At 41.6% G+C, this 72,089-nt stretch overlaps 1 protein-coding gene across 2 annotated transcripts; it reads left to right on the top strand.

Annotated features, from left to right (window-relative positions):
* Positions 1 to 21,468: 21,468 nt before the first annotated feature.
* erbb2 (erb-b2 receptor tyrosine kinase 2) lies at positions 21,469 to 61,500 on the top strand. Of its 2 annotated transcripts, XM_029629695.2 has the most exons (28): positions 21,469 to 22,027; positions 35,320 to 35,471; positions 35,575 to 35,761; positions 36,083 to 36,223; positions 37,982 to 38,050; positions 38,172 to 38,287; positions 38,553 to 38,694; positions 38,979 to 39,113; positions 39,245 to 39,371; positions 39,884 to 39,957; positions 40,205 to 40,295; positions 41,076 to 41,278; positions 41,536 to 41,665; positions 43,916 to 44,012; positions 47,631 to 47,785; positions 48,101 to 48,148; positions 48,538 to 48,676; positions 49,202 to 49,324; positions 49,501 to 49,599; positions 49,714 to 49,899; positions 50,013 to 50,168; positions 54,450 to 54,525; positions 55,562 to 55,708; positions 55,935 to 56,032; positions 56,317 to 56,505; positions 56,840 to 57,239; positions 57,929 to 58,316; positions 58,766 to 61,500. In XM_029629695.2, the coding sequence occupies exons 1-27, from the start codon at positions 21,955 to 21,957 to the stop codon at positions 58,294 to 58,296; spliced, it is 3,921 nt and encodes a 1,306-aa protein (XP_029485555.1). In that variant the 5' UTR covers positions 21,469 to 21,954; the 3' UTR covers positions 58,297 to 58,316; positions 58,766 to 61,500. The 2 variants fall into 2 exon arrangements, with proteins under 2 accessions (XP_029485555.1, XP_029485554.1); XM_029629694.2 differs by having other exon boundaries at positions 21,470 to 22,027; positions 57,929 to 61,500.
* The last annotated feature ends 10,589 nt before the right edge of the window (positions 61,501 to 72,089 follow it).

The following is a 72,089-nucleotide window of genomic DNA, read 5'->3' as shown; positions in this document are numbered from 1 at the left end:
CTGGCTAATGGCGCTAGTTTTTTCTGAGGCTAGCTTCTTCTTGAAGGCTTTTTCCGTCGCTAATACTCGAGTCCGGGTACAAATGTCAACTGTAGTGTCTCCTTTTGTAGCCGCCATGACTTTTTCTTACTAAAGCTAAATGATTTTGAACTTGGAGTGGAGGTAAGATTAGGAATTGGAAACTACTTGTGCGGAGCTCTTAGTTCATGCGGCCATCTCGTTCAAGGGTCACGTGATCCCTTCGTTATCATCTTTATTAAAGATGTTCAACCATAACCACGCTGCATTTTGGTCATCCTCTCCTTCCCAGGAAGAAAACCGTTACACTGACATTGACTGGTTGCATCACTGCCTGGTATGGAAACTACTAGGCCGCCGAGCACAAGCAATACAGAGGGTAGTGCGTACAGCACAGTACATCAGTGGGGCCAAGCTTCCTAGCATCCAGGACCTCTATACGAGGCTGTGTCAGAGGAAGGCCCTAAAAATTGTCAAAGACTCCAGCCACCCTAGTCATAGACTGTTATCTCTGCTACTGCATGGCAAGTGGTACCGGAGTGCCAAGTCTAGGTCCAAGAGGCTTCTAAACAGCATCTACCCCCAAGTCATAAGACTCCTGAACATCTAACATTTACATTTCCCCTCCCCCTTTTACACTGCTACTAGTCTCTGTTGTTATCTATGCATAGTCACTTTAATAACTCTACCTACATGTACATATTACCTCGACTAAACGGTGCCCCCACACATTGACTCTGTACCAGTACCCCTTGTACAGTTGTGGCCAAAAGTTTTGAGAATGACACAAATATTAATTTTCACAGTCTGCTGCCTCAGTTTGTATGATGGCAATTTGCATATACTCCAGAATGTTATGAAGAGTGATCAGATGAATTGCAATTCATTGCAAAGTCCCTCTTTGCCATGCAAATTAACTGAATCCCCCAAAAACATTTCCACTGCATTTCAGCACTGCCACAAGGCCCAGCTGACATGTCAGTGGTTCTCTCGTTAACACAGGTGTGAGTGTTGACTAGGACAAGGCTGGAGATCACTCTGTCATGCTGATTGTTTGAATAACAGACTGGAAGCTTCAAAAGGAGGGCGGTGCTAGGAATCAGTGTTCTTCCTCTGTCAACCATGGTTACCTGCAAGGAAACACGTGCCGTCATCATTGCTTTGCACAAAAAGGGCTTCACAGGTAAAGATATTGTTGCCAGTAAGATTGCACCTAAATCAACCATTTATCGGATCATCAAGAATTTCAAGGAAAGCAGTTCAATTGTTGTGAAGAAGGCTTCAGGGCGGATTGCAGAGGTCTTGAAAAAGAAGGGTCATCACTGAAAATATTGACTCTCTGCATCAACTTCGTGTAATTGTCAATAAAAGCCTTTGACACTTATGAAATGCTTGTAATTTTACTTCAGTATTCCATAGTAACATGTGACAAAAATATCTAAAGACACTGAAGCAGCAAACTTTGTGAAAATGTATAATTGTGTCATTCTCAAAACGTTTGTTCACAACTGTATATAGCCTTGCTATTGTTATTTACTGCTGCTCTTTATTTGTTACATTTATTTCTTATTTATTTTTTCAGTTTTTTTTAAACTGCGTTGTTGGTTAGGGCTTGTAAGGAAGCATTTCACTGTACGTTCTACACCTGTTGTATTCGGTGCGTGTGACAAATACAAATGGATTTGATTTGCACACACACATATGCAAATGCTAGAACGTGCCAATAGGATCTTGCTAGCTCATTCTTTGCTCTGCCCACCTCCTTACTCGTTCTGCCCACTCGACTCACTAGCCTCCCATTGGAAACGACCGAGTGAGGGCTATCTTGGGTTAGTTATAAAAAAATATTTGGTGTTAGCATGCACTTTTATAGCTAGCTGGATAACACAAGAAATAGTTAGGTAACTAGCTAGGCTTAGAAAGCATGGTGATGATAACTAGTATAGGGAAATGTAGCATCTAGTTCTAAATGGACATGCATTCTTATTTTCTACCACAGATTTCCACAAGGTCAGACTCCAGGATGGAAAAATGCTTGCCAGAAAGAAACAGATGAAGACAGAGGCAGAGTTGTTGATTTCCATTGTTGCTTTAATGTTAAAGTGGAGAAAAAGACAATCCCATTTTTCTAATGAGCTATTTAGGATACTTACCATTCTACTATAGGCTACAGATATGAGTCCCCACTAGAATAGTTATTTTTATGTTATATCTTTGTTTAATCTATTTAATCAAATGATTAATTTAACAATATAAATCCTTATTATTTTGTAAGAAATGTAAGGTCTCTTTACATGTTGCAATAAGTTGATTAAAGCAGAAGCTATTCTATTGTTTGTAGGTATATTCATTTCGTAAAGTAATTACATAGAAACTACTAAATCCTGTGTAACACCTGGTAATTACATTGTACTTATGCAGATATTACATGTACTCTGTGATGTACTAGTGTGTTTATTTTATCACTTGGACGGCACTTTCAGAAGCTGACGATTAAATTGTCAGGATGGGTAACGTACTATTTGGGAACTGTAATTAAGCAATAAGGTCCGAGGGGGTGTGGTATATGGCCAATATACCATGGCTGTTCTTAGGCACAACGCAACCACCAGAAAGAATAAATGTTTTGTCATACCCGTGGTATACGGTCTGATATACCATGGCTGTCAGCCAATCAGCATTCAGAGCTCGAACCACCCAGCTTATAATTACAACTAAATCCTCCTCAAGATACACTTCATTTTAAATAGCTAAATCCTGTGTAAAAACTAGTAACTACATTGTACTCATGCAGATATTACATGTAGTGTGTTTATTTCTCACTTGGATGGCTCTTTTTTATTTATTTTTTATTTCACCTTTATTTAACCAGGTAGGCTAGTTGAGAACAAGTTCTCATTTACAACTGCGACCTGGCCAAGATAAAGCATAGCAGTGTGAACAGACAACACAGAGTTACACATGGAGTAAACAATTAACAAATCAATAACACAGTAGAAAAAAAGAGTCTATATACATTGTGTGCAAAAGGCATGAGGAGGTAGGCGAATAATTAAAATTTTGCAGATTAACACTGGAGTGATAAATGATCAGATGGTCATGTACAGGTAGAGATACTAGTGTGCAAAAGAGCAGAAAAGTAAATAAGTATAAACAGTATGGGGATGAGGTAGGTAAATTGGGTGGGCTTTCAGAAGCTGATTAGATTTTCAGTAATGTATTTTGAAGGTATACTATAATTACAAGTAAGTACCCCTCAAGATACACTTAATTTTACCTACTTAAATCCTGTATAACACCTAGTAAATTAGTTATGCAGATATTACATGTACTCGATGGTGTACTAGTGTGTTTATTCTCCCACTTAGATGGCAATTCCAGAAACTTAAAAATGAGGGTACACATTAATTACAAGTACCCAGATAAGATACACAGGATTTAGCCAGTTAAAATTAAGTGTAACAACTAGTAATTACATTGTACTTAAGCAAACATTACTTTACTATGCTTTGAAATAGTGTCTTATTCCTCATCTGGGATGACACTCGCATTAGATCTGTTTCGTAAGCTCAACCAAGTTAACCCAGATAGTACTTTAATGTGCTTTAATATTCAACAACTGAGACATACGCTGAACAAGTTCCACAGACATGTGACTTACAGAAATTGAATAATGTGTCTAAGTACTGCAGTGCATCTCCTCCTCATGGACTGCACCATATTTGCCAGTTCTTGCTGTGAGATGTTACCCCACTCTTTCACCAAGGCACCTGCAAATTCCCGGACATTTCTGGAGGGAATGGCCCTCACCCTCCGATCCAACAGGTCCCAGAAGTGCTCAATGGGATTGAGATCCAGGCTCTTCGCTGGCCATGGCAGAACACTGACATTCCTGTCTTGCAGGAAATCACGCACAGAACGAGCAGTATGGCTGGTGGCATTGTCATGCTGGTTGGTCATGTCAGGATGAGCCTGCAGGAAGGGTACCACATGAGGGAGGATGTCTTCCCTGTAATGCACAGCGTTGTAATTGCCTGCAATGACAACAAGCTCAGTCCGATGATGCTGTGACACACCTCCCCAGACCATGACGGACCCTCCACCTCCAAATCGATCCCGCTCCAGAGTACAGGCCTCGGTGTAACGCTCATTCCATCGACGATAAACGCGACTCCAACCATCACCCCTGGTGAGACAAAACAGCAAGTCGTCAGCGACGGTGGGTCCAGCGACGGTGGGTTTGTGCCCATAGGCAATGTTGTTGCCGGTGATGTCTGGTGAGGACCTGCCTTACAACAGGCCTACAAGCCCTCAGTCCAGCCTCTCTCAGCCTATTGTGGATAGTCTGAGCACTGATGGAGGGATTGTGCGTTCCTGGTGTAACTCGGGCAGTTGTTGTTGCCATCCTGTACTTGTCACACAGGTGTGACGTTCTCATGTACCGATCCTGTGCAGATGTTGTTACACGTGGTCTGCCACTGCGAGGAAGATCAGCTGTCCATCCTGTCTCCCTGTAGCGTTGCCTTAGGCGTCTCACAGTACAGACATTGCAATTTATTGCCCTGGCCACATCTGCAGTCCTCATGCCTCCTTGCAATATGCCCAAGGCACATTCACGCAGATGAGCAGGGACCCTGGGCATCTTTATTTAGCTGTTTTTGAGTCAATAGAAAGGCCTCTTTAGTGTTCTGAGTTTTCATAACTGTGACCTTAATTGCCTACCGTCTGAAAGCTGTTAGTGTCTTAACAACCGTTCCACAGGTGCATGTTCATTAATTGTTTATAGTTCATTGAACAAGCATGGGAAACCGTGTTTAAACCCTTTACAATGACGATCTGTGAAGTTCTTTGGCTTTTTACGAATTATATTTGAAAGACAGCGTCCTTAAAAAGGGATGTTTCTTTTTTTGCTGAGTTTATATTCTTAGCACATACAACTCAGCAGTACATTTTCAGTCATTCAAGGAATCTTTATTCTATGGCTTGAATAATATAAAAACAATCATAAATCACTATAAATATTATGTACAAAATACATTTTGGAATCAAATAAAGTTAACAACTAAAAATGTTATTGACAACTCAAACCATACTTTAATATTCCTATGCCTGTGTATTCAATGTTACAAAATGCCTGCCTCCAACACTATAACCAAATGTGACACTAACCAGGTTTTCATCTAAACCTTTTATGCAAGTAAAGAAAAGGTGGGATCTTTTAGTCTCTGTAAAATTTGTTAATCGAGAAATGTCAGTGGAAATGCTTTTATGGGCAAATATTGATTTAATAACCATCATATTGAAGTGAAATTGGGAGTCACACCATGACATGTGTGGTCCTCCCACTACGACTTGTCGGGAAAGTATGCGGTTTTAGGCTACAGATTAAATAAATTGTGATGAACTTCAGTGTGTTGAAAGTGAAAGGTGATGAGCTGTCATGCCCTAACCATAGAGGGCTTGTTATTATCTATATTGGTTAGGTCGGGGTGTGACTTGGGTGGGTTGTCTAGGTTATTATATATCTGTTGGCCTGGTATGGTTCCCAATCAGAGGCAGCTGTTTATCATTGTCTCTGATTGGGTATCATATTTAGGCAGCCATTTCCCCATTGTGCTTGTGGGATCTTGTTTATTGGTTAGTTGCCTGTGAGCACGCCATTAGCTGTACGTTTTGTTTGCTCTGTATTGTTTTGGTGAGTTTCATTTAATAAACATGTGGAACTCTACGCACGCTGCGCCTTGGTCCATTTATTCATCAAACGATTGTGACAGGAGATCCCACCAACAACGGACCAAGCAGCTGTACTCACCGTGTGGAGTTGGTCACCGTTCAGGTGCCATGTTTTCCGGTTCTATGCACCGTGTCTCCAGTGCGCCTCCACAGCCCGGTGCCTTCTGTGCCTCCCCTATTGAGTCAGGTTTTGCGTCCGGAGTCCGCACTTTTGGGGGCGGGTACTGTCACACCCTGACCATAGAGCTTTTTATTCTGTATGTTGGTTAGGTTGGGGTGTGACTAGGGTGGGTTATCTAGGTTATTATATATCTATGTTGGCCTGGTATGGTTCCCAATCAGAGGCAGCTGTTTATCGTGGTCTCTGATTGGGGTTCATATTTAGGCAGCCATTTCCCCATTGTGCTTTGTGGGATCTTGTTTTTTGGTTAGTTGCCTGTAAGCACGCCATTAGCTGTACATTTCGTTTGTTCTGTATTGTTTTGGTGAGTTTCATTTATTAAACATTTGGAACTCTACGCATGGTCCATTTATTCATCAAACGATCGTGACATGAACTTGATGCATCTTTCCAATAAATATCAAGGGTTGCATTCTGGAGAAATGATCATTGATGCTTGGCTGCAGACAAAACAATCTCGCTCTTTTGTCCAATCATCATGTAGTCTTTACGTGCGCTCAAGCATGAAATGGTTGGATGGAAACCTGGTTAAAGAATTTAGAATTTTCTGTAACAGTATTTGGATAGTCTCATGTAGATGCTCAAACTATCAAGAAACTAAGAAAATGTCAACTGCATCTCTGCTGATATGTTGGTCTATAGATGCTCAATTAACCATCTACAGATGGACTATCCAAATAGTGTCACCGAACTTTCTATTGGAAACATTGTCCGTATATGAGTCTGCAGCGAAAAAAAACTGGAAAATTAGGAGCCACACATTAAAGCTGCAGCCATGATCAAAAGCCATTAACTGTTACAACCGTTGTAATACATTTTAGAAAATATGTTCCAGCTTTATTTTAGTGCACATGACTTCTCTCGCTTACACTATATTCTGAATGTAATGTAGGTATGTTACAACTTTATTTGGAGTGGATATCAAAACTCAACTCTCGCTTATCTCATCAAGCACTCCACATTGTTTACATGCTGACTGACAGCGGCAGTACAGAAAGAGCCATCTCTTTCTATTGAGTTCTACTGAAGGGCAGAACAGCTAAAACATTTGTGTGGTCAAAAATAACATCCACTGGACCTGGTTTATGTCAAACATCAATGACAATGAAAGGAAAACATTTACAACTTCTAAAGAATGTAGGGTTTTCGATTGGAAAAACTGTATGTGAGGCTATGCTGCGATTAACAAGGCAAAGATGGGACAATGTGGAGCCACACATTAAAGATTTATCTACGAGAAAGGCCTTGCAGCCATGTAAGGGCATGAGTTGGAGACAACCTCCAATGATGGTAAATACCTGTAAATGCAAATACCAATAAATCATTAATCTTGCTTCAATAGGTCTTTTTTCAGAGACCAAAGCTTGGGCTTAAGCATTTTCCCATTATCCAAGCCCATCAGGACTTTTTTTTATTAAGTCAAAAGTGTGGATCAGATGCTTGGGATAACTCGTAAATCAAACCAAATAACAACATAATTGCATCAGCCAACCTGGGGACATCATTTATTACAATGTCACCTTCTAGCTAGCACAACAGCACAACCTTGCTGAGTTCAACTGGACATGATCAGCTTAGCTCTCGCTGACGACTGTGAGGAGAGCGACAGGTGTGTCTGTAATGTCTGGCTCTTCAGTTTCCTCCACCTGAAACATGCATAAATGTAAGTGTTTTACCATACAAGTGAACAAACTTCAGATGTTAACAGTTAAGACTGTATGCAGGAAATACTTACATTCCAGTGGTTTCCTCACAAAGGTAGATGGGGAGACCACAAAGGGCAGCAGCGCGCCTGGTGTTCACGTCAAGTTGCTCCTTTTAAGAGTGACACACAGTGCAGAGTAGAGTTTCAAATATAGCTTGTCTATGGTCATGCACTGTTATGGTGAATACAATAAAATGAATGCTCAGAGTGGTATTACATTTTTACCTTCCTGGAGATCATAGATCCTTAAGACACTTCTCATAGCCTCTGCTGCATGGCCTGTCAGTGCTGCCCTCTGCCTGAACAGTCCCCCCGACTGATTGCCTTGTTCAGGCAGAGGGCAGCACTGTCTAGTCTGTCTAGTTCGCCGTAAAATCGGCTCTTCAGATTGATCTCATTTCGTCTGCCCTGATTTGTCTATTAATGTTAGATTTCTCTGTCTTTGAAACTTTGTTGATAATTTGCTGTTTCAGCTGCTTAAGCGACTCTGGGTCTTTCCCTCTTGGGAAGTATGGCAGGAAGTTTACTTCACCTCGTCTTGGTCTCTTGATGTTTGAGTGGAGTGACTCTATCTCTGGGTTGTTTATGCTCCTCTTCACTGTATCCACAGAGACCTCAGGAACTCCAGCTCTGCTCAACTTGGTCCGATAGTTCCCCATCTTGAGCTTCTGACTTGTCATCCATGCATACCATCCAGAACGACTCCCTGCTTCTTTGAGACATGGGTGCTTGGTAACAAGCACTTAGGCAGCCTTGCCTATTTCTCCCCCACTCGGATAGGCCTTGAAACGGTGTTTCGCTTTAGCTACAGTATGTTCTCAAGAACGCCATGCTTCTGGGCTCTTTCGAGTTCTCATAACAAGTATTTCCCTCTCTAAGCAGGTGCTCAATATCATAAGAAAAGGATGGCACCAGAAAGCCATCCGGCCACTTCTCTGGGCGCTCTGGAGACTCTCTGGTATGGGCCAGTATCTCTGTTTACAGTTCCGGTTGATCTGGCATCACTTTCTGATCTGATTACCTCCAGGACAGATTTCTCAGGAAGCTCCTGATTGCCCATCTACAATCTAAAATTAAATCTACAATCGGCTTCCTATTTCGCAACAAAGCATCCTTCACTCATGCTGCCAAACATACTCCAGTAAAACTGACCATCCTACCGATCCTCGACTTCGGCGATGTCATTTACAAAATAGCCTCCAACACTCCACTCAACAAATTGGATGCAGTCTATCACAGTGCCATCTGTTTTGTCACCAAAGCCCCATATACTACCATTCACTGCGACCTGTACGCTCTCGTTGGCTGGTCATCGCTTCATACTCATCGCCAAACCCACTGGCTCCAGGTCATCTACAAGTCTCTACTAGGTAAATCCCCGCCTTATCTCAGCTCACTGGTCACCATAGCAGTACCCACCCGTAGCACACGCTCCAGCAGTTATATCTCACTGGTCACCCCCAAAGCCAATTCTTCCTTTGGCCGCCTCTCCTTACAGTTCTCGGCTGCCAATGACTGGAACGAACTGCAAAAATCGCTAAAGCTGGAGACTCTTACCTCCCTTGCTAGCTTTAAGCACCAGCTGTCAGAGCAGCTCAGACCACTGCACCTGTACATAGCTCATCTGTAAGTAGCCCATCCAATCTACCTCATCCCCATATTGTGTTTATTTATCTTGCTCCTTCGCACCCCAGTATCTCTACTTGCACATTCATCTTCTGCACATTCTACCATTCCAGTGTTTAATTGCTATATTGTAATTACTTCGCCACCATGGCTTATTTATTGCCATATCTCTCTTATCCTACCTCATTTGCACACACTGTATATAGACCTTTTCTACTGTATTATTGACTGTGTGTTTGTTTATTCCATGTGTAACTCTGTGTTGTATGTGTCGAACTGCTTTGCTTCATCTTGGCCAGGTCGCAGTTGCAAATGAGAACTTGTTCTCAACTAGCCTACCTGGTTAAATAAAGGTGAAATAAATCAAATAAAAATGTGAACTGTGCACCCAACTGTGAAGCTAGCTGTAGTGGAGCTTCGGGAAACTAGCAGTCCTGCTAGTGATAGTGGTGGAGCCAGCACCTCCACACGTGGGAGATGTATCCACTCAGTCAAGTAGGCCTACTCCGCGACCCACAGCAACGCAGTCTTCTATGGACCAGTTTATGCCAAAGTCTATGTCTGTAGCAAAACAAGGCCAAATTGATATTGCATTGGCTAAAATGATTGGCACGGATTTCCAGCCATTTTCGATTGTGGAGGACAGAGGTTTTAGAAATTATAGCAATAGTCTAAATCCAATGTACACAATTCCAAGCCAGAAAACCCTTTCACTTATTCCACTCCAGGTTTAAGAAGTTAGCCTTCAGTGATGCCAGAGCGATTGAGGCTCTTCTAAGAATAACCTCAGCAGCAGGGAGGGACAGCCCCAGCAGCCAGCTGGCTCAAGCACCAGGGCAACAGGAAGAAGAGGGATCAGATGGAGCAGAAGCACCAGCAGTAGTGCCACAAACGTCTGCGGTTTAGATACTGTTTGACGAGAGAGCAACTGGGTATGCAGCACGAAGGAATCCCTTAGCAGATGCCATAATGGAGGTCCGATCCTATTTGGAGGAGCTGGTGGAAGAACAAGGCCTCTGTCTACCCACGGCTTACTAAAGTCATGACAGGGAGACTCTGCATATTGGCCACATCCGATCCCTCTGAGAGGGTCTCCTCGAAAACGGGAAAAATAATTACTGAGAGAAGAAACTGCATCAGGCCCTCAAATGTGAAGCAGCTTGCATTTCTGAATACAAATCTCTCATAAAAACTAAATATGTTCACCATTGCTGTATGCTGCTGTTTATAACATGGCAATAAAGAACAGAGAGAAAAGAGGGACCAGTTTAATGTTTTAAGTGGGATGCTGCAGTTTTGCACATTGTTATTTATTTTTCTTTGATATGGTTCAATATTATTTTATTATGTTCAAATGGTATTCGTTTTGAATTATTACATTTATATGCTCTTTGTTTATATACATTCAAAAGTTATACTTTAAATGCCCATGTGTAATAGCATCCTTCTTTTTTACATTTATTAAAATTTGTGGGATGCTGCAGTTATTTTTCTTTGATATGGTGCAATATTCTATTATGCTGTTCAGATTGTATTCGTTTAAATTGGTTAGATTTATATGCACTTTGTTTATAAACATTAAAAAGTTATACTTTAAATGCAAATGTTTAATAGCATTCTTTTTCATAACAAACCAATGCATTTTTAAATACATTGTGGTTAAGGTAAAGTATGATTTCATTTAATAATTGAATTAGAATTGTTTTAACACCAATCATAGTCAAACTATCGCAAACTGTTTGACTTGAAAAAATACAAAACGTTTTTTTATTTTTTAAAGAGCCGTTTGGGAGCCAAAAGAGCCGGAATGCCCATCACTACTGTTAACACCAATGGCACCAACTACTTTCTGCTGTACATTAATGATTAATAATACTCCCAATGAAAATCCAAAAGAAATATCTCAGCATGTTGCCCAGTTTTATCAGAAATCAGCCCAGCCAACTTCCAATATGGATATTTTCTTAGACAATGTAGCAAACATTGCTAAGAAGATAGATAATGATTTCAGGGATTTTTGTGATGATGAGTTATCTGAAATTGAGATAAAAGACTGTATTAAAAGCCTTAAGGACAATAGGTCCCCTGGAAATTATGGTTTAATAATCGAGTTTAATAAAGCATTCAATGATAAATTGATTCCTTTCATTGCTATGTTTCAAGAATAAATAGAAAAGGGGAGTTACCAGCTTCCTTAAAGCAAGGTGTAATTACTTTGATTCCCAAACCTAATAAGAATACTCTTTACATAGACAACTGGAGACCCATTAGCCTGTTAAATAATGATGGGAAATTATTTAGCCCTTGTATTTGCTAAGAGGTTGAAACAAGGCTTTTATGCATGGTCGACACATTAGTAATAACATCAGGTTGATCATAGATATGATCGACTATAATGACCTCATTCTTGATGATAGTTCTCTTATGTTTGTTGATTTTTATAAAGCTTTTGACACTGTAGAACATGAGTTTATGTTCAAAGCAATATGTTTTTTGGGGTTTGGTGTCTTATTTTTGAAAGCAGTCCAAACTTGATATAGTGGTTGTACTAGCTCTGTAAAATTATCTCACGGGACATCCCAAAGATTTGATATTGGCCGTGGAATTAGGCAGGGCTGCCCAATTAGACCATTTTTATTTATTACTCAAATTATGGCTCTTCATATCAAGAAAGGGGATTTTCAAGGTGTTTCAGCACTTGGCAATGAATTTAAACTATGTCAACTCGCTGATGATACCACCATATTTTTAATAAGAGACAGGAATGAGGTTTCTAAAGCAGTTTCCTGTATTGAAGACTTTTCCTTAGTTTCGGGTTTGAAAATTAATATCAATAAATCAGTCTTATTTCCACTCAAGGATTGTGTTTTACAGGAAGTTTATGGTATCCCAATTAAAGATAAGGTTACTTATGAGAAAACAAAGAAAAAGATTGAACCTCTGGTTGATGAGAGATATTTCGTAATACGGTCGGTCGGGTTTTATTATCCAAAGCTGAAGTTATCCAGATCGGTTTATGTCTCGTTATCACTTGACTTACCCCCTAAAATTGCAAAAGTCTTAGACAAGATTCTTTATCATTTTCTGAGGAACAAGCCTCACTATCTACGAAAATATATTCTCACTAATATCCAAGAACAAGGAGGTCTTGAGGTTTTAGATTTCAATGCTCTAAATTATACTTAAAATAAATTGGATTCTGAAGTATGTTAAAGAACCAGAGCAGTATTTGTAATGTCTTCGCTAAGTATTTATTTGACTCTGTTGGTGGTTTAGAATTTTTGCTTCAATGTAATTTTAATGTTGATACAATCGCAGTAAAGTTGGCCAAATTCCATAAGCAGGCCATTTTAGCTTGGATGTTAGCGTATAAACACGATTTTTCCCCTCACAGATACTTTTTATGGAACAACAAAGATATACGATTTAAAAATAAGTATTTTTTTCGTAACTGGTTTGAGAATAAAATTATTTTGGTTGGTCAGTTACTGAATGAGGATGGATATCTACTCTCATATGGGGAATTCCTTGATAAAGTTTAAATAACCCCGAAATAATATTAAATTGTTTTTGATGTGATTCCAAGGGGGGTTGTAATCTCTTTTAAATTCCTCTGTGGTTGATGTAAGTAACATAGATTTACATTAAAATATATTCATTGGCAATAGTAACAAGATAAATTTAGTAATAAACAGATTAGGATTTAATGTATTGTACTACAATTCCCCCTATACAACATTTACATTTAAGTCATTTAGCAGACGCTCTTATCCAGAGCGACTTACAAATTGGTGCGTTCACCTTGGAAAGCATGGAAAATTGCCCACAAATATTGTATCAGTAAAGGAAGTTTCATTTAAAATGTTACATAGAATTTATCCCGTGAAACATGTTTTGGAAAGAATTCCAAAACAGAATTCTTTGGATTGACATACAGAAGTTTGTTACAAAAAAATAGGACGGTTGTACTATTTAATGGTTTTAATATATTGATTTAAAAAAGAACTTCATAGAACTCGCTAATAACTAAGACTCAATCAACATGCAAACGTTAACTGTCCAATGCTAAAAAAAAAAACTCACCTGATTTTCCTCTTCGGTTTGACGTTGCCAATACCGGTGCTGTGCCGAAAAGCTCCCCACTGCCAGAATTCACTCGCCATCCTTCGCGTGAACGCGCACGCACTTCTTCATTGCTGCGACTTGCTTGAACGCGCACGCACTCAATTCTTCATTGCTGCGACTTGCTTGCTATTTGAGATTTCTGATCACGTTTTAAACTGAGTTTCATTTTATTTTTTTATGTCGGTTTGATCGCCGGGGAGGCACTAATAATGTCTGCAATTTTCGGTTTGGCTATTTGCTATCTCTTTACCAAAATTCGTGATCTCTCCCATGTCTTATTCAACTAGTAGTTGTTCTGAAATGCTTGCCTACTCCCTCCTCTATGTTTAATTAAGATAACACACATACATTAATTATTAATTTATGTTGCCTATCCTGATGTGAAGTTTGTTCTATAGAAAGTATTTGACTCTGATGTGTGTCACAGTATTTGACTAGCCACAAAATTAAGGAAATTAGAGGGGGGGGGGTTTAGGCAAGGCCATTTTATTGCTTGGGGTGGGGGGGATTTCAACAAGGCTATTTTCTTAACTGCAGAAATTCTCCCCCCCTTCTATCTTGGGACTGCAAAGCCTGACACACTTCAGGATCATTTTGGTGACCTATCATGCCCTCTGATGTGTGCCACATGAAGTAATAGACTCTAGTCACAAAAGGAAGTGGTTATTTCAGCAATAATAGTTTTCAGAGCCCTCTACTGTTCTCTCTACCCGTCCTTCAATCCCCCATCCCATCGTGCTTTTCCCTCTTATGGCTTTTCCTACATTTCTTTTTTACACTTTTTCTGTTTTAGTTTTTAAGAATGTACAGTTATATGTATGTACAGTAGTAATGGGAGACATCGAAAATTCTTGACCTCTGCGTCCTGCCATATAGTTACATTAGTAGTGCCCTTCCAAGAAGGCTCAAGGTCATTGGCCACAGATAAAATCACGTTATACAGTTGAAGTTTACATACACCTTAGCCAAATACATTTAAACTCCTGACAGTACAAATTCCCTGTTTTAGGTAAGTTATGATCAGCACTTTATTTTAAGAATGTGAAATGTCAGAATAATAGTAGAGAGAATGATTTATTTCAGCTTTAATTTCATTCATCACATTCCCAGTGGGTCAGAAGTTTACATACACTCAATTAGTATTTGGTAGCGTTGCCTTTAAATTGTTTAACTTGGGAACGTTTTGGGTGGCATTCCATAAGCTTCCCACAATAAGTTGGGGGAATTTGGCCCATTCCTCCTGACAGAGCTGGTGTAACTGAGTCAGGTTTGTAGGCCTCCTTGCTCGCACACGCTTTTTCAGTTCTGTCCACACATTTTCTGTAGGATTGAGGTCAAGGCCACTCCAATACCTTCACTTTGTTGTCCTTAAGCCATTTTGCCACAACTTTGGAAGTATGCTTGGGGTCATTGTCCATTTGGAAGACACATTTCCGACCAAGCTTTAACTTCCTGACTGATGTCTTGAGATGTTTCTTCAATATATACACATAATTTTCCTAGCGCATGATTTCATCTATTTTGTGAAGTGCACCAGTCCCTCCTGCAGCAAAGCACCCTCACAACATGATGGTGCCACCCCCGTGCTTCACAGTTGGGATGGTGTTCTTCGGCTTGCAAGCCTCCACCTTTTTCCTCCAAACATAACGATGGTCATTATGACCAAACGGTTCTATTTTTGTTTCATCAGACCAGAGGACATTTCTCCAAATAGTCCGATCTTTGTCCCCATGTGCGGTTGCAAACCATAGTCTGGATTTTTTTATGGCGGTGTTGGAGCAGTGGCTTCTTCCTTTCTGAGCGGCCTTTCAGGTTATGTCGATATAGGACTCGTTTTACTGTGGATATAGTTACTTTTGTACCTGTTTCCTCTAGCATCTTCACAAGGCCCATTGCTGTTGTTCTGGGATTGTTTTGCACTTTGGGCACCAAAGTACGTCTCTAAGAGACGTCTCCTTCCTGAGCAGTATGACGGCTGCGTTGTTTATGGTGTTTATACATGCATACTATTGTTTATACAGATGAACGTGGTACCTTCAGGCGTTTGGAAATTGTTCCCAAGGATGAACCAGACTTGTGGAGGTCTACAATTTTTTTTCTGATGTCTTAGCTGATTTCTTTTGATTTTCCCATAACGTCAAGCAAAGAGGCACTGAGTTTGAAGGTAGGTCTTGAAATCATCCACAGGTACATCTCCAAATGACTCAAATGATGTCAATTAGCCTATCAGAAGCTTCTAAAGCCATGACATTATTTTCTGGAATTTTCAAAGCTGTTTAAAGACACACTAAGTTGGCTGTATGTAAACTTCTGACCCACTAGAATTGTGATACAGTGAATGATAAGTTAAATAATCTGTCTGTAAACAATTGTTTGAAAAATTACTTGTGTCATGCACAAAGTAGATGTCCTAACCGACTTGCCAAAACTATAGTTAACAAGAAATTTGTGGAGTGGTTGAAAAACGAGTTTTAATGACTCCAACCTAAGTCTATGTAAATGTCCGACTTTAACTGTAGATACAGTAGTAATAGTAAAATAATAATAAATAAAAAATCTGTACTGTGGGCGAAAAAGAAAGTTTAAATATATAATTCAACATGAGTGCATATCCATAACCACAGTAACTGTTATAATAATAGAATAAACAAAACTATGCCTGAATATGCCTCCATGAAGAATCCCCTCCCCAATAGGTCCATTCGCCCTCAATAGGACACCCCCAGCACCTCCACTGTCCCCATCAACCTCCCCCCACCCCTCAACCACAAAACACAATAATGATGATAGAAAAAAAATGATATACCCAGATACAGTGCCTTGCGAAAGTATTCGGCCCCCTTGAACTTTGCGACCTTTTGCCACATTTCAGGCTTCAAACATAAAGATATAAAACTGTATTTTTTTGTGAAGAATCAACAACAAGTGGGACACAATCATGAAGTGGAACGACATTTATTGGATATTTCAAACTTTTTTAACAAATCAAAAACTGAAAAATTGGGCGTGCAAAATTATTCAGCCCCCTTAAGTTAATACTTTGAAAAGCCACCTTTTGCTGCGATTACAGCTGTAAGTCGCTTGGGGTATGTCTCTATCAGTTTTGCACATCGAGAGACTGAAATTTTTTCCCATTCCTCCTTGCAAAACAGCTCGAGCTCAGTGAGGTTGGCTGGAGAGCATTTATGAACAGCAGTTTTCAGTTATTTCCACAGATTCTCGATTGGATTCAGGTCTGGACTTTGACTTGGCCATTCTAACACCTGGATATGTTTATTTTTGAACCATTCCATTGTAGATTTTGCCTTATGTTTTGGATCATTGTCTTGTTGGAAGACAAATCTCCGTCCCAGTCTCAGGTCTTTTGCAGACTCCATCAGGTTTTCTTCCAGAATGGTCCTGTATTTGGCTCCATCCATCTTCCCATCAATTTTAACCATCCTCCCTGTCCCTGCTGAAGAAAAGCAGGCCCAAACCATGATGCTGCCACCACCATGTTTGACAGTGGGGATGGTGTGTTCAGGGTGATGAGCTGTGTTGCTTTTACGCCAAACATAACATTTTGCATTGTTGCCAAAAAGTTCAATTTTGGTTTCATCTGACCAGAGCACCTTCTTCCACATGTTTGGTGTGTCTCCCAGGTGTATTGTGGCAAACTTTAAACAACACTTTTTATGGATATCTTTAAGAAATGGCTTTCTTCTTGCCACTCTTCCATAAAGGCCAGATTTGTGCAATATACGACTGATTGTTGTCCTATGGACAGTCTCCCACCTCAGCTGTAGATCTCTGCAGTTCATCCAGAGTGATCATGGGCCTCTTGGCTGCATCTCTGATCAGTCTTCTCCTTGGATGAGCTGAAAGTTTAGAGGGGCGGCCAGGTCTTGGTAGATTTGCAGTGGTCTGATACTCCTTCCATTTCAATATTATCGCTTGCACAGTGCTCCTTGGGATGTTTAAAGCTTGGGAAATCTTTTTGTATCCAAATCTGGCTTTAAACTTCTTCACAACAGTATCTCGGACCTGCCTGGTGTGTTCCTTGTTCTTCATGATGCTCTCTGCGCTTTTACCGGACCTCTGAGACTATCACAGTGCAGGTGCATTTATACGGAGACTTGATTACACACAGGTGGATTGTATTTATCATCATTAGTCATTTAGGTCAACATTGGATCATTCAGAGATCCTCACTGAACTTCTGGAGAGTTTGCTGCACTGAAAGTAAAGGGGCTGAATCATTTTGCATGCCCAATTTTTCAGTTTTTGATTTGTTAAAAAAGTTTGAAATATCCAATAAATGTTGTTCCACTTCATGATTGTGTCCCACTTGTTGATTCTTCACAAAAAAATAGTTTTATATCTTTTTGTTTGAAGCCTGAAATGTGGAGAAAGGTCGCAAAGTTCAAGGGGGCCGAATACTTTCGCAAGGCACTGTATATATACACATACACACACGTACAGTACATATACATAAACATATTCACAGGACACTCAACTTATCTCTTATCTCTTTTCCTACATCAGATATGCAGGTGACATTTCCACCTGGATGACAGCACATAATCAGCAAGACGGAGATGCTCTTCATCCGAGGGAATGCCTGCCCATTCTCAGATGTTAGATAATCCGAAATGATCACGTCATTTACATTCCTGCCCTAACCTGAACGTTCTGCTTCTTCCTCCACACCATCCAGCGATGCCCCCAAGATTCGAAGTCAGTCTTGTCAGCTTCAGATTTGACTACTTCAACTCACACCCTGCTGGAATCCCTGCATTCTCATATTCCCCTCTGTTATTAATCTCTATATTGTAATCAATAAAGTGTTTCAAAATACTGTACTTTTATTAACATATATGCTCAGATCATTCCTGAGAGAGAAGGGGTGTAATATCTCCAGATGGGCGTGTGGTACCCTTCCTCACCCATGCCAACAAGATGTTACTTCTTTGCCTTGAAAGTAAATATGAGAGTATAAGCAATGTACAATTAACCTACTGGAAGTATACTGACTAAAAGGCAAAACAGAACTGTCAAATTATATTATAGCTGTGTCGTTGTATACTTGCGAATTAGAATCTTAAGTGTAACAATTTTGTTGGGGAAAACTGAAATTCTCATCAAATTATTTTCCCAGTTTGCTGAATATGTTCTGAAGGAGGAATCTATTGTCTTTTCAAATACGGACAAAGATGTTAACATCATGAGAGAAGAAATAGTAGTCACTCTCCTCCAAAACACAGGTATGTTCAATTTCTAATTTAATATAATTGTAGATAAAAAAAAAACATTTATATGGATCTTTTAAGGCTATCTTTGATCCAACTTCTGACTTGAAGGCCACTAAAACACATGTATTTAAATAATTATGTTACAAGAAACCTAACCTTGTTCCCTGTTTGCTCAGAAAAATACTTGTAAAGATGTATAGACTACTTGATATTATGTTTTGCTCAATGACCTGAGCCAACTGTGCCACTTCTGTGGGGAGGTGGACAATAATGAGGAAGACACTGACTGGGTAATTGCTTGTTCCCTTCTAAAGGCACATTTTTAGGAGCACGAATTTGTATAAGTTGTAATATTTATAGACGTAGTATCATCCGCTTTGTCTGATAATGAAATAATTGTCATTCAAGAAAATGTATTTCATTTTTTTTTATATGTTAACATTTTCATCATAAATTTCAGATTGGTTGTGACCGCTGCCCACAATGGTTCCACCAGTCCTGTATGAAAACCATCCCATCATTGGAGGATTATGTCTGCGCTGCCTGTCAGGACGAGGTTAGCCTAGAGTTCCAGGCAACGGTATCGCCTGGAAAACTTTCCATAAAAAGTGAACTGAATGTTCAGTCAAGCTGTTGAAGCTTTCCACTATTTGTTTATGTTATTTACTGTCATTTTATATTTGATTTATTGTAATTGTATATGTTATTATGCAAAGATCGAAATTTGTATTTCTTATTTAATGTTTTTTAACAAACTCAACTTCCTGTGATGTTTTTGTGTTATTGTCTGATAATATTTGTGTATTATCTTCATTTTCTTAAACATTACAAAATGGTTTTAAAATAAATGTTTGTTTCTTTATACTCTAATTTTGCTGTCTGTGGCACACACTACTGGTCAACCTAAACTACCAAAATGATTCTGAAGTGATTCTGGCAGGGGAAAGCTTTTAGGCACAACACCGGAGCTAACAAACGGGACTATTTAGTTCCAACCACACACTAAAAGCTGTTTGAATATACAACAGTTGTCAAAACAGTTAATTAGACCCTTACTTCAAAATACTCCGCCAGACGTTTGTTCTTCTTCCTGGGAAAATACTTAACGGTTTTTGAAATTCCCTCGCTTGAGCTTGCTGTCTCTGACCAACTCTCTTGCTATCTCTCTTGGAACGATCTTCTTGACCCTAACCAGTCAGACGGATCACTCAGTCGAGACTGCTCTCCTCTGTGTCTCGGAGGCTTTCCGCACTGCCAAAGCTCTCTCTCCTCTGTTCGCATCCTCTTAGATTTATCTGCTGCCTTCGACATCGTGAACTATCTGATCCTCCTCTCCACCCTCTCAGGCCTGGGCGTCTCAGGCTCTACACACTATTGGATTGCACCCTACCTGGCAGGCCTCTCCTACCAGGATCTGTGTCTGCACCACATACTCTCACTACTGGTGTCCTCCAGGGCTTGGTTCTAGGCCCTCTTCTCTTCTCTCTATATACCAAGTCACTCGGCTCTGTCATATCCTCACATGATCATTCCTATCATTGCTATGCGGATGACAATCAACTACTTTTCTCCTTCCCCCCTTCTGATACCCAGGTTGTGACACGCATCTCTGCATGCCTCGCAGATAGCTCAGCTTGGATGTCGGGCCACCACCTCAAGCTCAACCACGACAAGATGGAGCTGCTCTTCCTCCCAAGGAAGGCCTGCCCGCTCCAAGACCTCTCCATCACGGTTGACAACTTAGAACAGCATAGAAATAATGTACGTAGAACATATATACTGCTTATTAAACTTGACAGAAAATTACAGACCTATAACTCACATTTCAATGTGAATTTGGTCAGGTCACCCAGAAAGTTACATATTGCAGCTTTAAAAAAAGATGCTGCTTTGCAGTGACTAGGGAAGCTGTCCGTACAGAGCCTCTCACCCCTCAACAGTTTCTCACCACATTGCTAACTTCCCAGGTCTTGCCTTGTAAGGCTCCTTTGAATAGGGCTCCTGTTATTGAAGATCGTGACATTTTTGACTTTTCAACTGAAAATGAAACCGGAAAGGGATCTATTTCTCAACCTTCTTACACTGTTTATGGACCTAACTTGCCCATAATGGGACTACTTTAAGGGAGGTTACTCTACTTTAAGGGTTTACAAATAGGCTAATTAGACAGTTAACTAATAGGACGTTTGTGAATTATCAGTAAACAGTTATTATTCATTGTTTAAAATTGTATGTTGTTTGCCAAGTAGTGATCTTATAGGGTATTGGCTGTATGGTAACAATAGGCTTATACAGGTGATAATCCATTACAGTGCAGCCTTAAAAGCCATCATTTAGCAAACACAAAATTGACTCACACATTTATACATAATGAGTTGGAACAAAAACACAAACTAAGAATACAATCACTGTTAATAAATTACTTTTAAACCATTTAAAACCTAACTTAGACTACTCTATAACATATAGGTAGGCCATGACTGTGCACTTCTACCCCTAAGAGTCTAGGCCTACTACTACCCCCCCCCCCCGCGATCCCTTTCTGGGGAATGCAATGTTTCCACAATATAACCTGCCCTAACCTCTTTTGGTTCATGAAGGAAAGGAGATGAGGAAAGGAAATGCTTAAAGATTTTTGGAACCTGGACAATGTCATGCAGTGAAGCAAGGCACCCCTCCACGCTGTTGCTATCAATAGCTAACCATATCAATCTTTCACTTTCTGAGAACCTAACATTCAGGCTTGACCGAGAACAAACCTTGTGCAAGACATGGAGCATGTGCACAGATGGACTTATGAATAGTTTTGTGCAGTTTCCTGATTAGTTATATGCAGTCTGTTGGACTCTGACCCTGATATTGGTGGAGAGTGGATAGTTGGTATGAATAGACTTATTCTTCTTCCTCCTAATTTCGCGCTCTCGGAGAAGGGACTGAGAACAGTGGATAATTTGAATAAGACTAAATCTACGGCATAGACTTGTATAAGCAATGAATAATGATTTGAAGAACTCGAATATGTAGAATCCCAGATAATTCTTCGTCAGACCATTTGGAGTGACTTTCTGACTGAGGCGGGCGACTCTATTGGGGCTGTTGGAGTCAATCGGCCCTATCTGCCACTCCCCATTCAGCCCTTCACGGGAGCGCGCCGACTGGCTGTGTCACGCAAGCCTACTACGGAGAGGCGAGCCACAGGCACGGAATTCCGAGGAGGAAGTTACTGGGATTGGAAAAACAACCTCAAAACTAACTGCACGAATAAAGGTGTAGGGGCGCTCCTCTGTAGGAATAAAAAAGTGTGGGTTACTATGGACTAGTGGTGGTCGCAATCGATGGAGGCGGCGAGAAGTTTCCTGTTTCTCCGGTTACTGCTGGTCGGACTTTCGGGCGCATTGGGCAGAGAAGGTGGGTCTCACGTTGGATCCTCTTCTCTTTAACACAGTGTCGGAATAATTCAATTAATCAAATGTGATAGGCCTATGTAAAAACCTTGGAATACTTGAAAACTATGCGAATTCTCGAAATTGTGGGGAGTTCAACTCGACCCAGAGAGCATGACTTTGTGCTCCGACAATAGACCGCATTCCTATGCGAGTCCAACCCCCCTCGCACTGATTTCAATGTTGTGGCTCGAGATTTATTAGCCACTATTGATAACGACACAAACGGTCAAAATGGAAGCGCAGTAAAGAGCTGGAGTTCGCGCTTAATTTGGCAATGCTGTTACAATTTAACAGTTGGTGTGTTAAAGTGTATAGTGACACAGAGTAGCATTGGAGTGAAACAAGTAGGCCTTAAGTAGCCTACGCCGCCAAGAAATATGAGAACCTGCTTAGCAACTTTGTGTGAAAATGGCACTTGTACGAATAGTTGAGAAGAGTTCACTTTTGTGGTAAACAAAATCAAAACAACAGTGATTGCATTGTATGCTCCAAGGGCTCATGACGAGGTCAATTATTCACTGCTTGCGCTAAAGAGGACATTGTCTCATAGAACAGACCACTTGTCACTCTTAACTGCAGCACTTCAAATATTAACCAGTGAAAACTGAAAATGGAAGAGCAAAATATTCTGCAAACACATAGGTCTACATGTAGGTGACCTCTTTCCAAAGGGCACCGTGCATTCATTCACAACAACCAAGCTATTACTGTACAATTGTATTGATGCAATTGTTGTATCTCCAACTGTCTCATATCAAATTCAGTCTTTGTAAGAAGACTAAAAAGAATCACAGATACAAACTTTCTCAATGTAGGCCTATAGCTAGCCTACATTATCTGTTGTAGCCTTTTCTTTGACATGGATGCATAACTGACTTATTGCATTTTGCGATCTAAAGTTCAGTTGATTTAACAGCTCCCACAATTTACACCTAGTCACCAGCTGCAGACAGTGCATAATGAGATTCAAAACTGCCAGGGGACATGATACACAATAACATTGGTCCACGACTGAATGCAATCACAAGTCTGGTCAGGATTGGTTGACTATTTGCACAAACCAATTACAAAAAAAATGGTTTGTGGAGAAGTCAAAGTAGTGCCAAGCTCTATACAAAACTGAGATTGGAATTGAATCAGAAATCAATTATCTTTGAAAAAGTGGTGTGTGTTTCATTAGTTGTTTTGGTTCAAAAACACACACACACACACACACACACACACACACACACACACACACACACACACGTAGCTACTAGTCACAGGTGATGTGGTTACCAAATACAATTGCATTGTCTGTAACAGGCCTGTACAGTTTTTGTACCAATCAGTCTCTATCTTCTTTGGAAGCAAATCATTACCACATTGGTGTTCATAGTAATGTTTTCATTGCACTCAAAGCACCACATTCGAGTCATGTAAATATATTCATATTTTCACTAAAACACCAATAGAAACCGAATCTTACTGAGCTAAAGCGGGAAGACTTATGGATACAGAAAGGACACACACACACACCCTTGTTTTTGAAAGGTCGATATTCCAAAGGTCAGCTGTTGGGGTTTGATATGCAACTGTGCTCGGGTTCCTAATATACAGGTGGGAACACACTGAAACCTTTGGCTCTGTCAATGTGCACACTCAGATTAGAGCATGTAGCTTTCTGTGTGTGTGTTGGACAGTCTTCACAACCCTTTAACTCTCACACTCCAATGCACCCATTGATTGAAACTCACTTGGAGGTGATTCAGCCTCTCAACTTAGTATCACTCACTCTAGTTAAAATTCAATGAAGCATGATGACTCGCTAGTCTGGACACCATGCAACTTAACTGACTAGTGTATCCTCATATCTGTAGCGTCATCCCCAAATTTTCCAGCCTCAGAATACATTTTTAAAATACATTGGTAACACTGCAGCCTGCAGGTATATTGCTAGGAGTAGTGAGCTCCAGAAGTATTTGGACAATGACACATTTTGTTGTTGTACTCTGTACTCCTTCACTTTGGATTTGAAATGATACAATGACAATGAGGCAGACTGTCAGCTTTAATTTGAGGGTATTTTCATCCATATCAGGTGAACAGTTTAGAAATTACAATACTTTTTGGTACATAGAATTTGGAGTATCTACACAGGCATACAGAGTCTCATTTATCAGCAACCATCACGCCTGTGTTCCATTGGCATATTGTTAGCTAATCTAAGTTTATAATTTTAAAAGGCTAATTGATCATTAGAAAACCCTGCTGCAATTATGTTAGCACAGCTGAAAACTGTTGTCCTGATTAAAGAAGCAATGAAACTGGCCTTCTTTAGACTGGTTGAGTATCTGGAGAATCAGCATTTGTGGGTTTGCTTACCGGCTCAAAATGTCCAGAAACAAATCTCTTTCTTCTGAAATTCGTCAGTCTATTCTTGTTCTGAGAAATGAAGGCTATTCCATGCGAGAAATTGCCAAGAAACTGAAGATCTCGTACAACGCTGTGTACTACTCCCTTCACAGAACAGCGCAAACTGGCTCTAACCATAATAGAAAGAGGTGTGGGAGGCCCGGTGCACAACTGAGCAAGAGGACAAGTACATTAGTGTGTCTGGTTTGAGAAACAGACACCTCACAAGTCCTCAACTGGCAGCATAATTAAATAGTTCCCGCAAACACCAGTTTCAACGTCAACAGTGAAGTGTGTTCTTTTGCCCATCTTAATCTTTTCTTTTTATTGGCCAGTCTGAAATATGGATTTTTCTTTGCAACTCTGCCTAGAAGGACATTTCTAAGTGACCCAAAACTTTTCAATGGTAGTGTATATACAAAGTATGTGGACATCCCTTCAAATGAGTGGATTTGGCTTTTTCAGCCATACCCATTGCTGACAGGTGTCTAAAATTGAACATTGGCAGTAGAATTGCGTTACTGAAGAGCTCCGTGACTTTCAACATGGCATCGTCATAGGATGCCCCCTTTCCAACAAGTCAGTTCGTCAAATTTCTGCCCTGCTAGACCTGCCCCGGTCAACTGTAAGTGCAGTTATTGTGAAGTAGAAACATCTAGGAGCAACAACTACTCAGCCGAGAAGTGGTAGGCCACACAAGTTCACAGAACGAGACCGCCGAGTGCTGAAGCACCTAAAAATCATCTGTCCTCGGTTGTAAAACTCAATGCCTACTTCCAAACTGCCTCTGGAGGCAACGTCAGCACAAGAACTGTTTGTCGGGAGCTTCATGAAATGAGTTTCCATGGCCAAGCTGCCACACACAAACCTAAAATCACCATGCGCAATGCCAAGTGTCGACTAGGGTGGTGTAAAGCTCGCCGCCATTGGACTCTGGAGCAGTGGAAATGCGTTCTCTGGAGTGATGAATAACGCTTCACCGTCTGGCAGTCCGACAGACAAATCTGTGTTTGGCGGATGCCAGGAGAACACTACCTGCCCGAATGCATAGTGCCAACTGTAAAGTTTGGTGGAGGAGGAATAATGGTCTGGGGCTGTTTTTCATGGTTCAAGCTAGGCCCCTTAGTTTCAGTGAAAGGCAATCTTAAAACGCTACAGCATACAATGACATTCTAGTCGATTCTGTGCATTCAACGTTGTGGCAACAGTTTGGAGAAGGCCCTTTCCTGTTTCAGCATGACAATCGCCCGTGCACAAAGCAAGGTCCATATAGAAATGGTTTGTTGAAATTGGTGTGGAAGAACTTGACTGACCTGCACAGAGCCCTAACCTCAACCCCATCAAACACCTTCGGTATGAATTGGAATGCCGACATGCGAGCCAGACCTAATCGCCCAACATCAGTTCCCGACCTCCACTAAATGCTCTTATGGCTGAATGGAAGCAAGTCCCCGCAGCAATGTTCCAACATCTCTGGTAAAGCCTTCCCAGAAGAATTGAGGCTGTTATAGCAGCAAAGGGAGGACCAACTCCATATAATCGCCCATGATCTTGGAATGAGATGTTTGACGAGCAGGTGTCCATATACTTTTGGTCATGTAGTGTATGTCTCCATTGAATGTCTGGATTGTGCGTGTGCGCTTGGCGGGGGGATGGCCTGAGCCAGAGGAAGTGTAGCTCTGTAAATCTTAATCACACACAACCTATTATTTGGGAGGGAATACTATTTCTAGATCAGTTATTCTACACCTCACTTTCCTGAAGCTGATCCTCTCCAACGGACTCGGAAGTTGTAGCTAAAAATAGATGAATTAGGGGCAGTTAAAGGGGTGAGTCAAACCAACACCTTAACCGTTACTCTAAGAGGTCCGAACCTCTTGACTTGACACTCACTGGATCAGGATTCAAGTCCCAGTCAATTTTTTTCCCCCCTTCTATACATTGGTGTCAGAAGTGCAAGGAGGCCATCTGAGAGGTGTGTACATGTGATGGACTTGGTATGGAGGAGCGAAGGGTGGGGGTAGTGTAGCGACCTTAGTCCAACACCTAGCAAGCTCATCAAGAGGTTTGAGCCTCTTGGCGTGATGGTTAAGGTGTAGGCTTGACAGTCGCTGGAGCCAGGTTCGAGACCCGGTCGGGGCTACCTCGGATTCACTACAATACACTTCTATGGTTGACCCACTGCCCCTAGTTGACCCATTTTCAGCTACAACTTCCGAGTTCGTTGGAGTGGAAAGTCAGCTTGAGCCAAAGTGAGATGTAGAATCACATACCTACAAATAGTATTCCCTACCAAATAATAGGTTTTATGTGCAGAGCTACGTCTAGCCTGGCTCAGGTCATCACTCCCGCCAAACACGCATGCACAACCAGACAATGATTGATTGGAGACAGTTTGTGCCATTTTAAATAACATTTCCTAGGGTTTTATACCTACAGCAACTCTAGTGGATAATGCTGGAAATACCAGTAAAAACAAAGTGCCCCAAAAAGGGCCCAAAAAGCATGACCTTTATTATAAGCTTAATATATATTATTTCATAACACAGCAAAAAAAAGGACACTTTTGTTATTTCTGTACTTGAGTATTTATTTCTATGCGTATGAGCATTGAAATGATTGAACATATTGGTAACACATTACTTAAAGCCTCCAGGTATAGTGCTTTACAAGTTGTTATAAGCATATATGAGCCTTTTTTATAATTTTAAAAAATGTATCCTTTATTTAACTAGGCAAGCCAATTAAGAACGGATTCTTATTTACAATGACGGCCTCCGCCGGCCAAACCCGGACTATGCTGGGCCAATTGTGCGCCGCCCTGTGGGACTCCCAATCACAGCCGGTTGTGATACAGCCTGGAATCGACCCAGGGTCTGTAGTGACGCCTCTAGCACTGAGATGCAGTGCCTTAGACCACTGCACCACAAGGGAGCCCCAATGTTTTTATAATGTCTTATTTTTAAAGTTTCACAAAGTTTTTGAAGCAGATGCGTTTGCTGCAACGTTTCTGTCCTAGGACCTTCCACAGGCTGCGGGCCAAAATAAAATGAACAATCAAATGCAATAGAGCTACATTTTGTGCATTGAGGTTCTCAACGCAAGGGATGTCTACAGTGAAACGTTGTACCTGCAAGAAACTATTTTTCTGATACCGGTCCTCAGATTGGTTTGGAGGAGCAATCATGCGTGTATTGTGTGTGTGTGTGTGAGACAAAGAGTGAATGTTCATGCGCATTGAGTACGCTCTGCACTGCAGCAACAGGTACATATCCTGTTCTTCCTGTCAGTTGAGCAATACCTGTTTGTACTTTGCAAGGGAAAGAAGGAGGAATGCTTTTGGGGGGAGTTAGAATAGAAATGTATGTTTATCCAAGGCAAGTTGCTAGGATTAGGGTTGTTGGGGAGGCAAAGCCCACCTGAAGGTGCAATCTGTAATTTAGTTTCTGTTATTGAGTGGACTATGTACAGGACTGAGTGGGAGGGTCTTTGCGGGCGGGTGTACTGATTGGCTGAAATAGAACTATGTTTGTTTTTGTGCTTTTCTTTTACTAGCTTTGATTGTTCATTTGCCCTGTGGCCATCAGAGTACAAAGGAATTCCAGATTTCACCTTTAAATGATGTCTGTTTATCTGTCGGACAATACTATGTTTTGAAAGGAAGATGTTGAGTATCTTGGGGTAGGAGGTGATTAGGGTTCCAGTGAAGGAGGAAGTTGAAGGGGCGGTACAGCAAAGGGAATTGTTTTGGTGTGTCTTGGTGGTGGCAGCTTTTCCGGGTTGAATTAACCTACACCTGCAGTAACATTGCTGGCAGCCGTGAACGTTGTTCTTGTTAGTCAGTGCACACAATGTACACAACACACACACACCCTTTGCTGACTGGCAGGCTACCCGTGCAGGTTTGGTTGTGTTAGCTTTCGAAGGCTCCTGCAGTACAGGTATAGGTCACATTAAATTTACATTTAGTAGGTACTCTCCTCAAGCTGACCTAATTAGCCTGTCAGTCATGGTTAATGCTTGAAAGACATTTGGTACACTCAAACAATGACAAACCAGAAAGCAGTTGACTTGAGAGCTTATAGCGAGCAAAGGATTTCCAAGTTTTATGCGGGAAGAAAAATATTTTGATTTGAAAATGTAATCTTGGATGACTAGCAATCACATTTCATTCGAAGTTGACGGTTCCCAAAGGTATAGCTGCCAATGTTTTGAAAAGACCCTGAGACTTGAATCTTGAAGTATGCTTTACAAGAAGTAGAAGGACACATTAACTTGAAACATTTTATTTTTCAATTCAAAACCTCAATGGCGTTCCATCCTCACTTTCATAAAGGCAAATGTAATCCATGAATGTATACCCAAACACTAATAATTACTCTCTCAAAACTAACGTGCAGTTTCATTTTCAAGCAAATGTGTTTGACAATTGCATTCAACTGTCATGATAGACATGGAATAGTCCGGGGTACGTGGGCTCTGTAGTTTTCATGGAATAGTCCGGGGTACATGGGCTCTGTAGTTTTCATGAGGTTCTCAATGCTGACCGAACTGTTTGGTGTGTTATTTTTTTCTTCTTTTTCCCAGAAAACTCCACCACCTGGGTGGTTACTGCAGAAAGCGTTTGGCAAATGGACGTTTCCAAGTGAAGTTGCTAGGATACGGTGTAGAGAAGCGCTATGTAGCCAGCATTAGCGATCAGGGAGCACCTCAGTGAATGTGTGTTTGTTTAGGTGTCAGTGGCATTCCTTTGTTGGGCACTGACACATGCATAACGCCAGCACTTGTGCCCGTCTGAGAAAGAAGGGAAGAGAGGGAGGGATGGATGAAGGGAAGGAGATGGTGAGGGAGATCTGAAATGAGGAGAGAGGGTGTAGATAAGGAGAGAGAGCTGGAGAAAGAGAGTGAGAGTATTTACAGTAATTGGTTGGGTAGGGAAAGGAAGGGGTGGGTTTGTACTCAAGGCCAAAGTCGGACAATGAACAAAACACGTACACACATACACACGTGTGAGTGCGTGTGTCCATGCAAGTGGGAGTGAGTTTCGGCTTGATTTAGTGGGTCAGTAAAGAAATGAAAGCAGTTTTGAAAAAAAGTCAAACAAACTCCTCTTTAGCTCCCTACAAAATATTTTACATGACCAAGTCAGTATAACATAGGAAGTTTAAGTATAAGAAGTTTAAGTCATTTGATCTACACTGTAGAAAATAATTTGTTTCAACGTATTATTTACAGTCGTAAAGTTGCATGGCCTTTTCATGCTCTATCAACTTTACATGTCAAGCTATCCTTACTTACACAACATATTCTTCGACTAATAAAAGATAGTTAAGTCAACTTCAACAGTTGTCAGTTTAAACTACTATTCCTAGTTGAATCTACTTCAACTTTAGTTATATCAACTTTATCCTAACTAACACCTAATTTAATAAAACAAAGTCAAGTCAACTTTACAGTTTGTCAGTATAATGTACTATTTATAGTTGAATCAATTGAGGTTTTAGTAGAGATAACTAGCCTCCATTTTGAAATAGACCAGTTAAGTAGCCACCAGCCAACAGACCACTTTAACTACAATAACACGATCAGTTTCCGCTGACTCGTTACTTTTTTTTACATGTGATTGTGTATATACCTGCATTGAATGCACTAACTGACGTCGCTCTGGATTAAAGCATCTGCTAAATGAGCCAGGGTCAAAAGTAGTGCGCTATATATCGCTGAATGTTGCGTCTTGTCGTAGAGATCCGGCATTTACAGTAAGGGCGCGATAGTAATCAACTGAAGTTGCAAACTTTGAACAAGAAGATGTCCTGTTTGAGATACAGTCATGGCATTTTGTACATGAATGCATATCCTCATTGTGAATCAAGTTTACCGTAAGGATCTATAAGCTCCGCCCATTCACAAGTCACAACAGGGAATCGATTTGAGCATTTCACAGTCAGTTCATTGACATCGACTATTCTGTTACTAGAAGTATAGTCGAGCGAGACTACTATCAGTATAACTGTCCCTCGTCTGCCCATAAAAATAAATCATGTTTTATATCAATGCATCTCCCTTTCAAGCAGTGGAGTCTCTGACACCCCATCCATTGTGAGCTATCATAGTTTTGATTTCCAGTGAGGGGAAAACACTTAATTGTTTTTTTCTCTCTCTCTCATCAATCCATGCAACATATGTTTGGATAACGACCTGTTTACTGTTGCCTTGTATAGCATCTAGCATCTCCCACAGTCACACACAGTCTTTAGATTAACAAACATTTCCCTTTTTGCAGCTAGGGCTGTGACGGTCATAACATTTTAAAAAGTCTAATAAATCTATTATAATATAGCCTACACCATCACAATAAATACATGATTTATTTTAGACAGGTCTAAAGAAACATGATATGAAGAAAATGTAGTTTATTTGAGAAGAACAGAGTAGCATACTCTGTGTTGTCCTTATGTTAGGCTCTGATCTGACTATGCCATATGGCTGTGGGCTACACTAGTTCATTTAGCAAATGAGATTTGCTTAGAGTTCCGTAGCATCATTTTATAGTATGAAGAATACAATTGAACGTAGCTGAATAAAATCGCAAGGATATTTCTCAAGGATTTGAGGGAGTGCGCCCATGCGGCTGTTCTGTGTTGAGTGATTAACAAAGAAACAGGTACTCCTAAATGTTTAATTTTAATACATTCTCGGGCTGCATGATGCGATTAATGATGATTTGAAAAAAGTCTCACGAAAGGCATGAGCTCTGCTTAGTTTTTTTTTGCGCACCCTGTACGCACTTCATTAGTCTCTCATTCACAATTTGACAAGCCACTTGATAATACGTAGAATTTCCCGGCTGCATCCCCTTTGTGTGGCCATAATCCCCCTAAAAAAACGTGCCTTTTGCGGCCAGTAGCCGTTATGCCCTTTGGCTGAATATAATAATTATAATTCCCTTCTCCCTGCTGCGTGCCGAAGGACCTCTCACTCACATGGATCTCAGTCACGTGATCGGGTCTTTCTCACATGCTACAAGTGAAGACAGACACATCTGGGACGCAACTGCGCTTCCTTATCCAATTCCGAGGCGCATATTGATGATATTGGAAGAACTGTCCACATTTCCTTTTCGTCAGCCAACAAGATGAGTAGGCCAAACGAACAGCAAAAAGCACTAGCCTATGTCAATCTACTCTTCCCCCATAGTACAAAAGTTTATCTATTCTGGGCGAGGAATAAATATTCCAAAGAAAGTCCGGGACAGTTGTGGGGATGCAATAGATCCCAAATTAATGCAATGACGCAACAGATGAAAACGTTTACCTTAAAATGTTGATAAACTATTAGGCTATTTCTTAACATTATAAACACAGAAATCGCACATGGAAGTAGGCTATAAGCACAAATGTTCCATTAGCAGGAAAACACCATTCTCAAAAGTGACCACTAATGCGATTATGCATGTAATGCATTTTTATGGCGAAAATGATCTTCCCCAGTCTTGAAACTCACGTGCTGCGTACGTATGCCACTACAACCACTGTAAAGCGGATTAATGTGCTTCATTTTAAGAAGTTATTTGGCCACTTTAGTTGTGATCCCTATAGGCTAGACTACATGAGGTGTGTGACTATGATTTTGAAGAAGTTGCACCAAAAAAGCATGCACTGTTTGCCTTAAGCTGGGCATCATTCACAAGTGATCGGCTGTAATTGTCACCCATCAGACTGTTCTTGATTTAATCTTGTTTTTACAAACACTAAATAATATATGTGTGAAATTGGTTTTGATTTAGAATGGATCATTATCATGCACCTGTCTCGAAACAGGAGCAGCGGGGAAAAGATACATGTCATCTATGCACATAAATAGCGACTGGAGGACGCTTTTCTCGTGGTTCATTTTCATGTCAGTCAGGTAGGGTATACTCCTGTTGTAAAGATAAGCAATGTGTATAATATTAGGAAGGTTGAGAAATAAATATAATAGGACTAACCTATAGAAAGCTGATGGGATCCTCCTTTTTTTTAATAGAGGCCATCACTCTGTTTTCTCACGCAATTGCGTAGCCTATAGAAGTGTTGCGGAACATGAGCTCATGGGCTCTCGTGAAGTGTTTGATTAGATTTTTGATTAGATTTGCATTGATGTCAGAGTGATTAGAGGGACAATAGAGTGCGGAGTACCAGGTAGTTAGCAAGTTTGGTGGGCTACTAATGACCATCAGCAGCATCAGAGCTTGGTCACATGGAATTTGAGTGCCATCATGACTCATGACTGGCGGTAATACGGTCACCGTAATAGCCCTAGGTGCAGCTGATATGTAGGTCACTGTGAGAACACTGGGCTGTGTTTAGAACACACTACACGTCACATAGCATGTGATAAGAGTTCGTACACGATACAGTACTACAGGCGCGATAACGACTCGTATCTCTTTGGCTGCGTCCCACTACATTGCCTATATAGTGCACTACTTTTTTTACCAGAGCCCTATGGGCATCTTCTCGGACATCTTCAACCTGTCCCAGGCTGTAGTCCCACATGCTTTAAGGAGACCACTATCGTGCCAGTGCCCAAGAAAAACAAGGTGACATGCCAAAAGACTATCGCCCCATCGCGCTCACCTCCGTCATCATGAAGTGCTTTGAGAGCCTGGTCGTGGCCCACATCAAGGTCAGCATGCCAGGCACACTGGACCCACTCCAATTTCCTTCCCGCTCCAACAGATCCACGGAATATACCATTTCCATCACTGTACACACTGCCTCAACCCATTTGTAAAAGAGGAACCCCTATGTGAGAATGCTGTTCATTGATTTCAGTTTGGTCTGGACACCACTCTCTGCTACTGGATCCTGGACTTCCTGATGGGCAAACCACAGGCTGTGAGAACTGGCAACAACACCTCCTCCATTCTGACTCTTAACACAGGGGCCCCCCTGGGGTGTTTTCTCAGTCCTCTGCTGTACTCCCTGTTCACACACGACTGCTTGGCTTTGCACAACACCAACTCTATCATCAAGTTAGCTGACAACACCACGGTTGTAGGACTCATAACCAACAATGATGAGTCAGCCTATATGGGAGGAGGTAAGTGAACGGCCATTGTGGTGTCACGACAACAACTCCCTCCATGTCAGCAAAACAAAGGACTTGATTGTTGACCTCAGAAAGCAGAGGAGGGAACATGCCCCGATCCACATAAACGGGACTGCAGTAGAGAGTTTGAAGTTCTTCGGCGTTCACATCGAGGACTTGTCATGGACCACCAACACCACCACTTTTGTCAAGAGGGCGCAATAGCGTCACTACTTTCTAAGGCGGCTGAAGAAATTTGGCATGCCGCCCCGTATCCTCTCAAAATACTACCGCTGCACCATAGAGAGTGTCCTGACTCGTTGCATCATAACACGGGAATTGCTCTTTCCACAACCGCAAGGCTCTCCAGCGGGAGTTGAAGACGGCCCAGTATATCACTGGGACCATGCGCTCACCCATCCAGGATATCTACTCAAAACGGTACCCGGGGAAGGCACGCAGCATCATCGAGGACCCCACACAGCCCAGCCACGAGCTGTTCTCTCCGTTACAGTCGGGCGTGAGGTCTGATACCAACAGGCTCAGAGACAGTTTCTATCCACAAGCCATCAGACTGCTGAACAGGTCTGACCAACTGCTCGGATTCTCTGCACCTTAGCGCACACACACACACACACACACACACACACACACACACACACATATATATATATACATTAAAGCTACACACACACACACACACACACATATACCAGACTCTTATATATGCTATATATATTATATATATACATTAAAATACACAAGTAAACACAACATCACAACTTCTGCTACCAGACTCTTACTATACTGCTCAATATATACACTTGACCCCATCCCCCCCTTCGACAATACACAAGTAAATATTAAATTGTGCCTTCCTGTATTACACTTAAGCTAAAATATTTATTATATTCTACTGACATTTACTTGTTCATATTCATGTCTTTGATTATTTCTTATTGTTTGCATTGTTTGAGAACGAAGTAAGCATTTAGTTGGACAGTGTATACCATGAGTATCCCGCACCTACAACGACTAAAAACCTGAATCTTTAAACTTGATGGGCCCTGGTCAAAAGCAGTGCACTATGTAAGGAAAAGGGTGCCATTTGAGACAAAGCCATGCACTTTGGAGACCCTTGGCAGAGGCTCAGCCATTGGCCAAATCATCTTCTTCTCTCTCTCTGCATTTCCTGTTTCCCTGTATCCTGTGTCACCCAGTGTCCGGCTTGCTGTCTCCAAAACGAGGGAAAGTGATAGCCCTGGAGGAGGGAGAGAGGGGGTGGAATTGAACTTCTGGAAGGAGGGTTGACAAGTGTTATGGGAGTCTTCCAGGGATCTGGGGAGGAAGTAATTTAATGTGTGTGTGTGAAAGACTAGGTTCTTCTTTCTTTCCTGTCTTTAGGAAGAAATTATGTCAATGTGCACACTATATGCACACTATACAGACAATATGCATATTACTGTATTCATCATGCTATGGTAGAGGGAGGAAAAAACCTATAGTGAATCTTAAAGTGAAAAAAGACATGTACTATATGGTGTACTGTATATTGTCAGTTGTTGATACACCTGCAGTGTATGTGACAATAAAACACCACCATTTGTTTTCGGCACATGCAACAGAAATGGCACACCTGATTACCAATTTACCCAAATGCTTAATCAAAGGCGTCACGATGCGCCGAAACACTGGTTGACACAAAGCCGCGCTTCAACTCAGGATCCTGTTCTTTAAATTAAAGGTAACATGTATTAACATATCTATTTTGTGTGTGCGTGTTGTCAGTGTGCCTGGGCACAGACATGAAGATGGCCCTGCCCTCCAGTCTGGAGAACCACTATGAGACCCTGCGGCTGCTCTACACTGACTGCCAGGTGGTGCACGGCAACCTAGAGATCACACATCTTCGGGGCAAGCCGGACCTCTCCTTCCTACAGGTATGTTTTCTTTGCCTGATTTTTCTTCTTCTTCTCCCTCACCTGTTATCAATGCTAACATCCCTCCCTTTCCCCCCTTTCTTCCCTCCCTCCCCCTCTCCAGGGTATCGTGGAGGTGCAGGGCTACGTCTTGATTGCCCGTGTGTCTGTGAGTGTGGTGCCGCTGGACAACCTGCGCATCATCCGGGGAAGCCAGCTGTACAACTCCAGCTATGCTCTGGCTGTCCTGGATAACACCCTCCCTCAAGAAGGGGTGGGCCTGAGGGTGCTCCGCCTCCGCAGTCTCACAGGTGAGGGAGGGGCCAGAGAGTGAGAGGGAAGTCTTTTTGGGATACAGGAGGGATGTAATTGTAATTGAATGAAGGGACGGATTGGATACTTATCGGCCCCTTTTTTAATTCTTTAAAAGTGCATCTTTCCTTCTTTGTCGTAACAACTAATTAGACATGATGGAACAGGTGAATGCAAGGGCTTTACCACATGGCTTTTTCCTGTCCCGTCATTTCTCATCAGTGATTACTTCAAGGAATGTAATCTCTTGTTAGGTTTTTTTGTCAGTTCCTCTGTGAACATTTTGAACTGACCCTTCTCTCCCTGTCCTAACCCCATAGAGATCCTGCTGGGTGGAGTGCATATTTGGGGAAACCACCAGCTCTGTTTCCCAGACCCCCAGCACATGGAGTGGAGGGACACACTGGATGAAAAGAACACACATGCCAAGCAGCTCCGCCTGCAGGCCCGGGCCCCCAACTGTGAGTGTTCCTGTTATGGGAGTTTACACGCACACGTACTCTCAGACGTGTACACACACACAGACATGTGTACACACACACACACACACACACACACACACAAGTGCCTTCGGAAGATATTCAGACCCCATTACCTTTTCCATATTTTGTTAGGTTACAGCCTTATTCTAAAATATATTATTTGTTTTTTCCCCCCTTATTGATCTACACAATATTCCATAATGACGAAGCAAAAAACGTTTTTTGGAAATTGTTGCTAATTTATACAAAAATAAAACACATTTGCATAGGTATTCGGACCCTTTACCCTTGGCAGCAATTACAGCCTCCAGTCTTCTTGGGTATGAGGCTTGGGCTTGGCACACCTGTATTTGGGGAGTTTTTCCAATTCTTCTTTGCGCATCCTCTCAAGCTCTGTCAGGTTGGATGGGGAACGTTGCTGCACAGTTATTTTCAGGTCTCTCCAGAGATGTTCGATCGGGTTCAAGTCCGGGCTCTGGCCGAGCCACTCAAGGACATTCGGAGACTTGTCCCGAAGCCACTCCTGCGTTGTCTTGGCTGTGTGCTTCGGGTTGTTGTCCTGTTGGAACGTGAACTTCCGCCCCCATTCTGAGGTCCTGAGCGCTCTGGAGAAAGTTTTCATCAAGGAACTATCTGTACTTTGCGCCGTTCATCTTTTCCTTGATCCTGACTAGTCTCCCAGTCCCTGCTGCTGAAAAACACCTCCACAGCATGAAGCTGCAACCAGCATGCTTCACTGTAGGGATGGTGCTGGGTTTCCTCCAGACGTAAAGCTTGGCATTGAGGCCAAGGATTTGAATTTTGGTTTCATCAGACCAGAGAATCTTGTTTCTCATGGTCTGAGAGTCTTTAGGTGCCTTTTGGCAACCTCATAGCGGCCTGTCATGTGCCTTTTACTGAGGAGGGGCTTCCGTCTGGCCGCTCTACCATAAAGGCCTGGTTGGTGGAGTGCTGCAGAGATGGTTGTCCTTCTGGAAGGTTCTCGCATCTCCTTAGATGAACTCTAAAGCTCTGTCAGAGTAACCGTCAGGTTCTTGGTCACCTCCCTGACCAAGGCCCTTCTCCCCCAATTGCTTGGTTTGACCAGGCGGCCAGCTCTAGGAAGACTCTTGGTGGTTCCAAACTTATTCCATTTAAGTATGATGGAGGCCACTGTGTTCTTGGAGACCTTCAATGCTTCGACACAATCCTGTCTCGGAGCTCTACGGACAATTTCTTCAACCTCATGGCTTGGTTTTTGCTCTGACATGCACTGTCAACTGGTGGGACCTTATATAGACAGGTGTGTGCCTTTCCAAATCATGTCCAATCAATTGAATTTACTGCAGGTGGACTCCAATCAAGTTGTCGAAACAGCTCAAGGATGACTAATGGAAACAGCATGCACTTGCACTCAATTTCGAGTTTCTGAATACTTATGGAAATAAGGTGTTTGTGTTTTTTTTAATTTTTTTTTACCTGTTTTCACTTTGTCATTATGGGGTATTGTGTGTAGATTGCTGAGGACTTTTTTGATATACGACATTTTAGAATAATTCTGTAACGTAACAAAATGTTGAAAAAGTCAAGGGGTCTGAATACGTTCCGAAGGCACTGTACATCCCATTTGTCAGTCAACTATCGCTATGATTGAAGTGTGGTCAGTCTCTGCAACAATCTGTCTCCAGAGGTCAATGTTTGGTCAACATCGGTGACCGTCTGTCAAGGCGTTGTTGACCGTTTTGTCTTTTGTCCCAGGTCCGAAGTGCTCCCCTGCCTGTGTAAAGCGAAGCTGCTGGGGAGAGACAGAGAAAGACTGCCAGACCCGTGAGTCTGTCTCTTTCCATCATTTCTTCTCTCAATCTGTTTGTCTTTGTCTCCATTCTGTCTATGCCTCTCTCTCTGTCTCTCTCTCATACACTTTCTCTCTTTCTCTCTCCCCGTATAGTGACCCATGTGCACTGTGCATCGGGGTGTCTGCGCTGTAAGGGACCTGATCCCAATGACTGCTGCCACATGCAGTGTGCTGCCGGCTGCACTGGGCCCAAAGACTCAGACTGCTTGGTGAGAATACTGCCATTACAGACAGACAGACACACACACACACACACACACACAGGAACTCCCTGTCTTATTTTAAATAATGTGTATTGACTCTTGCCTCCGATGTGTAAATTTTCCACTGTACTGGTTCCTACAGTTGTGCAAAGAGAAAATACGGTGGTGTGTTACATACGCATTGCGGCAATTGTTCTGCCAATACTGCAGCACAACCTACCTTTTTAATTTCCTTCGGACAAACTGCTAAAGAACTGCCTCTGTTTTACAGTCGTGCCGTCACTTCAACGACAGTGGGACGTGTAAAGACAACTGTCCGCCCCCCACCATCTACGACCCGGTCACCTTCGTGTCCAAACCCAACCCCAACAGGAAGTTCAGCTTCGGGGCCACCTGCGTCAAGACATGTCCCTGTAAGCTTGGCTTACTTTCCTGTATATATAAATGTCCCTTTTTCTATGTCCGTCTCTGTTTCTCTCTCTCTGTCTCTTTCAGGAATTATATTGTCTCTCTATCCCTCCCTCTCACCTATTTCTTCTTAACACACACTCTCTCTCTCAATTAAGTCTGAGGTCAATTCAAAAGGCTTTTATTATCATGGCGAGTGTAGCGACACATACTGTACATTGCCAAAGAAAACATATAGAAACAGAAATATCTCAATTATATTTTAAAATCAACATCTCTCTTTCTATAGATAACTACCTAGCCATGGAGGTGGCCTGTACCATGGTGTGTCCTAAAGCGAACCAGGAAGTGATTATCACCCAGCCTGATGGCAAGGAGACACAGACACAGAAGTGTGAGAAGTGTGAAGGGGAATGTCCAAAAGGTTTGTGTGTGTATGTTTTTGAGTTCGTATGTGCTCTTATGTTATGACTGTGGTGGTGATGGTGGTGGTGTGTGTGTTTTAACATTTGCGTGTGTGCTTATTCACCCTGACTGTATCTATGTGTGTTCCAGTGTGCTATGGGCTGGGCATGGGTGATCTCCAGAGCTCCTCCTGGGTGAGCTCCTCCAACGTGGCCCAGTTCACTGGCTGCAATAAGATCTATGGCAGTCTGGCTTTCCTTCCACAGAGCTTCACAGGGTAACTGCTCTACTGTCTCTTTTCTAGCTTATATCTGGCCCACTAAGAGAGGGGGATTTGTCTGTTACCAACAGCCACTAAAAACCTGGGTTCAACCTGGGCGAGGTTTTCAGTTTACTGGCAAGCTCAATCCAGCAATCGGGTCCGAGCCTCTTGCCCATTATTGTGCCATCTCCATGCAAGCCATTGTTTGCTAACACCAGAAAGACTCAGCAAGGGAGTTATCCCTGTAAATTACTAGTATGGAAGAACTTGTCACATTCACCCTTCCTCACGTGAAGCAATCGCTTCAAACCTTTCTGGCACTAGCACGCACTGCCTCGCACGGATATGACACAATAATGGGCAAGTGGCTATTGTGTAGCAGTATTAACCTCCAGGGTGATGTCACAGCAGCTATTTTATGCCTGAAAGCTCACCTCACATTTGCTGTCACATGTTGAGTTGTTAAGGTGTTGTTCATGTCCATATTGACCACACTCATGTGTGATCTCTGTGTTCCTTTTGTCCAGCGACCCATTGGCTAACATGACAGGTCTGACCCTTAGTGAGCTGGATGCATTTAAGAATTTGGTGGAGATCACAGGTACTGAACACACGCGTACACATGCATGTACACATTAACACACATATGCACGCACACACTCACGCATATATGCGTACATGCATGCATGTGCACATAAACGGAATGCACATGCACACACACACTTACCCTCACACATGCACTCACACGCACAGCCATTTACACACACACACACGCACACACTCGTTACTTTCTTTTGGGAAAGCATTGATTCTGTATGCCTGTTTGTGTGTGTTTCTGTTCCCTACAGGATATCTGTACATTGATGCGTGGCCAGCCAACTGGACTAACCTGAGTGTGTTTGAGAACCTGAAAGTGATCCGAGGAAGGATGCTCTATAAGTAAGTCTGTGGGACTGTCCATCGGTCTGTTCGTCTCCGCCATGTCATTACAGTATCATGTCTGTTGTCAGTCCGCCGGCCAAGTCCGTCTGTCCACTAGTTTTGGTCTACTAATGTTTCATGAAGTCTGTCTTCTATAATAATACTTTTTTTCTGTTTGTCTTGCCAGTCAATATTAATTATATCCATCTACCTGTCTGTCTTGCTTTCTCTTTGTCCTGCTGCCTGCCTGTCTACGTTTGTCCTCATTATATGTGTCCATGTTCTATGCATGTCTGTCTGGTCAAGGATCCCTTGAACTTTGGGTTATAAAAGCTAATGATTACCTAGCACAGCTGCCTGAGCCTGCAGGGTGATATTGTAAATATTGCAGGTTTGTGGATGGACGTCTGTGCAATTGCTACTGGTATGGGGTTTTTTGCTTTCCGTTTTCTGTGTTTCTGTCAAGCTATCTACTCTTTCACTCCTCCCGTCTTTACCCTTCTTCTACCATCCTTCTAACTCCTCTTAACCCCACTTTCTCCTCCAACATTTTTCACTCCCAAAAATAGATTTAAATGTTCTAAATAACGGGAGCTCTCATACTATACCGATTTCCCCCCCATCGTGTGTGGTGCTTGTATCGCGCTGTAACTAAACCTGCTGTTAAACTAAACTTACAGCATAGGTCACGCTGCAGAATATAACTTGACTCACGGTGCGTTAGCTCACAGCGAAGTGCCTTCGCCCATACTACTAACTGAATAAATGAGCTCCCACCTCGCCTCTCTTTCCTTTTAGAGGAGTGTTCTCTCTGGGGGTCCAGTCAATACAGATCCGTTCTCTGGGTCTGCGTTCACTCAGGAGCATCAGTGGGGGTCTGGTCCTGCTCCACAACAACTCCCAGCTCTGCTACACCCAGGACCTGCCCTGGGGGACCCTGCTGCACCCCACCCAGGGGCCCCACCGAATCGTCAATGCCAACCAGGACCCCCAGGAGTGTGGTATGCATAACGCGCGCACCCTTCATGAATGAAAACAAGCAGCACCGCGTGCATGCTAATAGGCACATTTTGTGGATGTCTATGTTGATGTGTATGTGTGTATGGTGGTTGTGTGTTGAGATGGAAGAAACATCAGCGTGTGTGTGTGCATTCATGTGTGAATGTTAGTATGTTCCATGTGGAACAAAAAGCTGTGTCCTTGGTGATCAGTAAAGTTGATTGAATCTAATTGAATTCTCCCTGTCTTCTCCTCCTAGTGGTGGAGGGCCGTATGTGTCACCTGCTGTGTGCTAATGGCTGCTGGGGGCCAGGGCCCAGCCAGTGTGTGGCCTGTGTGAAATTCCAGCGTGGGAAGGAATGCGTGGAGGAGTGCGACATCTATCAGGGGTGAGAGACGGTCAAACAATCTGTCATACGCACGTACACACACATTCTCCCGGCTCCTATGGCTGGAAAATAAGTCAAGAGTGTGTGGAGGAGTGCAATATCTATCAGGGATGATAGACGTATGGGGTGCCGTTAGTAACAACTCTATGTCATGAAAAAGGTGCATATTTTGTGCCATGAAATGCAAACATTGCCGTCTTTTGCTTCCACAAAATGGAGATGGTCAAAAATGAGTAGGGAGTGCACAGTATGTCAGAGCAAATCGATACAAATGTGGAAATGACAACTGGATCAAGTGATTAAAGCATTTAGTCAATCAATTGAAAAGCTTTTATTGTTGAATCTGCCCTCTGGTTCCTTTGGTTGATCCAGACCAAAGCAGCTTGTACAGTATTACATGCTGACTACACTGGCCAAGCGCGCACGTGTTGATTTTGTCCATCATGACACACAGGTTAAAATATCTAAACCAACTGTGAACCAAGTATATTAATTTGGGTGCATGTCGAGCCAATTTGTCCTGGGAGATGAACATTGGGTTGTTAATTTACCTGAAATGCATGTGTTTTTTTTTTTTGTTTTTTTTTGTAGAATTTTGACCTGGAGTCACACAAAATTGTGTGTTTCTGTACTCCGACTATTTATTAACGCTAGAAAATCAGGGCGTTGAGCAATCCCGTTCATGAAGCTGGTTTAGAGAATGCCAAGAGTGTGTAAAGCTGTCATCAAGGCAAAGGGTGGCTTCTTTAAAGAATCTCAAATATAAAATACATTTTTGATTACTTTACTACAGATACTTGCTGCTTTGCTATAAGAAGAAAGGATAAGAGATTGAGAGGTTAAAAAATTATGTTTTATAAAGCCTAATATGAAGCAGTGAGGGTGAATATAATAGCAGCAAAATGCAACAATCAACTGGTAGAAAAGCAGCATAGAATTCTGGTACCGCGCGCAAAAATAACTCTCGTTGTAAGGGCCGTTTATAAATATTTTTTTTTACTTATATGCTTGTATGCTCCTGAAAACCAATGAGTAGATAAGAGAGGCGGGACTTGCAGCGCATCAAGCATCTCAGATAGAACCAAGTTCTGTTTTAGCGCCTGGCTGCGCTGACACCCGTTGACGCGTACGACCAGTGTGGATGAAATGACTGAATAACATGTATGTGTACATTTTATTTTGCAACGCTTGCGCACGCAATATTTGGGTGTCGGCTATATTTGCTGCATGAGCGTTGGCCACAATCTCTCAATAGAACGGAATGAAGTTTTTTTTTAAATACAAGCGAGACCAAGTTGTCATGCAACACAGAGTAAATCGAAGTCACATACCCTGAATACAACAGGTGTAATCTTTCCCATTAAACGCTTACTTATGAGCCCTTTCCCAACAATGCAGAGTTAAAAAGAACATTTGCACAAAAATAAAAGGAAATGGTAACTCAAGGCTGTGTACAAGGAGTACCGGTACAAAGTCAATGTGTGTGGGTGCGAGGTAGTTGAGGTGATTGAGGTAATATGTACATGTAGTTGGGGTAAAAGTGACATGGCAATCCGGATAGATAAACAGAGTAGCAGCAGCGTGTGTGAAGAGTTGAAAGTGTGTGTTTTGTTCATTAGGATACACAATGGAATATGTTAAACATTTTGCAACAGAAAAGATAAATCCAGCCCTGGTAGTTCCTTCCTGTTTCAGTCTGTTTCATTCTGTTTGGTTTCTTATGAACACAACCCAGCATTATGTAGCTCTTGTCAAAAGTAGGGCACTGTATAGACTGGTGGGTCATCTAGCAACAAAACGGATGCGAGTACAACTTTGGGGCAAAACAGACAGGGTTGGCTTCGTTTCAAAGGATTATTGACAACATGTGAACTATATTTTGTCTCCAAATGTTTGTTTATTGAAAACACAAAACAATTTGCACAATACGCACTTGTTGTCTCAAATACATCGCTACAGTTCTTGGTTAGCTAGCTAGCAAATTCTTGCCATATTAGCATAAGCATGAAAAAATAAGTCAAAACAAGATATGGTATCAAGAATAAGATACAACTAGCTTAAAAGAGCCACCTACGATTTAATGGTCATCTTGATATCATCTTGATGCAGGTAGAGTGTGTGGACTGTTTGGATGTGTAGATAAGGCGATGATGTTGATGATTGTGATGTTAATGATAACAGTGATAATGACTAGCAATGGTGATGAGGACAATGTTGATGATGATGCTGATGATGATGTGTTTGGTGCAGTTCCCCGAGGGAGTTTTTCGACAACTCCGAGAGAGTCTGTGGCGTCTGTCACTCAGAGTGTCGCCCCATCAATGGCTCTGCCTCCTGCCTAGGCCCGGTAAGACGTGTGTTTTCGTATATGAGTGGCTGTTTGTGTTACGTTTGTGTGTGTGTGTAGACGATATCCCTCTGTTTGTGTGTATTTTCATTTATGAGTTTTTGTGCGTGTTTTCATTTACAGTGCTGTGAAAAAGTATTTTTCCCCTTTCTAATTTTCTCTACTTTTGCATAGCTTTGATCCCGAATTGTTATCAGATCTTCAACCAAAACCTAATCATAAAAATCGATGACCTACGAGGAAGATTAAACTAGCAACTGGACATTAAAAACTAATATATTATGCTTCACGGAGTCGTGTCTGAACGATGACATTATCAACATACAGCCGGCTGGTTATATGCTGTATCGGCAGGATAGAACAGTGGCGTCTGGTAAGACAAGGGGGGTCGGACTATGTATATTTGTAAACAACAGCTGGTGCACGATATTTAAGGAAGTCTCAAGGTTTTGCTCGGCTGAGGTAGAGTATCTCATGATAAGCTGTAGACCATACTATCTACCTAGAGAGTTTATCTGTATTTTTCATAGCTGTCTACATACCACCACAGACCGATGCTGGCACTAAGACCGCACTCAATAAGCTGTATTCCACCATAAGCAAACAGGAAAACGCTCATCCAGAGGTGGCGTTCCTTGTTGCCGGGGACTTTAATCCCCGGCAATTTCTATCAGCATGTTAAATATGCAACCAGAGGGAGCAAAAACTCTAGACCACCTTTACTCCACGCGCAGAGACGCGTACAAGGTCTCCCTTGCCCTCCATTTGACAAATAACAATGAGCGCACCAGCTGTTCCGGATGACTGTGTGATCACGCTCTCCGCAGCCGATGTGGGCAAGACCTTTAAACAGGTCAATATTCACAAGGCCGCAGGGCCAGACGGATTACCAGGACATCTACTCCGAGCATGCGGTGACCAACTGCCAAGTGTCTTCACTGACATTTTCAACATCTCCCTGTCTGAGTCTATAATACCAACATGTTTTAAGCAGACCACCATAGTCCTTGTGCCCAAGAACACTAAGGTAACCTGCCTAAATGACTACCGACCCGTAGCACTCACGTCTGTAGCCATGAAGTGCTTTGCTGGTCATGGCTCACATCAACACCATTATCCCAGAAACCCTAGACCCACCTCAATTTGCATACCGCCCCAACAGATCCACAGATGATGCAATCTCTATTGCACTCCACACTGCCCTTTCCCACCTGGACAAAAGGAAAACCTATGTGAGAATACTATTCATTGACTACAACTCAGTGTTCAACACCATAGTGCCCTCAAAGCTCATCAATAAGCTAAGGACCCTGGGACTAAACATCTCCCTCTGCAACTGGATCCTGGACTTCTTGACGGGCCGCCCCCAGGTGGACAGGTAACAACAGATTCGCTATGCTGATCCTCAACACGGGGGCCCCTCAGGGGTGCGTGCTCAGTCCCCTCCTGTACTCCCTGTTCACTCATAACTGCACGGCCAGGCACGACTACAACACCATCATTGCGTTTTTGCCGATGACACAATAGTGGTAGGCCTGATCACCGACAACGACGAGACAGCCTATAGGGAGGAGGTCAGAGACCTGGCTGTGTGGTGCCAGGACAACAACCTCTCCCTCAACGTGATCAAGACAAAGGAGATTATTGTGGACTACAGGAAAAGGAGGACCGAGCACGCCTCCATTTTCATCGACAGGGCTGTAGTGGAGCAGGTTGAGAGCTTCAAGTTCCTTGGTGTCCACATCACCAACGAACTAACATAGTCCAAAGGTTCTACAGCTGCACCATGTAGAGCATCCTGACTGGTTGCATCACTACCTGGTATGGCAACTACTTGGCCTCCGACTGCAAGGCACTACAGAGAGTAGTGCGTATGGCCCAGTACATCACTGGGGCTACGCTTCCTGCCATCCAGGACCTCTATACCAGGCGGTGTCAGAGGAAGGCCCTAAAATGTTCAGACTCCAGCCACCCTAGTCATAGACTGTTCTCTGCGCTACCGCGCGGCAAGCTGTACTGGAGCGCCAAGTCTAGGTCCAAGAGGCTTCTAAACAGCTTCTACCCCAAGCCATAAGACTCCTGAACATCTAATCAAATGGTTACCCAGACTATCTGCATTGCCCACCCCCTGTTTTACGCCGCTGCTACTCTGTTATTTTCTATGCATTGTCACTTTAATAACTCTACCTACATGTACAGTGGGGGAAAAAGTATTTAGTCAGCCACCAGCCACCAATTAGTCAGCCATCAGTGGTCTTGTATGTCTTCCATTTCCTAATAATTGCTCCCACAGTTGATTTCTTCAAACCAAGCTGCTTACCTATTGCAGATTCAGTCTTCCCAGCCTGGTGCAGGTCTACAATTGTGTTTCTGGTGTCCTTTGACAGCTCTTTGGTCTTGGCCATAGTGGAGTTTGGAGTGCGACTGTTTGAGGTTGTGGACAGGTGTCTTTTATACTGATAACAAGTTAAAACAGGTGCCATTAATACAGGTAACAAATCCTGTGGAGGACAGAGGAGCCTCTTAAAGAAGAAGTTACAGGTCTGTGAGAGCCAGAAATCTTGCTTGTTTGTAGGTGACCAAATACTTATTTTCTTTACTTTTTTTTTCATTTTGTCTGTCATAGTTGAAGTGTACCTATGATGAAAATTACAGGCCTCTCTCATCTTTTTAAGTGGGAGAACTTGCACAATTGGTGGCTGACTAAATACTTTTTTGCCCCACTGTACATATTACCTTGACTAACCCGGTACCCCCTGTATATAGTCTCGCTATTGTTATTCTACTGCTGCTCTTTAATTACTTGTTCCTTTTATTTCTTATTCTTATTTTTTAAACGGCATTGTTGGTTAGGGGCTTGTAAGTAAGCATTTCACTGTTCTATTCGGTGCATGTGACTAATAAAATTTGATTTGGTGGTGGTTGTGTGATGGTTTGGGGATGCTTTGCTGCCTCAGGTCCTGGATGACTTGCCTTAACAGAAGGAACCATTAATTCTGCTCTGTATCAGAAAATTCTACAGGAGAATGTCAGGTCATCCGTCTGTGAGCTGAAGTGCAGCTGGGTCATGCAGCAAGACAATGATCCAAAACACAATTAGCCTACATGAAAATGGTTAAAAAGCGACAAGTTTTGGAATGGCTTAATACCAATTCAAATGTCGTGGCAGGATTTGAAACTAGTAGTTCATGCTTGAAAACCCACAATTGTTGCTGAGTTAAAGCAGTTATGCATGCGAGAGTGGGCCAAAATTCCTCCTCATTGATGTGAGAGACTGTTTAACAACTTCAAGAAGCATTTGGTTGCAGTCATTGCCGCTAAAGGTGGCACAGACAGTTATTGAGTGTAAGGGGGCAATTCCTTTTTTACAAAGGGGAATTAGGTGTTGCATAACTTTAATTCAATAAATCAAATACGTTTTTAAAAATGTGGTTATTTGTCAACTCCGTTTCGCTTGATCTAATATTAGGTTTTGGTTGAAGATCTGCTAACATTCAATATAAAAAAATATGCAAAAAAACAGATCAAATCAGGAAGGGGGCAAAAACGTTTGACTATATATGTGTTTTTAAATACTGTGTGTGTGAATCTAAGCTCTCTCTTTCGTCTTACCTCTAGGGGGCCCACCAATGTACAGATTGCCTGCACTACCAGGATGGGGAGGTGTGTGTGGAGAAATGTCCCAGTGGGTTGAAGGAGGAGCAGCACACTGTGTGGAAATACAGCAATGCCACGGGCCACTGCCTCTCCTGCAACACCAACTGCACACTCTCGTGAGTGTACACACACACACACACACACACACTTAAACAGACACACACACACACAGATGTAACATGAGACATATACACACACAAACACACAGGCATGTGAACATGCACACACAGGCATGTGATCGCAAACACACACACACACAAATGGGCATGTGACTGCAAACACACACCAACTTAAACACACACACCGATATGACATGAGATATATATATACACACACAAACAGGTGCGTGAACACACACACAAACAGCCGCGTGAACACACACACACCACCACCAAAACTGCACAATGCTAATGCTGCTTTTTCTTTCTTAGGTGCACTCAGAAGGATGAAAGAGGCTGCCCCATCCATACTAAAACAGGGTAAGGTTTTCCATCACAAATATCTGTCATGCTCTGCTCATGCTTAACTGATATCCCATTGTCTTTCTTTGTCAATACTTTTCTTTTTTCTCCAAGCCACACCCACCACGTTGGTGCTGTTTCTCCCCTCTATCCAACTCTCTCCCATTCTCTCTTATCCAACTGTCGTAAAAATAAATTGTGATCTTTTATCTCTCCTGCTCTATAACCGAAGTTCTCCAGTGTCATCTTTGAGCCTGTTGTCCTGTTGCTCCGAGGATTACTTACACCTCCTTCAATGCATTCACAAAATATTCACAAGGAAGCCAAGAGGGTTTATGAATGTGTAGTAGCATTAGTAAAAGTAGTAGGTACTTGATGAATGTGAATGTTGCTCTCTGTCTTTCCAGGCCGGGCACTTCGATCGCGGCTGCGGTGGGCGGGGCGGTGCTCTTCCTCATCCTATTGGGTCTGCTGGTGTTCTACCTACGCCGACAGAAACAGCTCAAGAGGAAGGAGACATTGAGGAGGATCCTCCAGGAGCATGAGGTGGGTGTGGGCACTGCCATGACACATGGGGCTGGTGCGAAGCATCATGGGGGGGGGGGGGGTTGTTGTTCAAAAGGCAGAATTTGGAAAATGATTCATGCGAAGCTTGTAAATGATGTCTTTGTAATATCAGTAGGTTTCTACTTGTAAAGATCATACAATATGTTAATAAGCTGTCTGTCTTATAGTTACAGGGGTTAAAGTTCTGTCACTGCGACGGATTTCCTTCATATGGCTTCGTCTTTTTTTTTTTTTAATACATTGAAAAGTTTCATACGTGTACGTTTAAAACATTTTTTTGTTTATTTTATTTTTTTATACATGAAAGGGGAGGTTAACTTGGCCCCCGACAATTTTTCTTCTATAACCCCTGTAGTTAATGTTAGTAGTGTTTCCCAGGGCATTATCAATGTTGTAGGTCTTGTCGTAACACAAGCGTGATAAAAGTTTCAGTTCTAAGTGAAAGAGTCGGTGATTGCAGTTCTAGTTTGAACTGCAAACATGATGTCTTCTCTCTGTCTGTAGCTGGTGGAGCCTCTGACTCCCAGCGGAGCCCTGCCCAATCAGGCCCAGATGCGCATCCTCAAGGAGACCGAGCTAAAGAAGCTAAGAGTTCTGGGCTCAGGAGCCTTCGGCACTGTTTACAAGGTGTGTGTGCAAGCGTCTGTCTGCCTTTGCGTTGTCTATAAGATACCCTCATACCAATCGAATAGTTTGAAATTTAATATAACATTGATTGTCAACATCGTTTATTGAAATTCAAACTTTTTCTAAAGTTACTATGTTATTATAGCGTAATTATAATGTGAATATACTCATTCCAGGGGGCGTGGGCTCCTGATGGGGAGAATGTGAAGATCCCGGTGGCCATCAAGGTTTTGCGGGAGAACACTTCGCCCAAGGCCAACAAGGAGATCCTGGATGTGAGTTTTGGTATCAACCCATCCTTCTTTTAATGAATCCTTACACACAGACTCTCACTGTCTTTCTCGCTCTTTCTCTCTTTCTTTAACACACACACACACACACACACACAGGAGGCGTACGTAATGGCCGGTGTGGCCAGTCCCTATGTGTGTCGTCTGCTGGGTATCTGCCTGACCTCCACAGTTCAGTTGGTCACCCAGCTCATGCCATACGGCTGCCTGCTGGACTACGTCCGAGAGAACAAGGACCACATCGGCTCCCAGTACCTCCTCAATTGGTGTGTGCAGATAGCGAAGGTGAGGCTACGAGAGATATGATCTGTCCATCATTCATTCGTTCGTCCGTCTGCATGGGATCATAATGGCTATGGGTGTAATTTCTTATTTTGTGTCTGTGTGTGTATGTTTAGGGGATGAGCTACCTGGAGGATGTGCGTCTTGTGCACAGGGACCTGGCAGCACGTAACGTCCTGGTAAAGAACCCCAACCACGTCAAGATCACTGACTTCGGCCTGGCTCGCCTGTTGGACATAGACGAAACAGAGTACCATGCTGACGGAGGCAAGGTATGGCTGTGTGTGTGTTTTTATATAGACACACACACACACACACACTGAGTGTACAAAACATTAGGAACTTTCCATGACATAGACTGACCAGATGAATCCAGGTGAAATTTATGATCCCTTATTGATGTCACCTGTTAAATCCAGGCTGTTAAATCTGACCTTGTTACCTTACAGAAAGTCCTAGTTGGTTTAAAACTTGTATTTAATGCGTGCAAGACTAAATACATGTTGCAGGGCTGCCAATGTGAATTTCATTGCCCAATGACACAGCCCCTAGTTGTGCCAATTTCCTGCAATTCTACATATTCTGACATGGCTTAGGCCAATGACCAGAGCGGATTTTTTTGTAATAGATTTTTTTTACCACATGTCAGGTGTATTTAGGACTACTGTTACTTTGAGTATGCTAATATTTTTTTGGGGTGGTTTGACACTTTTTCAGACAGTAATTAAATGAGATGGGGAGACAGGAAAATGGGAGAAACATTGGGAAGGTTGGGTGCAGGGATTGATCCCTGTTCTCAGGTGGAAAGCTGTATGTGACACGTGCCGAGGAGTGTTCCCACTACACTAAAGCTCTGCACAGGAAATACTCGTATTAATAGTTGATGGCAGTGTGTAACCAAATCATAAATTGTATTCTCCTTGTCCATGGACTGCTTTTAAGGTAAGGACACAATCCTTTTGTATTTTGGGTAAACTATCTCTTTTAAAATAGGGCTGAAAGAAAATCCTGCTTGCTCTCCAGGAGGGTTGGCCACCCCTGATGTTTCCCAAGTGCTGGGTGTTCCAAAATGTTCTTGTAATCAAAATCACCCAACCTTCAAGAAAAGTCTAATGAATATCAATATTCAGGTGGTTTATGCAGACCAGTTGAAGATCCTTGCCATCATCTTATTCTACATGTACAAAATATGATTTGTTAATGAGTTGTGGGTCCCCCTAAAATGTCAAAAATATTTTTGGATTCCCGGAGCTTTCAATATCCAATGCTTATTTGTATGACATATTCAAAACTGTCCATGAATGGCTGAAAAAATACATAGCCTCATATATTACATTTTCAAAGACACAAGTATGCATATCAGATTTCAAATATGTGATTACACCTGCAAAATTGGGAAAAATCTCATCAAGAAGAAGTGGAATAATAAAATAACTGTGGGGAATAACAGTAGTGTTCTTGTTGACAAGCAGAGTAATTACCCTACATTATTGCCCAATGTAAAAAAAAATGTCCCCCCCCCTCTAAAATTAAACAAAAAAGAATGACACTTTTTAGTTCACAACCTGTTCGACAATATGATTTTCATAGTTACAAATCGGGTCACCCTACCAAACTTCCCTGCAAAAACATGCTCTAGTTCTGTCTGCTGCCTTTTCTTTGTCACAGCCTAAATGCCAATCACCAAACCAGGGGACTAAAGAAAATGTGGATGACATGCTGACAAAAGGCTGCGTTCTGCAATAGGGGTGGGAGTAACCGCAATTACATTTTCTTGACATTGTACATTAAACAGCGCTTCCATGCTGCTATTTTTACAGTTTTATAAACTCAGAGGATAACGTTCTCTCTCTCCATTCAGCTCCACTCTAACCTTGATGGGTGTTTCTTTAAAACATGCATCCAATCCCCTTGATCCCTAACATAACTAGACTAAACATATGCTTCAATCATATGCTTCAATAATCTGCTGTTCACCGGGCTGTGGCAAAGTAGGACAATGATAGAGGTTCCGGTCGTGATGTTAAATTGCAGGCGCAGATGTTCCGATTTCAAAACGATTTGGAGCACAGTTGAAAGTTAATGCGCTTACTATAATGGACTAATTAGAAAAATAAAAGCACTTTTCAATGCGTGAGATAATCGAGGTGTTTCGTAAGAGCGCGCAAAGAGGGTCAAATGCATGTGTCTCACGGCCAATGCGTGAGAGTTGGCAGCTCTGGTGTTCTTTCTAGTTCTCGCAAGAATGTTTCAGATGGATACATTTGTATTCATTGGATTGTTCTAGGGCTGGAACCAGTTTGTGTTTTTACTTTACCTTCTATAATGGTATTTCAATGTTTGTTTTGTTAAATGTGACATGCAACTCTGGCGCGTGTAATATCCGTTTTTGAATGGTTTACTCCATTTGCTACTTTTCTCCCTCTCCCCCTGCTGCTTCCCACATCAAGCTCTGCCCCATGTCACTCAAGGAGAGAGCAGTTGCTCAACCAAGATGTCACTAGCACTTTCTTACCATTAATTCTGCAAGATGTTGGTGACAAGGAGGCTGCTTTCTACAAGCGTTAACTACATTATTATCTATCATTATATATAACTACATTATTAGTTTGTGTATCTTACTGTCTGCAAACTACTGTCTGCGAGTTTTTCTTTTCTTAGCAAGTTCCAGCTCAAATAAATTGTTAGCCGCTAATCGCTAGTTAGATTATGTAATGAGTCAGCGCAAACGTAGCTAGCTCACACAGCCAGGTTGTTTGTGCAATGGTATCTACCAAATCAGAGAAGAATAGACAAAGCATGAATATAATAGCTAGCTACACGAGGTAAGAAAACATGTAATGTAACCTCTAATGAGAGTCCCCTGGAAACACTGACCAACACTTTGGTTTCTACCCTGTCAGTAATTCCTCCATGGCTTATTCATTCATTGTCATGTCAAACAACAATTTATTCAAGGTGCTGCCCACTGTATTCCAACTTTAGAATTAGATGAATCATTCTATTTCCATGATTCCAACAGTTCACCAATTAACTAGGCCTAGATTTTTTTTGCCCATATTATGCAGCTCTGTAGGGCACTGTGTGGAAATAATAACAAAGTGCAGGAAATCCAGAAATGTATGAAAATGCAGAAAGTTATTTTGGTTTGAAGTTGGATTAAACAGTATAAAACATTCAGAATAGAGAAAGCTCCATTGAAATCACTTATAATGTATGTTTCCACCCTAGGGTCATGAACTTCTCATAAATGTATTTAAAACCTTTATTATTCATAAAACCTAAAATAACGCCAAATACTGTAAAATATTTGAAAAATATAGTGATACGAAATTTTGGCCATATCACCCAGCCCTAGATGATTCTCCCATTTATCAGGTTCCCGCCTACAAATCTGCGCATTTGGATGAACAAATACTTCATGTTTAAAAAAAACAAATATGGATGAGTTAGTTAAAAAGCTAAGATTTGAAAGTGGGCTTTTTTAGAAATAGATCTTCCCTCTCCCTAAATTAAAAATGGTATAGTCAACTTTCCTGCCAGTTCATGATTATGGTGACACCATTTACCAGATTGCAGAAGCTACCACTCTTAAACTTTGTATGCCGTTTACTATAGTGCCATTCATTTCATCACTGGTGGCAGTCTTAATATTTAATACCACTGCGTCATGTATCAAAAGGTGGGCTGGTCCTCATTAAAGTCCTGTCGATCAATTTATCACTCCCTTTTTGTTTATAAAGCCCTACTACACAAGCTTCCAACTTACCTAACTTTGTTTATTAAAGTTTTAAAAATATATGAGAGGGTTTGGTCACTCGAGCTGTCTCAGGTCTCTACCGAATTAGGTAAATCTGCTTTTAGTTTTAATGCACATCATTGCTGGAACCAACTGCAAAATACACTGCAATTGGATGCTCTGATGCCGCTTGGGCAACTTAAAATATTAATTGGGGAACTATTTGCGGAGGAATAATTCTGTTTTTCTTGATTGTTTGTTGTGCTATTATTTAGTTTGTTTTTGTACTGATCTGATTTTTATTAGATTTTGTCTATGAATTGTATGTGCAGGGCTCCCTTGAGAAAGAGACCCTGGTCTCAATGGTGAATCCCTGTTTAAAAATAAATAAATATAGATGATGGGGAGGAGACGGGTTAAACAAGGAATTTTAAGCCATGAGACAATTGAGTCATGGATTGTATATTTGTGCCATCAGATAGTGAAGTTTTGTATTTTATTTAACCAGGCAATGGGAAAGACAAAATATTTAAGCGCCTTTGAACGGGGTATGGTAGTAGTTGCCATGCGCACCGTTTTGAGTGTGTCAAGAACTGCAACGTTGCTGTTTTTTTAACGCTCAACAGTTTCCTATGTTTATCAAGAATGGTCCTCCTCCCAAAGGACATCCAGCCAACTTGACATAACAAACTGGGGGATCCCGTTGGCCCCGACGAATTGAGACTGTTCTGAGGGCAAAATGGTGTGCAACTCAATATCAGGAAGGTGTTCCTAATGTTTAGCTCACTCAATGTGATGTATTTGTGCTCTTCAGGTGCCTATTAAGTGGATGGCGTTGGAGTCTATCCTCCACAGGAAGTTCACCCACCAGAGTGATGTGTGGAGCTACGGTCAGTCTAGACACTTCTAACCCATCTTGATACACATACTTAATATATAAATAATGGCACTAAGCATTTAAATATTCACTAAGACGGCAACGTCAACTGTTATTTCAGACTCAATTGCCATAATGCGTATGCAACAAGGCACTCTATCGAATCGAATAGCAATAGTTTGTTTACAAAAACCTGTACCACAGGTTTTAGTGCCCACAACTGTTTATCTATAGCTCTGAATAAAGTCAGCAAACTGAGTGTGAGATATAACATTTAAATGGCCGCCATGTTGGCACCAAACATTCAAAGACTACCTTCTAGTTTGAATAGACTGTTATTGCCATAATATCACACATGACAAAACAACAGTTTATTATAGAATACTACAGTACTTACTGTAGAATACTATAATACACACTGTAGTATCCCTCGATCATGTGTAGTACTTACTATAGAATGTTGTAGTATACTGTAGAATATTACAGTAACTACTACAGTATTATCTGCAAATATACACTGTAGTAAAAATTACACTAATGTCTGCAAAAACACTACACTTTTTTAACTATAGTAAATGCTAAATTGTTGAATTTGAATACATACTGCCAATTCCCCTCCCCCATAATCACAATTTGTGACACCCATAAGTGATAAACCTACATGCCAAATATAGACCACATTGTGTTCCCTACAGGTAATAGAAATAGGGAGCAGAAGCTCTGAACTATCCATTCACACCCTAGTCCTACCTACCTAAAGGTTAAGGAAAATGTGCTCTTTTAGTATTTCTCCTGAAGGAGAAAGCCACCTCTATGTAAAAGATAATACAACAAAAACACTGTAGTAAATACTACATTTATGTCTGCAAAAACACTACAGTATAGAACAGTCAGCAAAAATACTAAAGTGAATACTACAGTAAAGTCTGCAAAAACACTACAGCATTTATACCATAGTACACCATACTGTTTTTGTAATTTTGGATGGAGCATTTGGAACCATCTCTATCTGCAACTGTATCTGCAACTGTATCTCTCGATTTCATTAGGGGTGACTGTTTGGGAGCTGATGACCTTTGGGGCCAAGCCCTATGACCTGATCCCGGCACGAGACATCCCAGAGCTGCTGGAGGGGGGCGAGAGGCTCCCCCAGCCCCTTATCTGCACCATTGACGTCTACATGATCATGGTGAAGTGTAAGTGGCACAGGAACTGTAGCGTTTCTTCCATACAAACAAAATGGGGGGGTTCACCCCAAAATCAAAGTTTGTTGACACAGCTCATAGGCCAATACTCCAAATAAATGGAAAAGACTCATCCATTCAAGTCTTTTTTAAAGCTCAACACGAATTACATGTATTTAATTGATAGTATAGTTCAGACTATAGTTCAGACTATACTGTGTCTGCGTTTGATACACAGGCTGGATGATTGAACCAGACAGCAGGCCTAAATTCAAGGAGCTGGTGACAGAGTTCAGCGCCATGGCACGAGACCCACCTCGCTACGTAGTCATCCAGGTGTGTGTGTCTGTTGTTGTCTCTGTCTATGTTGCCGTCTGTCCGTCTGTGACTGGGTGGCTGTGTGTGTGCGTGCTTGTAGACATGCTTGATGTGTGGATATTGTTTGCCAGTCTGACATGAGTATGAGTGGAATCTGTGTGCATGTGAGTTTGTTTGTTCAAATACATGTAGCCAAACCCTCACCATCTGTTTGATTACCAGCTTACTTAATTTCCTAAATCATTCCTTTCTTCCTCTCCCTCCACCTCCTCTTTCTCCCTCCCTCCCTTCTCTCTCGCCAGAATGATGACAAGATGAGTTTGTCCAGTCCGGTTGACAGTCAGTTCTTCAGGATGCTACTGGAGGAGGAGGGAGCCGAAATCAGAGACCTGCTGGATGCTGAGGAGTACCTGGTGCCCCAGCCCAACTTCTTCAGACCCCAAGCGGAGAACTCGGGCCCCAACGGCCCCTCACGACACCACTCACACAGGGTCAGTACTCAACTCACTTTGTCCTCTCTGAATTATTTCCTCTGCCTTTTCCTCCCATTTACCCTTTTCTTCTGTCCTGTCTGTCTTTGGAACGATCACTTAGCCTCTACTTGCAACCTCTCCTGTTCTTCCCTCATTTCCTTCCGTTCTCCATCGTTCCCCCTCCTCCTGCCCCTTCCCTCTCCCCTTTTGCCTCTTCTTCCTCTAATAGTAAGTTTCCTTGAGATCTACTTTCTCACACACACTCTCTCTCTCTCTCTCTCTCTCTCTCTCTCTCTCTCTCTCTCTCTCTGTCTTTCTGTCTCTCTCACAAACTCTTCCTCCACCCCCTCAGAGTACAGACCATGGATTGGACAGCGAGCCCTCCATGGCGGGCGGCCCGAGAAGCATGTACTCCTCGGTGAGCACCCTGGGGCGCAGCCAGTACCCCACTCTGCCCATGGGGGCCAGTGCCATCTCCAATGGGCCCTGGAACCCCCATTACCCCTCCCTCCTGGCCCGCACCACCTCACACCTCTCTACGGGGGGACACTCGGACTCTGTGTTCCTGGACGGGGATCCCGATGACGCCCCAGCGAGCCCCGGGCGCTATTGCAAAGACCCCACCTTCCCCAATGGAGGAGAGAGCGACCTGGAGACGGATGGACCGTCACCGATGCATCATTATAATCATCTTAATCATCACTCGCTGCCCCGTAGGGGTAATGCGTATAATCATAATCACGCGTTACCAGGTGAGTTAGGTCATAGACAGTACACAATAGACCTGTGCTGTTTTGCCTGGTCCAAAGGAACCAATGGATTATCAGTGGTGTGAAGTACTTAAGTAGAAATACTTAAAGTACTACTTAAGTAGAGTTTTGGGGTATCTGTGTTTTGGTGTAACTTCTACTCCACTACATTCCTAAAGAAAATAATGTACTTCCCATGGGGGCCAGCGACAAATAAGTATATATAAATAAGCATATATAAAATCGAAGACTTAGACTTTTACTCAAGTAGTATTTTACTGGGTGAGTCATTTTCTATTAAGGTATCTTTACTTTTACTCAATTTTGGCAATTGGGTACTTTTTTCACCACTGCGGATAAGTGCAGTGGATAAGTGTAAACTTACCCCTTGCATCTGGCACTCTAAGCAAGCTCAAGCAAATGCTCAAGTATTTGAAGGAAAACAAATTGTATTTGAACTCCGGTCTGAATACACACATTCATCTACTTATACGTGGTGCTGAAAAACATCTGTGCAAGTCATAATCAGTGTTGTCCCTATTAATTTGTTATTCACGTAATATGGCTGTGCCTTCACCTGTACTTCTTTATGTTCAAAGACTACCATTTAAAAAATATATAATTCAATCTGTATATCTCTATGTGAAACTACATATCTGAACTATTCTCCTCTCCTCATTCTCCTCCCCCAGAGTACATCAACCAGGAGGTGCAGGACCTCCGGCCAGGGGCCGTCGAGCGCCCCAGCACCCTGCCCCGCAAGGGAGCAGCCGAGAGGCATCGGCACCTCCCCAATGGCCTGAGCTCGGGACACAGCGTGGAGAACCCAGAGTACCTGGTCCCCATGATGACCTCCGGCTCCACCTCTCCTGCCTTCGACAATCCCTACTACCTGGACCTAGTGGCTAAGGCTGTGGCCGGAGGGGGTGGTGGTGGGGAAAGGGATGGGGGGCCTAACCCTACTCCCAGGCAGGTGAATGACTTTGTGACGCCCACGGCAGAGAACCCAGAGTACCTGGGCCTAGCAGACACCTGGAGCGGCCAGAGAGAGCACACCTGATGAGACTGACAGGAAGTGATGTGAGGAGGCATGAACCTGGGTTACGGACAGGGGATAGGGTAGCTACTGCTGTAGAAAAGGAGGAGCGTGGGAGGGATGGAAGATGGGAACGAGTGTGTGTGTGTGAGATGCAGGGGTATGTGAGGACTGTGTGTGTGTGTGCCTGTGTGCATGCATTTGAGAAAAAATGCATTAAGAGTGAATGCACGTTGAGTATCTCAGATTAAGTTCGCATGAGTGGGAACTAGGATGTGATTGCGTGAATGGAGGTGTACTGTTTGGAGTAGCAGTCACAGGGCTGCCAGCCAGAGGATGTCCAGCTTGTATCCCCTGAAATCCTGGGGTGTTACACAACACCACCCAATACAATGTAGCATTATCAGAGGGACGTTGTTATTATTAGCATGTGTGTGCTGAACTTGTTTCAACGCTCACCAAGGTTTCTTTCCTCCTTGTCTCCCCACGGTAGCACCTCAATGTCAACATTTTTAACACAGCCTCGGAAACAACACGGAGTACTTTGAAGGCTGAGGAAATAAACAGTTCTCAAATCCTGACTATATGGTACTACTAGCAGGCAAAAGACGGACAGCACCACAATATCTAAATATTTTAAGTAATCTCATGATAAATGGGAGAATAATCCAAGTAACACTGGACTAGGGATATAAAATTTGAAATATTTCAGTTTTTAGATTTATTTTATTGAACGTTATCATTCATGTTTGTGTGGTATATTGTCATATTTGTGCGTGAATCATTATGTGAGTGTCTGATTCCCTTATCCTTTCCTTCTTGTAATCATACATATAAGACATTGCTCGTCTTCCTGGTTTTATGGGGGGAAAATGTACAACACACTAATGTGTGGGGTTTCAGACAAAACTGGTTGTAATGTATTTAACCTATTTTAGCAAGGGGTCCCATTGAGACCAAGGTCTCTTTTGCAAGGAAGCCCTGTATATGATGTCTTTTCAACCATTTTCCCCCACCGGTAAAGCCATTTATATGCTCATGAGGAAGAAGTTTAATATTCTGGTGAGCAGCTCGAAGACCTGATGGGGCTCGGTACAATCAAAGCCATTTTGTTTGGCCAAGAGAAGGGCTTTGTTGACCATCTTACCGACGTCTGTCCACCACGAAAGAAATACATTATGCATTTAGAAGACCGCCATTGTGGCCAGGGAAGACGTGTTCATTAATGTGGCTTTAAAATGGTAGATTGGCATATAGAAGACCAAGGGGGTTTGTGTAAGCTTAGACTTTGTGCAATGTTCTTGATAAGTTCTTTACAACATACCAGTGACATTTCTGGGAAAGGTACTACTGTACGAAGAATTCCAGGTTTTCAGCTGAATAGTGGAAAACCACATTGGCAAAAGTTTCAAATTTTCATTTGAAAAGGTTATTTGCGTTTTAATTTCAGTTGCTTACAATGCAGAATGTGCAATACACGCACTGCATAACTCCCAAAGTTTCCAAGATAGGGTCCAGTGTTATTCTTCCACTGTGTCCCAAACTTTGTCATTGTGGACACCCAAGAAAAGTGAAGATTGAGTTCTAATACTACGGTTGAATATTTTGAGAATTTGTTTGTCCCTGAAGTTGGAAGAAACCAATGTATTTTTATTCACATGAGACATGTTTATATTCTTGCGTGTGATTCTGAAGAGGGAAATGTGTCCCTCGTTGTTGTTGTTGTTGTTTTTGATAATCAAATGCATAGTTCAGATTCCTCTGGGCAACAAGCCCACACTTCTAGTTAATAATCGACCGCATTTTTTAAACGGCGATTTACATGTTAAAGGCCCAGTGCAGTCAAAAATGTGATTTCTCTCTGTTTTATACATATTTCCACACTGAGTTTGGAATAATACTGTGAAATTGTGAAAATTATGATAATGCCCTTTTAGTATATGAGCTGTTTGAAAAGACAGCCTGTTGTGGTGGGATGGAGTTTTTCCATGCCTACTACCAGGCAGTAAATTAGTTAATAGACCAACAAGAACGAGTTCCAAAATTCTACCAATGACAGCTAGTTTTCAGTTTTCCCCTCCCCACTCACCACTCCCAGACAGCCCTAGCAAAATTCTTATTTGAGAAATTGCTCTTTGCTAAGAATCTGTTTGTTTTCAATTAAAATGGTCAAAAATAAACACAATCACAGTAAGGTTCTAAATGGTTACCCAGAAATGATTTAATATTGTGATAAAAATGGCTGCATTGGACCTTTAACTTCTCTGGCTGTGAGGGGGATACTGACAAGTCAATGGAGCCATTGTTTCTTTATGGATGTGTGGGAAGATCAATAACTCCCCTACCAACTGTCCCCTCCACCACCAGTGAACATGCTTCTGCTTTGAAAAGAGGGAGAAATCCTGGGTTTTCTGGTGTGAACGCCTTGGAGTTGGCATGGAGGAGGGGCTGGGAACTATCCCACATTTTTGAATGGGGGGCGGAGGGTGTTGTATGGATTCAGAGACTTTTAAACACGTGACCTGAAAGGAATGAATAACTGCAACGCTTTTGACAGGAAATCACCATTTTGCCCCTATTCAGCCAAATGTTTGTTCCCAAGATCTATATTGGTTCATCATGGATTGAGGTGCTTGCACATTTGTTTTTATGAGAAAACACTCTTGGAATCCAATGTACTTTACAAGTGCCAATTAATCTTTGCTGGTTACTTTCCTGATAGTGACCAAAACAATGAGTTATGTGTGTCAGTGTCGGGTGGGGATGGTTAAAGTATTCATCGATTTAAAAAAACATTTTTTTTTATGACTTTTAAAAAAAACTTTTCTTCCCCGAGGTATTGGCACCAGCACTAGCCACATTTGCTTTGGAATCTTGTTGTCCTCGTATGGGTAAGCTTACAATTTTAGCCGCTTATAAATGTGTTGCTTTTGTTTCTGAAGCATTTGGGATGTCTTAACAAATTTGATAGATATTGATTATACAACTCCGAAGTTACGGCCAATAGCTTTTCATACAACCAGCAGTTTTGTACTCGTAGAATTTAGACAAGCTTTGTCAGCCGTTTCTGATGAGCCATTGACATCGTTTATTTTTATTTTTACATACAGTATATTGACAGTCATTCCCTTCCACGTGCTGTAAAAGTTTCATGACTCTAGGACCAATCAAAGTCATTCAAAATACCTTGAGGTTCCAAAACTATAATAAACATTTTTTTTTGTTCAATTCCTGAAAAGTTCACTTTTTGGAGATACAATGTTTTCCAGTGACGATATGAGAAATCTGGGGCTTCTTAGAGTTTAGTGCTATTTTACAATGCCAGAGATTTCAGACAAGGGCAAAAAAAACACTAAACTTGGAGGAGCAACCACACAACTCCAGATTCTTACTCCCATCCACATTGATTAATTTAGGCTTGGGAAGCCTTAATCAGTGGGCTCATCAGCCAATCAGCAACTAAGTTAATCACAGAGGCGTAAGCAATCCAAGCTGACCCTTCAGGACTGGGGTTTCCCTCCCCCTACATTTAAGTTCTGCACTCTGACACTGTATCTGTGTGTGCGTGTTTGAGATCGACTACATTGCTGTCAGAGATTGCAGACTGACTGATCTACAAATCAACTTGCATCCTAAATGACTACTCACTATGATTTGTGGATAAGTCCGCCTGCAGTTGCTAACTGCAATGTTGTTGATCTAAAAAACACACAAGTTCAACAGCCTCTACCCTCCCCAAGTCTCCCCTTAAAACAAATTAATGTGAAGATGGAACCGCAGGTGGCATTTTGTACTTTTTCTTGTGAATATTTTTATATACAGTACCAGTCAAAGGTTTGGACATACCTACTCATTCAAGGGTTTTTCTTTATTTTTTACAATTTTCTACATTGTAAAATAAAAGTGAAGAGAGAAACTATGAAATAACACACATGGAATTATGTCGTAACCAAAAAAGTGTTAAACAAATCCAAATATATTTTAGATTCTTCAAAGTAGCCACCCTTTGCCTTATGACAGCTTTGCACACGCTCAACCAGCTTCACCTGGAATGCTTTTCCAACAGTCTTGAAGGAGTTCCAAAAACAGCTGAGCACTTGTTGGCTGCTTTACCTTCACTCTGCAGTCCAACTAATCCCAACGTATCTCAATTGGGTTGAGGTCGGGTGATTGTGGAGGTCAGGTCATCTGATTTAGCACTCCATCACTCTCCTTCTTGGTCAAATAGCCATTACAGAGCCTGGAGGTGTGTTGGGGCATTGTCCTGTTGAAAAACAAATGATAGTCCCACTAAGCGCAAAACAGATTGGATGGCCATATCATTGCAGAATGCTGTGGTAGCCATGCTGGTTAAGTGTGCATTGAATTCTAAATAAATCACTTAGTGTCACCAGGATAGCACCACCACACCTTCTCCATGCTTCACGGTGGGAACCACACATGCAGAGATCATCCGTTCACCTACTCTGCGTCTCACAAAGACATGACAGTTGGAACCAAAAATCCCAGATTTGGACTCATCAGACCAAAGGTCAGAGTTCCACCGGTCTAATGTCCATTGCTCATGTTTCTTGGCCCAAGCAAGTCTTGTCTTCTTATTGGTGTCCTTTAGTAGTGGTTTGGATAAGAGCGTCTGCTAAATGACTTAAATGTAATGTAATGTAAATGTTTCTTTGCAGCAATTTGACCACAAAGGCCTGATTCACGCCGTCTCCTCTGAACAGTTGATGTTGAGATGTGTCTGTTACTTGAACTCTGTGAAGCATTTATTTGGGCTGCAATCTGGGGTGCATTTAACTCCAATGAGCTTATCCTCTGCAGCAGAGTTAACTCTGGGTCTTCCTGTCCTGTGGCAGTCCTCACGAGAGCCAGTTTCATCATAGCGCCTCAAAGTTCTTGACATTTTCTGAATTGACTGACCTTCATGTCTTAAAGTAATGATGTACTGTCTTTTCTTTTTGCTTACTTGCGCTGTTCTTGCCATAATATGGACTTGGTCTTTTACCAAACGGGGCTATCTTCTGTATACCACCCGACCTTGTCACAACACAACTGATTGGCTCAAACACATTAAGAAGGAAAGAAATTCCACAAATTGACTTTTAACAAGGCACCCCAATTAATTGAAATTCATTCCAGGTGACTACCTCATGACGCTTGTTGAGAGAATGCCAAGTGTGTTCAAAGGGTGACTACTTTGAAGAATCTCAAATATAAAATATATTTTGATTTTGTTTAACACTTTTTTGGTTACTACATGATTCCATATGTGTTATTTCATAGATTTGATGTCTTCATTATTATTCTACAATGTAGAAATAGTAAAAAATAACGAAAAACCATTGAATGAGTTGGTGTGTCCAAACTTTTGACTGGTACTGTACATTGAGGGTTTGTCCGATTGGGATGTTTCCTACCTATCAGTGAGCCAAAGAAACATGACGTAAACATACACAATACTTGCAAGGAAGAAAACAAAAGCTTTTTGTAGGAAATATGGTTGTATGTGTACTAACCTTGCAGCTATGCTGGCGACAGTGCAGAGAGGAGTCCATATGTAAGAAAATATTTTATGAAGAAAATGTGTATTTTTTTATGTAATGATTGGTTATATTTGTGTCTGTGTGAAATGCATTCTTAAACAGAATAAATCAATATTGTGGGAAAACATGGAATAACAGAATCTAAGAATTACACTTTACTAACCAAGTTTTTCGATTTAAGTCAGAAGTTCGTATCAATTGATCTATAACAATGCCTAAAATAATTACTTAAAGGATAGGTTCGGTATTTTAGACATTGCAGTTATATTGTTTCTTACTCCCAAGGGAAACCATAATCCTCGGTTCGGATTTCTTAAAACAGCCAGTACTAACTTCAGCTAACTTTCGTCACTGCTAACCAAAACCATTGGGAGTAATGGGGAAACCATGCAATGATATACAGTACCAGTCAAAAGTTTGGACACACCTACTCATTCAAGGGTTTTTCAAAATGTTTACTATTTTCTACATTGTAGAATAATAGTGAAGACATCAAAACTATGAAATAACATACATGGAATCATGTAGTAACCAAAAAAGTGTTAAATAATCCAAATATATTTTAGGTAGCCACTCTTTCCCTTGATGACAGCTTTGCACACTCTTGGCATTCTCTCAACCAGCTTCACCTGGAATGCTTTTCCAACAATCTTGAGGGAGTTCCCACATATATGCTGAGCACTTATTGGCTGCTTTTCCTTCACTCTGCCATCTCAATTGGGTTGATGTCGGGTGATTGTGGAGGCCAGGTCCTTCCTGGTCAAATAGAGCTTACACAGCCTGGAGGTGTGTTGGGTCATTGTCCTGTTGAAAAACAAATGATTGTCCCACTAAACGCAAAACAGATGGGATGGCGTATCGCTGCAGAATGCTGTGGTAGCCATGTCGGTTAAGTGTGCCTTGAATTCTAAATGAATCACCGACAGTGTCACCAGCAAAGCACCCCTCCTTTATTGGTTACTACATGATTCCATATGTGTTATTTCATCATTTTGATGTCTTCACTATTATTCTACAATGTAGAAAATAGTAAAAATAAAGCAAAAAGGATCTTCAAAAATGTGATTTTCCGTTTTACATATTTCCACACTATGAGGTTGGAATAATAGTGTGAAATTGTGAAAGTTATGATAATGCCCTTTTAGTGTAAGAGCTGTTTAAAAAGTCTGCCTGAAATTGAATTCTGTTTTAGTGCGATGGTGTTTTGGTCTGCCTGGTGACAGCACCCGGCAATGAGTTAATAGACCAATAAGAACGTTTTTCTCTGCCCATAACAGCTAGTTTTCCCCTCCCCACTCAGACCACTCCCAGACAGTCCCAGCAAAAGTCTTGCTTGAGAAATTGCTCTTTGATAATTAAGAAGCAATTTTGGATTCTTTTTTTTTTACCATTTTAATTTAAAACAATCACAGTAAGGTACTTGTTACCCAGAAATGATTTAATATTGAGATAAAAAACGGCTGCATTGGACCTTTAACTGCTCTGGCTGTGAGGCGGGATACAGCCAAGTCAATGGAGCCATTGTTTCTCTGTTAACGTGTGGGAAGGTCAACAACTCCCCTACCAACTGTCCCCACCACCAGTGAACATGTCTCTGCTTTAAAAAGAGGAAGCAATTCTGGGTTTTCTGGTGTGAAAGTTTTGGAGGGAGGGACTGTGAACTGTCCAACGTGTTAATGGGGGCTTGAGTGGTTGTCTGGATTCACAGAGACTTCCTGCTTTTTTAAAACATGAGATGTGAAAGGAATGAATAGCTGCATCGCTTTCGACTAGAAATCACAATTTTGCCCCTATTCAGCCAAATGTTTGTTCCCAATATCTATGTTGATTCATCATGGATTGAGGTGCTTGCACATTTTTTTTTCATGAGAAAACACTCTTGGAATCCAATGGACGTTGCAAGTGCCAATTTTTCTTTGCTGGTTAGTTTCCTTATGGTGACCAAAACAATGAAAACAATTACAGTAAGGCAATTAAAAGCGGCAATATGTACATTTTTGGGCAACCCGACCAAATTTAAATAAAGATGTGAGTTAGACTTGCTTTCAATGAAAATGACAGATTTCTAAGAAGCAGTAAAACTGGTCTATGTGTGCTCTTTATATGCTTCCCGTTCTTAAGTCTCGTTTTACTTTTACTTCTGGTTTTGCACACCAGCTTCAAACAGCTTTTTTTGGTTATGAAAAGTTTAGATGGTACAAGAATTCTCAACACTATACTTGCTTGTTTTGTCACAAACTAAAATTAGTCGAACTATTCCAATTGTAGCAGCCAGGAAATTACGTAGTGATTTCTGCATATTGCATCTTTAGTTGTTACTCGGAGATGATTTAATATTGATATAAAACAAGGCTGCATTGGACATTTCAAATATATATTGTTAAGGGATATGGTATTACATTTAATTTGGAAAATAATCCTTGTTGAATATTCCAATGTGTGCTCATTCATTCATTGCGTGTGCAAATGGGTTGTATTTATTAGACACTGCACAGAAGAAAACTGACTGAAACAGGGAGAGGCCACCTTAAACTTGTCCAACAACAAACTCATGTTTTCTGTTTTAAAAGTTTTGCTACAGTGTGCACTAATGAATACAACTCTGAAATTGTGATATGTAGACCACCATTCACATTATATTCCTGACCCCTAGTTGCTCATTTTGCCCAAACATGCTCAATGGGTGACATGTCATGTCTCATCACGATATCTCTGTGCATTTAAATCGCTATCAATAAATTGCAATTGTGTTCATTGTGCATAGCTTATGCCTGCCCATACCATAACCCTGCCGCCACCTTGGGGCACTCTGTTCACAACGTTGACATCACCAAACCGCTCGCCAACATGATACCATACACTGTCGTGGAAATTTCAGTACTGAGAGAGACTGTCATTTATTCAAGCAATCATCTTTATTTAATATTGATTAATTATTGCAATAATTTGAATGGTCCGAGAGCCTACCCTTTACAGACCATGCTGTTCCTTATATAGCTGATACGAAGAATGCTCAGTCATGGCTGGTTCAACCCCTCCCATATAGATTGGGGGGCACCATAAGCCACTTTGGGTTCATCCTATGCTCATCTGCCTCTGGTGTTGTCTCCCAGATGGCAGGATAATTAGGAATACTGAGGCCTTTGTTCTGTTCCTCCAGGCTCTCTCAATCTCGATGACACCCACCACATCTTATCTATGGAATGCCAGCTGTCGGTTTTTAGGCTCCTCTCAGTTCACACAGACATTTAATAGAACAGAAATGTCTCACTGTTTAGTTAAGTGTATTATCGTCAAATATCCAACAAATCAGGTAAATGTAATTTTTCTATCACAACACGCAGTTAGCCATCTGCCTAGTACAGTTGAAACTGGGATTCAGCCGTGAAGAGCACACTTCTCCAGCATGCCAGTGGCAATTGAAGGTGAGCATTTGCCCAGTGAAATCGAACTGCAGTCAGGTCAAGACCCTGGTGAGGTCGGCAAGCGGTATTTTTTGTTTTGTGACGCATGTCTTTCTGAGCTCTGTTTTTCTCCTCCCGTGTAGGATAGTTTTTGCCTGCCTCACTAACTACGCCTTTTGCCTATTCCCTGCCTGTATTTCGGATGTATCGGATTTCCTGTTATCTACTTATTTCCGGATCTCCTGGACAACGTTACTAGCCTTTTCCCTGCCTGTACTGTGCCCTTTTGGACCCCCTGTGTATGACCTTCTGCCTGACCCAGGAACCTGCCTTCTGTGGTCCTTTGCAGTAAACATCTGCTGCTCCCTGCGCTTGAAACCAGCTCTCTGTCTCCCCTTGTGTTCATTACACCAAGGGCAGAGCTTTATGGATATTTTTATTTATTTTATTATTTCACCTTTATTTAACCAGGTAGGCCAGTTGAGAACAAGTTCTCATTTACAACTGCGACCTGGCCAAGATAAAGCAAAGCAGTGCGACAAAAAAAAACACAGTTACACATGGGATAAACAAAAGTACAGTCAATAACACAATAAAAACATCTATATACAGTGTGTGCAAATGGAGTAAGGAGGTAAGGCAATAAATAGGCCATTGTAGCGAAGTAATTACAATTTAGCAAATTAACATGAGTGATAGATGTGCAGATGATGATGTGCAAGTAGAAATACTGGTGTGCAAAAAAGTAAATAAATAAATAAAAACAATATGGGGATGAGGTAGGTAGTTGGATGGGCTATTTACAGATGGGCTATGTACAGCTGCAACGATCGGTAAGCTGCTCAGATAGCGTTGTACGAGATCTTCAGTTTCTTGGCAACTTCTCACATGGAATAGCCATCATTTCTCAGAACAAGAATATACTAAGTTTCAGAAGAAAGTTATTTGTTTCTGGCCATTTTGAGCCTGTAATTGAACCCACAAATACTGATGCTCCAGATACTCAACTAGTCTAAAGAAGGTCAGTTTTATTGCTTCTTTAATCAGCACAAGTGTTTTCAGCTGTGCTAACATAATTGCAAAAGGGTTTTCTAATGATCAATTAGTCTTTTAAAATTATAAACTTGGATTAGCTAACACAACGTGCCATTGGAACACAGGAGTGATGGTTGCTGATAATGGGCCTCTGTACGCCTATGTAGATATTCCATGAAAAATCTGCCGTTTCCAGCTACAATAGACATCTACAACATTAACAATGTCTACACTGTATTTCTGATCAATTTGATGTTATTTTAATGGTCATGGTTTTCTTTGAAAAACAAGGAGACTTCTAAGTGATCCCAAACTTTTTAACAGTAGTATATATACACACTGAGTGTACAAAACATTAAAACCACCTGCTTTTTCCATGGCATAAGCGGACCAGGTGAAAGCTATGATCCCAATTGATGTCACTTGTTAAATCCACTTCAATCAATGTAGATGAAGGGGAGTAGACAGGTTAAAGAAGAAGTTTTAAGCCTTGAGACATGGATTGTGTATGTGTGACATTCAGAGGGATCATTCAGAAGTGCTTTTGAATGAGGTATGGTAGTAGGTGTCAGGTGCACCGGTTTGTGTCAAGAACTGCAACGCTGCTGGGTTTTTCACGCTCAACAGTTTCCTGTGTGTATCAAGAATGGTCCACCACCCAAAGGACATCCAGCCAACTTGACACAACTGTGGGAAGCATTAGGAGTCAACATGGGCCAGCATCCCTCTGGAATGCTTTTGAAACATTGTAGAGCCCATGACCCAATAAATTGAGGCTGTTCTGAGGGCAAAAGGGACTCAAACTTAGGAAGGTGTTCTTAATAGTTTGTACACTCAGTGTACATATCACTGTGAATATATTACATTCCTCATGTATGGTTATATATATTTTGATATACTAAGTGTTGATATTGTGAGCCTATATTGTATATTTTTACCTCCTGTTTCAGGTAATTATGTCACTGAGCACTGCCCCTACAGTAGGACATGGACATGGTTAATTTACTTTTTACTTTTAGTACCTGACTTCCTATGATCATATGTTCCAAATGGGCATAACATCCTGATTTGGTACTTTCAATATTTACATGTGCCATTTGGACATTATATAGGCCATTTGGACATGGTTTGCTGATTTTGGCTTTTGGAACCTGACTTACTGTGATCATATGTGGCAAATGGACATAACATCCTGATTTGGCACTTTCAATACTTACATGTACCATTTGGATGTTATATATGCCATTTGGGCATGGTTCTCTGACTTTTGGATTTGGAACCTGACTTCCTATAATCATACGTTGCAAACGGACATAACATCCTTATTTGGTACTTTCAATATTTACTACAAGTGCCATATGGACATTAAATTCTCCCCATCACAACAAACATATTTTATAGTACATTTTATCAATGTGTTTCATTTTCTCTAAACATAGGTCCATGACCAGATTAACCAAAACACACATTTGTCATTTTCACTTTATTTTATTTTATGTAATATAATGTTCACATGGACTATGTCAAACCATGAGAGTTTGTTATGGTCATAAATATATCAAATTCTATTTTATTACTGTTTTTCAAAACACATTACATCAGGAGGCATATTTAAACATACTGTAGTTCTTGTTGAAGAGGTCTTGAAGCTCTCTCATCAGGTTATTTGTTTTCCTGGTGGAGCTTTTCCTTCTGCCTTTAGCTGTTGTCAAAAAATAAATAAACCACATAACAATACATTTTTCAATTACGTTAATTCAGTTACATATTAAATAAAATATAATTGTATGTATTTTCCTTACCTTTTAAATGGTCGACAAATTCACTCATTGCATCGCCATGCCCCTTCATGTAATTATCACCTTCTGTAATGAAGACTACTTCACTACCCTGTCATTTGTCTTATGGACCATAACAATGACCTCCACTCCCTCCTTTTCCAGCTTTCACACCTATATTAATAACACAAAACCATTGGGTTGTATTAATCTAAGAATTAACACTGCAAGATGTTAATGTGCACAAATCCCTGCTAAAATGCCTATAAGAACAAGATGACTGTAAGCGTGTGTATTCCCTGACTATTCACTTTCATCATGCTTACTTCTATGGTTGGTGACTGAATATGCATTAGTATGTCCATTGCATTGATGTTACAGTGATAACCTGCTGCTTCAGCTGCCTGAAGCAGCAGTGGTGATATGGTGCTAAGCCTACATCTGCTTCATTTCACTGTTACCTTCACCTGCTTCCCTGACTTTCCTAGCCTCCTTGTCAAATTTGACTCTCTAATTGAATGGCAATGAGGACCATCTCCCAGCTACATCTTTCAAGCCACCTGATTAAAGATAAACAAGCTGTAAAACCGATCTCCAAAACAGTCAGTCCTATAATACAGACTCACTTAGTACAAAACCAGTGTTGCACCTTTGTCAGCAATGCATCTTATACTTGGACATAGAAATGACCTGCTAGAGGATTTCCTCGACTCCCCACGTCCTCTTGAGGAAACAAGGAATCAAATTGTTTATAAGAAATTAGACTCCTTCTCCACTAGCCCTTCTGACTCCTGATTTGATACAAGAACACCTAAAAGACATTGAGTTGAAATTTAGCTAAAACATAATTCATGATTTATGTTGTGTAAGAGCACTACAATGACTTGTAAACCAGGTGGACAAAACAACACTTCTGTTCTAACAAGGAAATCCCGGCCGGCCAAACCCAACCCTAACCCGGATGACGCTGGGCAAATAGAGCGCCGCCTCATGGGTCTTCCGGTCACGGCCAGCTGTGACACAGCCTGGGATTGAACCTGGGTTTGTAGTGATGCCTCGTGCACTGCGATGCAATGCCTTCGACCTCTGCGCCATTGGGGAGGCCATTCTCAGATAAATAACCTAAATTAGGTATTAGACTATTGATAAGATATTTTGTTCATCCAATGGTCCACAGACCTTGAGACCAGGCCAGATTCTGGTCAATGGCCCTGTTATAAAACATATTCCAGTCCCGCTTTAAATTACATTCAGCTTATAAAGCCTTCATAATGCCTTCATAAGCACTACGTAAATTTGTTAAAGTATCTATAACCATATTTCATGCTTTATAAAGGGTTCATAAATGTGGCATAATTGTGTGACATAATCACCAATGTCAAATGTGACATAACCCACCATGTCGAATATGATATAAACATGTACTTTATAAAGGATGACATGTTGGGTTGAAGGATTGGAATGCGCTCTAAAGTGAAGTCATGTTAGTCACATTACACCTAATCTCATTCCTAGACAACGTATCAAACTTGGCCTTCATTAATTAGGGTTAAAATCCAATTTTAAGAAGATACATTGTGGAAATTGAAAGGTTTTAGCCATAATTATGACTTTTTCACTCTGTTAACTAGTGACGATGACACATACTTTACTCGGTAAGGTCACTTCTATAGAGTTCTATGTTTACTCCCACTAAGGCCAACTTTGAATGGTTGATATCCCAGGCTTATATGTGCTGTGTGTGCAATAGCCTGGGGACGACATTACAACAAGAAACACGTACCTTGCTGAAAGGCCAACCTAAAGAAATTGAAAGTGGCTTTCTTCTGGAACCAAGTTACATGTTCCTCAGTACACAAACATGCACACAACAAAAACAAGCCATACCGTGCGGTGTTGGGCCCATCAGGTCTTTGACACATTCACCCACTCCCCCACTGAAAGATCAACCACCATTGTAACAGGTTGTAATCAAGCCCCGGTCTCAAGCATGGGAACAGAAGAGGAATACCTGGTGCAGTAGTCTCAGGTTGGACTACTCTAAATCATCTAGTTTC

This window comes from Oncorhynchus nerka, linkage group LG23 (assembly GCF_034236695.1).
Source record: "Oncorhynchus nerka isolate Pitt River linkage group LG23, Oner_Uvic_2.0, whole genome shotgun sequence".
In the NCBI taxonomy this organism is placed as follows: Eukaryota; Metazoa; Chordata; class Actinopteri; order Salmoniformes; family Salmonidae; genus Oncorhynchus; species Oncorhynchus nerka.
Note: the sequence above shows the minus strand (reverse complement) of the source record. Positions and strands in the feature narration are given on the sequence as shown.

Excerpts from the sequence above, each read along its gene's own strand:
- erbb2 (XM_029629695.2), top strand. The coding sequence starts at position 21,955 with ATGGAGGCGGCGAGAAGTTTCCTGTTTCTCCGGTTACTGCTGGTCGGA. Across the intron at positions 36,224-37,981 it reads GCAGGCCCGGGCCCCCAACT|GTCCGAAGTGCTCCCCTGCC; the intron begins GTGAGTGTTCCT and ends CTTTTGTCCCAG. Across the intron at positions 38,288-38,552 it reads CCAAAGACTCAGACTGCTTG|TCGTGCCGTCACTTCAACGA; the intron begins GTGAGAATACTG and ends TCTGTTTTACAG.